The sequence below is a fragment of the Ovis canadensis genome, chromosome 3 (genome assembly GCF_042477335.2).
Source record: "Ovis canadensis isolate MfBH-ARS-UI-01 breed Bighorn chromosome 3, ARS-UI_OviCan_v2, whole genome shotgun sequence".
NCBI classification, from domain to species: domain Eukaryota; kingdom Metazoa; phylum Chordata; class Mammalia; order Artiodactyla; family Bovidae; genus Ovis; species Ovis canadensis.
In genome coordinates, this window is record NC_091247.1 from 17,633,614 (window position 1) to 17,705,702 (window position 72,089).

Here is a 72,089-nt window from a genome sequence, read left to right on the forward strand (position 1 = left end):
CTGACCCTTGTAGCTACAAATCTTTGCATGCATTCTAATGCATAATAAATGCTCCATATATACATGTGGAAGGAAAGATCAAAGGTGGTCTAGGAAGAGGTGGAAGGTATATTTGTTTTCTATGCCGCATGTCAGAGTTGCATAGACACATGCCTTAAAATAACACAGATTCACCATCTCACAGCTTCCTCAGGAGTCGGGCATGATGTAGCTGGTTCCTTGCTCAAGGTGACAAGGACTGAAATCAAGGAGTCCTAGGCTTTGTCCTTATGTGGAAGCTGAGAAGGAAATATTTTTCTTGCTTGCTGGCCTGAGGAACAAAGCTCCCAGAGGTGGAGTCATATGCCAGCCAGATAACCCCACCTTTAGGTCCTTGAAAGTTTCCCATCTCTGACTTCTGGAAGGGACATTTTGAAGCCTGTAAAGGAATGACCTGGCCAAGTTACACCCACCTGGATCATCTCTGTTTTGATGAACTCAGAGTCACTCAATTAAAAATCTAATCCCAAGAGTTGAGATCCCATCATCTTCCCAGGTTCTGCCAGCCATCAAGGGAAGGGCATTGGATGGGTGTGCAAGTGTCCTAGGGTCATCTTGGAACTCTGTTGACTGAAGAAGTGCATGAGATTTGACAACCAAGGGAAAGAGCATCATCGCTTTCCGATATTAGTTAACATATCAGACTACGAACCCATGTGCCAACTGGGAGATACTGAGCCACCTTTCCAAATCTTAGTTTCCAAATAGATAAAAAAGGTAGTAACAGCAATGCCTGGGGCTTTCTAGGTGGTGCTCAGTTCAGTTCAGTTCAGTCGCTCAGTCGTGTCCGACTCTTTGCGACCCCATGAATCACAGCACGCCAGGCCTCCCTTTCCATCACTATCTCCTGGAGTTCACTCAGACTCACATCCATCGAGTCTGTGATGCCATCCAGCCATCTCATCCTGGGTCGTCCCCTTCTCCTCCTGCCCCAGAATCCACCTGCCAGTGCAAGAGACAATAATAGAGGTGGATTCAATCCCTGAATCAAGAAGATCCCCTATAGGAGGGCATAACAACCCACTCCAGTATTTTTGCCTGGAGAATCGCATGGACAGAGGACCCTGGAGGGCTACTGTCCATAGTATTGCAAAGAATTAGACTTGGTCCAGTGGTTAAGATACTGCACTTCCAATGCAAGGAGCATGGGTTCGATCCCTGGTTAAGGAACTAAGATCCCACATTCTATACAGCACTGGCCAAGAAAATACTAAAAAAAAAAAAAAAAAAAAGAATTGCTGTGAAAAATTAAATGGCTTACTGAGCATAAGTCCCTGAGTTGTAGAGAGTGTTCACTTAGAGATAACTGTCACTCCTGGGATTCTCAAGTATGTTGTGCTTCTGGGAAGAATGGACACAGTATTTGAAACCCAGATCACTCCCAGAATACCTAGAACATATGGTTTCCAAAATTAGAGATATACCATCCAATAAGCAATATATTTCTGGGGAGAAAAAAAATCCCCTTGGAAACCAGAAGCTAAAGGACAACTTTTTTTCTAACATACAAATCAAATTCAAGCCAGTAGAGATCTATTTTATTAAGGAGAGTTACTAGCTTCCTTAGTAAAAGAGTTATAAAGGATTTTCCCAGCCTTATTTGAGAGAATTATACAATTTTATAAGTTATAAGCAATATGCGCTGCAATTGTGATGAAAATAAAAGACTTTGATCTGCCTGCCAATTTCTATTTTGTGTTGTATCAAGTTATCTCCTCCTAGATCAAAGTTGCCTGGAGAATCCCAGGGACGGGGGAGCCTGGTGGGCTGCCGTCTATGGGGTAGCACAGAGTCGGACACGATTGAAGCGACTTAAAAAAAAAAAAAAGATCAAAGTTAACAGCATTTCCCATTTAAAATGTCCCCAGCATCCCACCACAGTCACTTCTGATGCTTCAAACTCCCATTCTTGCTGATGAGGACTTTCTTTTCCATCCAATTTATTTGGACTCTGTTTTCTCCATTACAGTGTAAGAACTTCCCACAAAGTCAATGAGATCACTTCCTGCTGACACAGCACATCACTGGTGCTGAGTCAGGATGCCCAGGACCCTGGCAAATGCAGTAATTAAGACTGATTATTGGCGCTAATACAAAACCTTAGGAAATGCCACAAGAAACCTGGAGAATCTGAGAGAGAATTTACCTTACAGCACTGTCTCCTTATACTATACGATCCCAGGAACACTGTACCCCCATCTCTTTCTTCCCTCTCCTTTTCCATCAGCCTCCCTTCTTGATGAGGGATCCACATCCCAGAGGAGCATTCTGACAGTCCAGGGTTAGTGCCTGGTGGTGGTTTGGGCTTATGAAGGGGGTAAATTATGTGGGGGCAGGAGCCTTGTTTTAATCACTAGCATCATTACTGAAGCTGACATTTGTCCCTTTACCCTCTTGGGCTTTTGGGCCGACCTTCACACTGGGAGTGTTGAGTATGTGCTCTACTTTCCTCCTGTTACTGTTATCTGTGTTACCAGATGTTGGATGACCAGGTGTTCGTGTGACCAGATGTTGGATGGGTCTTTCTCTGCATTTGATATCCAGTTAAAACCAGCCTAAGCTGACTCTGGAGTAAGAGCTCAAAGCCCTGATTCCCATAAATCCTAGCAGCTGAATTCCTCTGCCCACAGTGCCTGGTGTCAAATATGCTAACATTATGCCTTTATCTTCCAATCCAATCAGCTTTGGCCTTTCAGCTTAGCAAGTTCACTAAAGATGTGTGTGTGTGTATGTGTGTGTGTGTATGTGTGTGTTGGGGAGCAGGTGCACAATTTGAACAATCGCTTCCTATATGGCACAGCCTCTGCTGTTTAGGTAACTGCACCCTTTTCCTTGAGCCTTCCTGCAACTGGGCCAGCTGGGGAGTGATATCAGGGACCCCAGACTCGGGGTTCTTCCAGGACAGTGGAAGCCCAAAGGAGACAGTCTCCTTAGGATGGTTGGATCTAGCAAGTAATTAAGGTCTTTTGAATCACTTTGATAATTATGAAGCAATTAATAAATGTCAGATATGATTAGTATTATTTTAAGCATCGGATCATGAAAACTTTTGCAAGGACCACTTAGTGGAGTCAGCAGAAAATCCTCTTTGATGATCAGCCTGGAGCAGAAGTAAAGCCTTTACATGAGATGTGCATCTTTTGATTAAGACATCACACTTTGCAGTTGTGTTCTTTAAACAGGCAAACCCTGCTGCCTCTATTACCCAAGTCACCTCTCCAAAGCAACAGTCTCACTGTAGGAGGGTCCAGGGCAGAGAGGAGGGTTGGTTTAGTGGCAACACAACAGCTTTGAAAAAATAAAGCCAATATCACACTAAATTGTTCCTGCATGGCTAAAGAAAGGATGGGGAAATTTAAAAGGTGACCTATGGGATGGGAGAAAATATTTGTAAGTCATCTGTCTGAAAAGAACTTCATATCCAAAATATATAAGGAACTCACACAACTCAATAGCCCAAAATATCTGATTAAAAAATACATAGGGCTTCCCCAGTGGCTCAGTGGCAGAGAGTCCACCAGCCAGTGCAGGAGACGTGGGTTCCATCTCTGATCTGGAAAAACCCCACATACGGTGGAACAACCAAGCCTGCATCCACAAGGACTGAGCCTGTGCTCTAGAGACTGGGGACAGCAACAGCTGACACCCACGTGCCCTAGAACCCGCGCTCCACAACAAGAGAAGCCACCACAATGAGAAGCCCAAGCACCTAAGGTAGAGAGTAGCCCCACTCACCGCAACTAGAAAAAAGCCTTTGCAGCAAGGATGACCCAGCACAGACAAAAAACATACAAATAAAATTTTAAAAATAAGTAAAGAATTTTATTTTTTTCAAATGGACTATAGGTGCATGAAAAGGTGTGCAACATCACTACTCATCAAAGAAATGCAAATAAAACCACAATGAGAGACCACTTCACACCTGCTGGGGTGGCTGTCATCAAAAAGAGAAGAGACAATAAATGTTGGCAAGGATGCAGAGAAAAGGGAACCTTTGTGCCCTGTTGGTGGGCATGTAAATTGATGCAGCCACAATGGAAAACAGTACGGGAATTTCCTCAAAACATTAAAAATAGAACTATTATGCAATCCAGCAATCCCACTTCTGGGTATAAATCCAAAGGAAATGATCTAGCCCTCTCAAAGAGATATCTGTACATCATTGTTTCAGTTCAGTTCAGTTCAGTCGCTCAGTCGTGTCCAACTCTTTGCAACCCCATGAATCGCAGCACGCCAAGCCTCCATGTTCATCACCAGCTCCCAGAGTTCACTCAGATTCAAGTCCATCGAGTCAGTGATGCCATCCAGCCATCTCATCCTCTGTGGTCCCCTTCTCCTCCTGCCCCCAATCCCTCCCAGCATCAAAGTCTTTACTGCTGCCTTATTCACAATAGCCAGAATATGGAAAAAAAAACTTAAGTATCCATCAACAAATGAATAAAGAAAACATGGTATACATGTGCCATAAAATAAGAGCCAGCTGCAAAAAAGATGTAAACCCTGCCTTTTGCAGCAGCATGGATAGACCTTGAGGGTATTATGCTAAGTGAAATAAATTAGAGAAAATACTGTGTGTTCTCACTTATACATGGAATGTGAAAATGCCAAACTCATAGAAATGGAGAGTAGAATGGTGGTTACCAGGGGCTGCTGGGGGATGGAAAGACACTGGTCAAAGAGAACAAACTTCTAGTTGATAAGATGATTAAGTCTAAGTGACTATGATTAACAATAGTGCATTGTGTAATGGAAAGCTATTCAGAGGGTAGATAGTAAGTGTGTGAGTGAGTGGATGTTTCAACTGTTTATCGTGACAATCATTTATATATCATTTCTCCTTCCCTGGGGCAGCTTTCATCTGGTGACTGGCCAATCCTGGGCATATGGAGGCCCCGTATCCTTGCCTCCTAGCAGGGCAGCAGAGTCCAGAGCTCCCTGTGGAATTAGATGATGTCTTTGCATTGATTTTATTTCAGCTAAACTCTGCCATTTGCTTAATTCTGCTTGCTTTACTTCCCAAAAATGTTAATTGCAACGATACACCTTGGTCAGATTTCTACCCTGATATGTATGTCTTGGAGTCTGCCCTCCCAGGAACCTGAGGCCTGGCAGCTGGTTCCAGGACAAGTCTGAGGAAGCTGGCTCTCAAGTGGGATTCTGGAACTGGACAACAAGTTGGCCAACTGGCCATGAAGATCCCATCATTGGGTACCAGTGTAGGGAACTCAAAGAGCCCAAGGCGTGTTGAAGTGCAATTGTCCAGAAATTAAATTTTGAATTCTAAACAGGCCGTGAGCCTAAGGGAAATTAGAAATATGTTTAAATAAAACATACAAAAATACTGCATATCAAAACTTGGGGGATCTTTTTATTTTGTAAATTTTCTCTTTTTTTTAATTGAAGTATAGTTGAAGTATAGTTGGAGAAGGCAATGGCACCCCACTCCAGTACTCTTGCCTGGGAAATCCCATGGACGGAGGAGCCTGGTAGGCTGCAGTCCATGGGGTCGCTAAGAGTCGGAGACGATTGAGTGACTTCACTTTCACTTTTCACTTTCATGCATTGGAGAAGGAAATGGCAACTGACTCCAGTGTTCTTGCCTGGAAAATCCCAAGGACAGAGGAGCCTGGTGGGCTTCAGTCCTTGGAGTCACACAGAGTCAGACATGACTGATGTGACTTAGCAGTAGCAGCAGCATAATTGATTTACAATGTTCCAGGTATACAGCAAAGGGATTCACTTATGCTGTGTGATATAGTAGGTCTTTATTGTTTGTCCATGTTATGTATAGTATCACATATCTCTTAATCCCAACACCTGATTTATCCCTTGCCTATATTTTTTGAGAGATCTTTTTAAACACATATATTCCAAAAGAAACACATATATTACCAAAAAAAAAGACAGAAGGTTAATGTAGGTTAATGAGCTAAACATTCATGTCAACAAGCTAGAATAATACCCCATACACAACTGAAAGAAAAGAATAATTTAAATCCAGAAATCTATGAAAATTTTCAAAAGGCACAAACTAGAGAAGGTCAAAAAACCAAAAGTTGATTCTTGGAAAAAACTAAAAAAATAGATAAACTTGTGGCAACATTGGGCAAGAAAGAGAAAAGAAAAAGTCGAGAAGAAAGTACGATCCAAAATGAAAAGGTGGGGGTTAATCATTTCATGCCAAAACTGAAAATTTAAATGAAGTGAGCAAATTCCTAGGGAAAAAAAAAATGACGACCAGAATGGACTCAATTAAATTGAGTCAATTAATAAACTTTTTCCTTAAAAAGAATATTTCAGACCCAGAGAGTTTCAACAGCAAATTCAGCCGGTCTTTCCCAAAGTCTTCTGAAGACAAAGGACGAAAAGAGATTAAAAAGGCACTCTTCACAAACAAGAACTTGATAACCACAACTCAAATAGCTCTGGAAAATTATAGAACAATCTGACATTTAAACATCAATGCAACGATCCTTAAAATCAGCTTAGCATTCCAAATCCATCTGTATAAATAGGAATTGATACATTATAACCTAAGCAAATTTATATTTGGAATTCAAGATTGTTTTAGCATTAGAAATATCACCAGCATAATTTGCCACTTTAACAGGTTAATGGAGAAACCACATATGATCTTAATGAATGGATCAAATTAATTTGATAACATTTAACAATTAGTTATGATAAAAAAAAATTACTGTGAACCCAGGGGAATGTGATAGAACTTCCTTAATCAATATCAGTCCAAACACTACAGAAATCCTAAAACATCCAGTGCAATATTGAAAGCTTTTCCTTTGAGACTGTCAACTGGATGGAATTCCTGCTCTCTCTACCTACAGCATGGCACTAGTGCTTGGACGGGAGGGCATCCGCATTGGAAAAAAAAAAATTCAATGACTTCTGCTTTCCACCTTGCACAAACACCAAGTCCAGATATATCATAACCTCAGTGTGGAAGGCAAAATTATTAGGATTTTAGAAGACAATAGAAAGTGGTATCTTCATCCCTTGAAAATATCTTTACAATTTTAAGGTAAAGAAAAAGTTTCTTACTCAAGACTGAAACAATAAAAATCTGTCATTTTAGAGGATTAGATTAGATTTAGAAACTAGCTCCTTCTAGAAGCTTTCTCTGGTTCCTCAGCGCATCGTGGTGCTCGTTTGGTCCAAGCCTCTAGAAAGACGCTTATGATGTTGTGATATTGTATTATAGTTTCAACACCTGTCATTGATGCCAGACGTTTGAGTTCCCTCATGGCAGTAAACCCGTCTAATAGATTCTATGCTCAGAAACTTAGCAACCTGTCTGGCCCAGAAGACGTATAGTCAGTTTAGGGTGAATTCACAGTAAAGCTGATGCTGCCTTTATCTACTCATGATTCAGGGCACTAATAAGAACTCAAGACAGTCACACAGCACTTATAATAAAAGGGCTCTTTCAAGCTCCCATCTTGGGGATGCTGGAGGTGCAGTATGGCAAAAGCCAATGAAAAAACGAACAGAGCTCATTACCTGTTCACCAAATCTTGAGTTGGAATGCTTCTAATGAAAACACAAACAGAGCTGATGAACAAATGTGTCTTCACGTTCAAATCCTTGGCGTGTTCATGGCAGCAGTTTGGCTGGGTGGTCAGCGTGTGCATTCATTCCCATTTGAACCGCTGCAGCTTGGCAAGGTCGCTGCGTTTAATTGGGAAACAGCTGGCTATAATTTTCTGTATGGAGTGAGGGTGACTGATTCACTCTTTGCATCATGTTTCTTGATCTTTGTTTTTGCCCTCTCAGCCTTTGTAACGGGCTGTGAAGGGGTAGGAAGGAGGTCCAGGAACTGAGAACTGGATACGAATCAGAATCCTGAGATTTGCAAGCTGGATGATGGTTCTTCAGGAAAGGTCTGTGTCAGGAAGCATGTAGACTCCTGAGTGCTTAGCCTTGAAGTTCAGCCAAGATCATCTAATCCATCTTATCCTTTTTACAGCTAGGAAAGAGGGACAGAGAGGTGAAGTGACCTCTCCTCCGAGATTATCAGCTTGCTTGTAGCTGAGCAGGAAGTCTCTGCCTTCACTGCCAGCATTCTTTCTCAAACAGCATCTCCCCCTCGCCTGTCCTTGATCAAGCTGTGGAAAATCTGGAAAAAAAAAAAAAACAGAAAAAAAAGGCAGAGCTGTGAAAGGTGATGGTCAAACTGTGAGGTCCTCTGGCTCTGTCCTGTAACTGCCGCAGAAGTCCAAAAACAAAGCAGGAGACAAAAATCTCTTCTTTCAGAACTAATCCTTACCTCCTGCCCCAAGAACCAGTTAGTCATTGTTGCAAAGCTTTAACACAGCAAAATACAAATGCTGTGTTGTGGCTGGGTGACCTACTGCATGTGCTGACTGAGTGAATCAAAAGGAGCACTCATGGTCGAGAGGCCACTTGTCAACCCACAAGATGCCTGGGAGAAAAAGAAGCTCAAAGTGACTGCAGAATGAACAGCAGCATCTCAGCATTAGAAGGTATTAAAAATGGAACTCAACGTATCCCACAGTCTCCACTCATGCTGGCAGCCAGGACCCGGGGGACCAGGCATGTAACTTTACCCTGGTTCTCTTGGATACTTCATCCATTTGCATCATCTCAAAATGTTTTGTCACTTCACATTATTTATGGAAAAAGGCAAAAGAGGCATAGATGTGTAGTAAATAGGTAAAGAAAGGCAATAAAAATTGATGGTATCTCAAAATTTTAGAAAAAACAACTCTCAGCTGGTTTCTGCTGGGAACAGGCTGGTTTCTGCTGGGGACAGACTGTGTTTTCATGGCCCCTGAACTGCCGTTTCCCCCTGGGCCCTACAGCATTCCTTGGCTCCAGGTGACAAGCAGAGGGACCGGGCTTCCCAGCAGCGTCAGTCTGTAGACAGGGGATGGTGGCAGGAGGGGGATGAGACAGGAGACCCCAATTTTCCATTGTGTCTCCTCTACAGCTGCCTGTAGGCAGGAGAACAGCACAACCTCGTGTGTCCAGCTGGTTGATTAGGGCATCGGGCGATTGTAGATCCATCACAGCAAACATCTCAAGCAGCAGCTGTTCTGAGGAAGGGTGGATGGCAGCCCCGGGCAGAAGCAAAAAGGGAACAGCTAGGAAGGCTCGGGAGGCCAGGTTACCAAGGAGGGGTTAGAAGCCATTTCTCCAAGCCAGAGATCAGCCTTTGGCTGGAAAGAAACCAGGGAACAGTACAGCATCCTGGAAGGAATGAGAGGCAGGAAAAGAAAAATCTTACTCCTCCTTTAATGAGGGACATGGCCTTTATGTCCTCAGATGAAAGAAACACATCTAGAAAGTATGACAAAATATGCCCAGGAAAGGCTTACTTCTGAGCAACTGGTGCTTTCTCTTATGGACAGTGTGAAGCTTCAGCTGTGCACTTTTTCCTTTTGCTTTGGTTGTCAGGAAGGCCATATTTTAACGTGCAATCCAACTTCCCTAAATGAAGAGAACCTTGCAGCATAATTCTCATGACTACCTTTCCCTCTGGTTCCATCCCACCATTTTATTCATCGTTTTGCATTGATCATTAACAATCTTTCTACCTATTGCTAGTGTTAGGTAGGTAGAGCAGGGAAAAGGAGTCCACAATGGCGGTGGCTACAGAAAAGGAAGGGAAAAGCCCGCGAAAATGAAACAAAAGAAGGTCCGAGGACCTGAGTGAAGACCTCAGGTAAAACAAACAACATTCCTGGCTGGCCCAATTTACGTAGGACAGGCCCAGGGAGAAATAAACATATAAATAGAGGAGCCAGAGCTAGCTCTCTTTCTCTCTCTCCCACACACTGGGGCGTTCTTCTCCTCGTCTCTTTAGATCGACATGCCCTCATGCCTAAAAGATGGATTTTCCTGCTATCTTCTAAATAAAATAGAGCCGTAACACTGAGCTGTAACACTGATTTGTCTAAGAGCTATAACACGGTCCATTGGAGACCTGAGAGCCATAACACGGTCTATCCAAGGCCTGAGAGCTGTGACACGCCGAGGGGGCTTCAATGTCCGTCCCTCCAAATCTTTGTTGTGACGAGACAAGGAATGAAGGAACATACACTCGTGTGACACTATTTTATTATGTTAGAGTCTTGCAATCCATGTTGCTGGGTTTTGCTTTCTGAACAAAGCAGCACAGGGCTAGCTGAATTTGAAAATAAAAGAGCCACAGTGATATTAACGAGACTGGAATGCAAGCGTGGGGCTAGGGAGGGACCACCATATGGGATGCTCGGCACTCCGCTCTGGTCCTGGCTGGATGACCGACCACAGGCTGGTAACACTGGACTGAGGATCTTGCCTCCCGTGAATCCAGCTTCCCCAAGTGTAAAACTGGAAGGGCTTATTTAGATCGTTGGTAAGATCCTTACCAAATATAAAAACCGACGATTTGAAGTTTGCGTGGTTTGTGTGTGCCACCCGGGAAGAGGGTTGGAGTGGAGACTGGAGTTGATGGCCAGAAGCAGCTACCCTGCAGCTACGATGCCACTGGAGAAACGAGCTGCCAGAGATCCACTGAAGAGTAAACAGCAGCTACAAGGACTTTACGATCCAGATGAGCTAAGAGTTGGCTTGGGAACTGGCAACTGACAAGTACGGAGAGAGAAATGGGAGCTTCCGCTGTATCTATTCAAAAGATCTGCAGGGGAAGAAGCAGGATTCACCCCAGCAGGACAAAAGGCTAGCTGATGGCCTGCGGTTCATACCCCCAGGGTCTTGGAGGAGGAGCCACTGCCCTGTTAATCATGTGGTTAAACCTTATCTCAAAGCCACTTTTAGTCTAAAAAGCCTGGGGTTTCTGCAAATAAGTGGATTAAAGCTAAATAAAGATCAGAATTTCTAACCTCAGATTCAGTGGGTATGTCTTCTGGAAATAGTGCCTGGGGTGTGTGTGTGTGTGTGTGTGTGTGAGTGTGTGTGTGTGCATGCATGCCCATGCGTGTCCTGGATTACTGCACTCTAATGCTCAGAATGACATCCCCCTTGTCCTCCCTAAGATTGCCTTCTCCTATGAGTGGGACTCCCCACCCCAATTTCCTGTCTTGTCCACAGAGGGATTAGAGAAAAGAAAGGGGTGTCTGTGTCTTCATACACACACACGATTTCAGAAGGATGATGTCCCTGGAAGAAGTGAGAACAGGAACGTGGGTGAGAAAGAGCGATGTTCAGTTCCCAGTGGTTCACAGCATCTTGGCCCGTGGGAAGCGGGGGTCACCCTCTGGTTCTGAGAAATTCTGATGTGGGCAGAAAATCCATCGTAGCTCCCATGGAGACATGTCCCTTCCTCTGGGCCAGGGAGATGTTGGAGACTCAGCAAGGATCTAGAGCTCTGCTGACAGAGAAGCAGAAGACAAGCGAACCATCACCACACAGTGCACCTAGGATGCTGGTTCATCGAGAGATTCAGGACGAAATTACTGGATGCTTCCTCCGGGATAACGCAAAACCAGTCAAACTTCATTAGTTCAGCACCCTTTGAAAAACTGAATATGGAAGTAGTTGAGTCACACAAGCACCATAAATCTGCAATGACAAGAGCTATTTTTTTCCCTTACTACTGCAGCATTTCTGTATTTCTTCTAGATCTGTCTGTGATTTTAAAGTGTGAGAACCAGTCTAGAGTCCAGCATAGGACTCAGTATTAAAAACATGTGTGACCCAGGGCACCTCCAACTGCTCACTCCACAACCCAACCAAGAGACCCCCGGCACGTCTCCAAAGGAAATCAGTGGGCCAGGAAAGTGAGGCATTGTTTTGTCTTGGTTTTCAAAGTATGTGCTTTGTGAGTGCTTTCTCATCTCTCAGAGAACTCCGGGATGGCAGGTTAAGCGAAATATGTTTTGTAGCAAAGACTGTACTTTCCCACATTTTGGCAACTTGAACACTTCCTGCTAAACTTGAGACAGATTGCATCCAGTAGTGTGGTGTGACAGGATGTAAGTGACCAGGTAAAAGAACTGAACAAGTCCTCAATACTCAACAAAGATAAAGCACTTTTAAATTATGTCCTGAGAGCACGTGGAATCAACATTGCTAACCGTCATAGCTCTTTATCAAAACTAGTCAGTAATCTTTCCTTTGGCTGTATTTTATTTTCCATTCCCTACAGTAAAAGCAGTTATTGGTTAAGATAGAATGGTCCGCACATGCAATCCTAGATTTTTAAAGCTTTTGGCAAAAGTCAAAGCAAAGAATAACATGAACAAGTCTATAAGAAGTGTGTCCCTACTCTCATTTTCATATACTTTTGGTTATTGAAAAAAGTTTTTGTTCTTTTCTTAAATTTTTTATTTGATTTTGGAGTATAGCTGATCAACAATGTGTGATAGTTTCAGGTGAATAGCAGAGTGACATGGTCACATATATGTACATGTATCCGTTCTCCCCCAAACAACTCCCCTCTCGTCCAGGCTGCCACACAACATTGAGCAGAGTTCCCCGTGCTGTACAGTAGGACCTTGTTGGTTATCCACTTTAAATACAGCAGTGTGTACAAGTCCGTCCCAAACTCCCTAACCATCCCTTCCTCCATCCTTCCTCCCAGCAAAACGTTGTTGTTCTTCAGTTAGTATTTTGTTTGTATAGTTACAAATCCCATTTAGAAGAATTTTTAAATAGGAATATACAAATATGCATATCCGCATGCATGTAGGACTCCATGATCATTGAACTATCTGGTCAATAAACAAATACTGGCAACTCCCATGGGATGGTTGCTTTCTTGGAAGCTAAGACAATTCTCTTCACCAGACATGAGAGGCACAGTTTCAAGGAAAGATAATGGGCTTGGAACTAACAGCTGGTGCAGTCTGGGATACCTGACTCAACATTCCTAAACCTCGGTTCTCTGGATGCAATAACATAACAGCTGCCATGGCGTGCGGCTAGGACCACTGCAGACTGTTCCACAAAGGCAGGAGTCAGCTTGGCCATCAAGATTCCTCAGCCCTTACACAGATGCCCATGTAGCTCTCTTCTTCTGTTATGGTTGTAAAATTTAATCAGCCACTTTGGGGCATCATAACGTAATAAGCTTTGTTGGAATCTACCATGTTTTTTATTAAAAGCTGAGCTTTATCCCTCAGACTTTATAACCTTGAGAAGCAAAAACATCACATTAGCCCTTTCCTCAGGAGATCTAAAAGCACATATCTCTGTTCTTTGTATGTCTTTGTCTTTCAACCTCAAACAAAACGAAATTAAAATTTTATGATGAAATGAACAGAAGAGAGTGACTAGCCAATATGAAGTGGAAATAATCTCTGCGTGAGAGTCTGGAGTTCTGAACTATGGCAGCAGCTCTGGGAGTGAGAAATACAAGGATTGATTCAGGAGATATTAGAAGATAAAGAATCATTAGTGTTTGTCATAAGTTTGTTCATCATTTTTCTGAATCATTTCCCCTAAGGTCCTTCCAATTGCTCAACAGAGATAATATCCGGCCATAAGAATCTGGGTGCTCAGCCCAGATCAGAAACAACATTCATGACATTTCTTCAAGCATTTTTTTTTTAATTTTAAAAAATTGCCTGCATTTAGTGCAGTTTATGTATACCTGTGTGAGTAGGTATGTGTATGGGCATATCTTAATTTAAAGCTAACAATATCACATTTCCCCCAAATAAAGCAAAACTGACTCTCCCTGAAGTTGCAGCGGCACATTGCCTGTGACTGGAAACTACCCAGGTTTGGTGGGTGCGCCCCTCTGTGAGAAGCAGGGCACAAACACCTGGAAAGGACACGTAGGTAGAAAAAGGTGCCCTGGTGACAATCTCAGCCTGACTGCCGGGCTCCCCCTGCCTCCTCGGCCTCCTGAATAACCTGCCTTTCCCTGTGGTCCACCCTCACCCTGCCTAAACACTACTGAATCGCATTTTCTCAACCAGAGAGGTTTTACGATTGCAGCTTCTTACTAGTTCACACTGGCATGCCCCACTGAACTCTCCCACCCCAACCCCCAGAGACTGTGAAAGAAGAGGTGTAAGTACTTTAACACTGCCTCTCTCTAAATTAGGAGGCAAAAATGCCATGTCGAAGGGCACTGGGTTTAGAGCAGGATGTATTTATTGTCTCCAGCCCCAGGGCTAATGAGCTGTATGAATGTGGACCTTGCACCTAACCTACCGGAATCTCAGCATCCTCATTCAAACCAGGAAAATTATCATCTCTCCCTGTGGGGATGAGTGGGCCTGTGCATTTAGAGATGCCCTGGTCTGTCTCCATGGGGACAGGAGGGTCTGCATGGGGGTACATAATTCTATCCAACTGCAGAGACCGATGGTTTTATTAGTCTGTAGCCCAACTGTGAAAGTGTCTTATTCTTATTAGATGTTTTCAGATATTGAAGGTCTTTTTAATAAACACTTCTCTTCTGTGAGTTGCCAAACTTGATGACATTTTTGGGGGTGCCATTGATAACACCATCCAAAATTTTTTTCTAATCATTTTCTGGAAGATCTGTGATACTATTAATATTTTCTTCCAGGTAGATGTATGCTGGAATTAATTAACAAGACACAGTCTTCAATATTCTTGGGGAAATAATGCCTGATGATTGTCAGATCCACTGAGAAAGGCCATATGCATATGTGTGTATGTGTGTGTGTGAAGGCTCCCTAAGTCCCTGCTCACACAGATCAGCAGCATATCACCTAGCAAAGGGGATGGACAGCTTTCAAGTCACACAAAGGGTGGAGAAAAAATAAAGCACACATTTCATTCAAATAACTGGTGTTTGGAGTGATGAGGAAATCCATTAACTATCACTTAAGTGTCAGAATTTCATCATCGACATTTGTTGTCCTAGCATTTACTTTTATTTTGCTTCCCAAATTCAACCACTCCTTCATATAATAATTGGTCCATGTATTTCCAGCCACGGAATCTCATTCTGCGCAGGTGACGTGCTCTGCCCACGGTCCCAGCTGTGTGGTAGCTTTACCCTCAGGGCAAGGGGGAGGCGAAGCTGGTTACCATCACCTCCCAGGGAGGCAGGTCCGCTTACCCGATGCCCACAGCAAGCAGGAAACCCATTTCCTCATCTATTTGGCTCAGCGCAGACCCAAGTGGCTCCTTACATTACAAGTATTTCACTTCAGGGCTCCTTCTGTCTGATCTGTCTGCAAGCGTTGGTGTTGTTTAAATGATGCTCTGACAGCCTCCAGCATCAGGCTGCACTGAGATTCACACCTGCTTTGAGCTATTGACACATTCAAGAAGGTTCCAGAACTGCAGAGGTGGAAATGGACCTCAGGTGGCTCCTGTCTGAGCCCCACACAGACACACGGGGCTCCAGGCTTCCAGAGGTCCTTTATCTTGTCCACTCTGCACAAATCTCAGAGCTATTCTAGGATCTATGTCCATCCAGCAAACAGGAAAAGAGAAAAAGTAGAGGGTTGTGAGTGTAATTTTGATTTCATGAAGTAATGTACATCATTTGGACCCACAATTCACAAGGCAGAACTCAAGCCAAGGGTCCCACTTGGACACAGATGTGCTGGGAAAACAGTCCCCAGACTGGCAGCCATTTCTCAGCTAAGACTCCACATCAGGACAGGGGTGTAAATTTTCATAGACCAGAAAGCATCTCTGCCAGCAGGACACACCACTGAACTAAAGGGCACAATTTGTAAGACAGCATGTACTATATAACCATTCATAGAGAGTCTCGGAGCTATGTATACAGATGTATATGAGAGTGTCACTCATTTCCGGATTTTGGATAGTAAATTTGCCTAGTGAGAGCTGCCTTGTTATTTAAATCCACTTGGATCTGTATTTGGAAACTGACTAATTAGCGCTCAGACAGTGAAGGATACAAATCTTATCTCAAGAAATGATCTGAATCTAAAAGGTTTCTGAATATGTTTCAATAGTGAATAATACCCATGTGTGTGTGTGTGTGTGTGTGTGTGTGTGTGTGAATTCATGCATGTGCAGAGAGAGAGAAAATCTAGAATAAGAATCACCAAATTCTTCTCAGTAATTATTCTGTGAGATAGTATTTAGGGTTGATTTTTACTTTCTTCCTTTTTAACTATTTATTGTTAAATATTCCTTTATATTTAGGATGGTAGTTTTATATTCAAAGAAAAAAAGCAGTGATGTTCTATTTACTTGAGGATTAAAAAAAAAGGGTACAGTCTTTCTAATTAAAGTGTTATGCCCAAGTCGAGAAATCTCCCAATGACCACCAGGGAGCCGATATCTGATGCAAAAGCAAGAGAGCTTTTATTACCAAGCTCGAGCTGGGGCTCCCACTGTTACCGATGCAGCGGCTAAGGAGAGGAGCCCCGAGTTTTGGGTTACACTGCTTATATAGGGAATATTCAGGTGAAAGGGTAACAAAGGGGGTGTTCAGGCTGAACGACTACTGATTGGTTACCCTCTTCTATAGGGTTGTGTGTGGATTTCTGATTGGTTTTTTTACTTCCATGATAGATCATTACTTCCAAGGTAAATCACAAATTCTTGAACTTAAAGTCAGGAGGTTTAACCTAACGGCTGATTGGCTCGTGTACAGTGGGGCAAGTTTAGGCAATATCCAAAGTCTAAGTCTGTTTGCCCAGTACCTTTGCAAAATGGAGTTCTGTTACAAGATGGAGTAGCTCAGGTTCTTCAAAAGTAGATGCCCCATGGGACAATGAGAGTGTTTTATAATGAGGGTATATACACACACTCAGTTCAGTTCAATTGCTCAGTTGTATCTGATTCTTTGTGACCCCATGGAGTGCAGCACACCAGGCCTCTCTGTCCATCACCAACTCCCGAAATTTAATCCATTCATTCAGTGATGCCATCCAACTGTCTCATCTTCTGCCTTCCCCTTCTCCTCTTGCCTTCAATCTTTCCCAGCATCAGGGTCTTTTCGAATGAGTTGGCTCTTCACATCAAGCGGCCAAAGGATTGGACTTTCAGCTTCAACATCAGTCCTCCCAATTGAACATTCAGGACAGATTTCCTTTAGGATGGACTGGTTAGATCTCCTTGCAGTCCAAGGGACTCTCAAGAGTCTTCTCCAACACCACAGTTCAAAAGCATCACTTCTTCAGAGCTCAGCTTTCTTTATAGTCCAACTCTCACATGCATACACGACTACTGGAAAAACCATAGCCTTGACTAGATGGACCTTTGTTGGCAAAGTAATGTCTCTGCTTTTTAATATGCTATCTAAGTTGGTCATAACTTTTTTTTCAAGGAGTTAGCGTCTTTTTATTTCATAACTATAGTCACCATCTGCAGTGATTCTGGAGCCTAAAAACATAAAGTCTGCCATTGTTTCTCCATCTATTTGCCATGAAGTGATGGGACTGGGTGCCATGATCTTTGTTTCCTGAATGTTGAGTTTTAAGCCAAATTTGTCACTCTCCTCTTTCACTTTCATCAAGAGGCTCTTTAGTTCTTTACTTTCTGCCATAAGGGTGGTGTCATCTGCATATCTGAGGTTATTGAGATTTCTCCCGGCAATCTTGATTCCAGCTTGTGCTTCTTCCAGCCCAGAGTTTCTCATGATGTACTCTGCATATAAGTTAAATAAGCAGGGTGACAACATACAGCCTTGGTGTATGCCTTTCCCTATTTGGAACCAGTCTGTTGTTCCATGTCCAATTCTAACTGTTGTTTCCTGACCTGCATTCAGGTTTCTGAAGAGGCAGGTCAGGTGGTCTGGTATTCCCATCTCTTTCAGAATTTTCCACAGTTTATTGTGAACCACACAGTCAAAGGCTTTGGCATAGTCAATAAAGCAGAAATATATGTTGGTTTTTTTCTTTTTTTGAACTCTCTTGCTTTTTCGATGATCCAACAGACGTTGGCAATTTGACTTCTGGTTCCTCTGCCTTTTCTAAAACCAGCTTGAACATCTGGAAGTTCATGGTTCAGGTATTGTTGAAGCCTGGCTTGGAGAATTTTGAGCATTACTTTACTAGCCTGTGAGATGATTGCCTTTCTTTAGGATTGGAATGAAAACTGACCTTTTCATACACACAATAGTACTAACTTAAGGTCTTTAAATAGGATTGAGGTAACAAGTGGGTGTGCTTTAATTTCACATTGGCTGCAGTGTGAGAAGTGACTTAGACAGGCCACCAGGACAGAGAACATTAAGTACTGGGTGAGTGATGCTCTCTGGAGTGATCAGTGTAAAGACAGGTAGATTCCTAGGAATCACTTGGAAGGGAAAGTTGATGTACTGGCTAGCAAGTGGCAATTCGGGTGGAGAACAGTAAGTCAAAAATTTGTATTAGAAAAAGGAAGTGGCAGAAATTGTTTATTAATTGGGTAAAGAAGCTGTGGGGCTTCCCTGGGAGCTCAGTGATGAAGAATCTGCCTGCCAGTGTAGGAGACATTAGTTCAATCCCTGGGTCGGGATGATCCCCTGGGGGATCATCATGGCAACCCACTCTGGTATTCTCGCCTGGAGAATCCCGTGGACAGAGGAGCCTGGTAGACTACAGTCCAGGGGGTCACAAAAGAGTCAGACATGACTGAGTGACTAAACAACAATGAAAGAAGCCAGAAGCATCGAGGATGACAATGGCCGTGTTACTGAGAGAAGGACAGGGTATATAGCCAGGCTGGGAATTCTCCACTTTGAAGCCCCTAAGGAATATCCAGGAGGAGATGTCAAGAAGGCAATTTGACAAATGCTTCTGGAGCTGAAGAAAGCATTCTAGCTAGAGAAAGAGCTGGAGTGGTCAGCTTCTAGTAGTTCTCAGAGCCAGGAGAGTGGAATGAGCCTGCCTAGCAGACACAGACTTGGGAGTCAGGAAAAGTTATGGTGTGGCTTAGGATGACAGTATTTAAGGGTTGGGAAAAAAAGAGAGATCCTTGAAATCAGAAAGATAGCCAGGGAGCCAGAAATAGACTCTGGAGACTGTGTCATCAAGAAGGCCAAAGGGATAGATTTTTGTTCAAGAAAGAAGAAAGTTCAACAATGCCAAGGGCTATTGAAAAGTCAAGTAAGATAAGTATTAATATTATATGTCTTGATGGTGGTGATATATTTGCTCAGTCGTGACCAGCTCTTTGACCCCACGGACTGTAGCCTGTCAGGCTCCTCTATCCATGGGATTTCCCAGGATAGTGTAAAACACTTTCATCTTCTTTAGAAAGGACCCAGCCCATGTCTTGGGCTTCCCTTGTGGCTCAGCTGGTAAAGAATCTGCCTGCAATGTGGGAAACCTGAGTTCGAGCCTATATCTCAGGGTTTTCTAAAAGAAAAGAAAAAGGCAGAGAGATTGGTGTGGTCTGAGTAACACCAATTTCATGGCAGGAGGGCAGAAGGCATAGAGAATTCACACTGCAGTGGGTTTAGAAGTTAATAGAATTGAGAAAATAAATTGCACACAAATATTTCAAGACGTTTAATTAAAAAGGAGAAAGTTGTTGAGTTGCAACAAAAGGGAAAAGTTTTCACAGAAGGGTGTTTTGTCTCATTTTTTAAAAATGATGCAGATTTGAATGTGTTTCATGTATGATGGAAGGATTTGAAGAGAAAATAAAATTTCTAGCTAAGTGGGAGGAAGTGGTCCTACACCAGAAGAGTGATGTCTCTTAAGTAGAACGGAAAGGAAGGAAAAATATAGGTGGACATGGAAGTGTCAGAATTTATTGTCGGTTCTTTCAGGGTGGACTGATTGTTTTGATGAATAATTCCTCAGTCTCACTGACTTCATCATCATTTTTTGCTCTTCTCATAGTCTATCATCGGTTGTCTGTGTTAGCGGAGGTGGGAGAGAAGGTATTTTGCTCCATTCAGGGCTCCATCAACTTGTATAAAATTCTGAGGTCTCCATTCTCTCTTGAATCCACTAAATCCAGTTGGCCAATGGGGAAAAGAAAGAAAACTCAGATAATGTTGCAGAAAGATTGAAAAGCCAGTCTTAAAATGGGATCCATTACTTGCACATACAATTGCACAGGTCAAAACCAAGTCCTTGGCCCATAAAAGCTGTAACAGGAGCAGAACTCTTGTCTAGCTTTTCATTCACAAGGGGACAGACGTGAATGTGGGTGAGAACTCCTTTTCTCTGTCAAAGAGAAAATAATGTGCTCTAGTTACATGGGCTTTGTTAATATTTGTGTCCATAACAGTTGTCATGGCGACTTGAACACAGTAGTCCTTCAAAAAATCTTTGAGGGAGGAAAAAAGAAGAGGAGAGAAGGGAGGATTGAAAAAGAGAAAGAGGATGTTTTTCTAGAACTGAGGCTGATTTTTTCAGGCATAGTCACAGAAGGTGGCTAATTAGTTGGCATGATTCGAGTGAGAGTCTTGCTACCAAATTCCTACAACAATGAGATCAGTTGTAGCTGGCAGTTACTTGCTTCACCTCAAAAAAAGTAGGCAGCTGATCTACATTTGAAGCCTGTCAACAGATTGCCTTCTTTATGGAATATGAAGAAGGTGTTAGAAGACAAAAAAATATCTAGTCTACTTCATGCATGCTCGCTCAGTCGCTTCAGTTGTGTCTGACTCTTTGTGACCCCATGGACTGTAGCCCACCAGGCTCCTCTGACCATGGGATTCTCCAGGCAAGAATACTAGAGTGGATTGCCACACCCTCCATCCAGGGGGTCTTCCTGATTGCAGATGGATTCTTTTACCCACTGAGACACCAGGGAAACCCTTGGTCTCCTCACAGCTATGCAAATGAAATGTTCTATCCCAAGTGCATTATAGTATTGATGGTACAGCTGGTAGCACTGATGTTGAGGGATGTGCCTTTTATGCACCCTGGGCTCTCAGTTAGCTCTGTGCTTCACTTCTCACTCATTCACTCATTCAACCCATCATTCAACAGTTACGCACTATCTGACTTAGTCACAGTGATGGTGTTTAGGTTCACAGAGATGATTCAGACTGTTCACAGTCGAGTGGAGAGACCACAGTGGAGACCAACAAGGGCATTCAAGAGGGTTCGGGGGGAAGCCAAATGAGGAAGCAGCAATTACATGATAAGAGTCCGAAAAGACTTTAAAGATATGGTGACTGTTGAACCAAATTCTGAAAGATGAGGTTGTGTTCCCGAGAACATCACAGGGAGAAGAGAGTACAGGGCAAGAAGGGTGAAGATTCTAAACATAAAAATTAGGATTAGCGGTGAAAGTGGACACCCTTGTCTTGTTCTTGACTTTAGGGGAAATGCTTTCAATTTTTCACCATTGAGGATAATGTTTGCTGTGGGTTTGTCATATATAGCTTTTATTATGTTGAGGTATGTTCCTTCTATTCCTGCTTTCTGGAGAGTTTTTATCATAAATGGATGTTGAACTTTGTCAAAGGCCTTCTCTGCATCTATTGAGATAATCATATGGCTTTTATTTTTCAATTTGTTAATGTGGTGAATTACATTGATTGATTTGCGGATATTGAAGAATCCTTGCATCCCTGGGATAAAGCCCACTTGGTCATGGTGTATGATCTTTTTAATGTGTTGTTGGATTCTGATTGCTAGAATTTTGTTGAGGATTTTTGCATCTATGTTCATCAGTGATATTGGCCTGTAGTTTTCTTTTTTTGTGACATCTTTGTCAGGTTTTGGTATTAGGGTAATGGTGGCCTCATAGAATGAGTTTGGAAGTTTACCTTCCTCTGAAATTTTCTGGAAGAGTTTGAGGAGGATAGGTGTTAGCTCTTCTCTAAATTTTTGGTAGAATTCAGCTGTGAAGCCGTCTGGACCTGGGCTTTTGTTTGCTGGAAGATTTTTGATTACAGTTTCAATTTCCGTGCTTGTGATGGGTCTGTTAAGATTTTCTATTTCTTCCTGGTTCAGTTTTGGAAAATTGTACTTTTCTAAGAATTTGTCCATTTCTTCCACGTTGTCCATTTTATTGGTATACAACTGCTGATAGTAGTCTCTTATGATCCTTTGTATTTCTGTGTTGTCTGTTGTGATCTCTCCATTTTCATTTCTAATTTTATTGATTTCATTTTTCTCTCTTTGCTTCTTGATGAGTCTGGCTAATGGTTTGTCAATTTTATTTGTCCTTTCAAAGAACCTATTCAACATAGTTCTGGAAGTTTTGGCCACAGCAATCAGAGCAGAAAAAGAAATAAAAGGAATCCAAATTGGAAAAGAAGAAGTAAAACTCTCACTGTTTGCAGATGACATGATCCTCTACATGGTAAACCCTAAAGACTCCACCAGAAAATTACTAAAGCTCATCAATGAATATAGTAAAGTTGCAGGATATAAAATCAACACACAGAAATCCCTTGCATTCCTATACACTAATAATGAGAAAGTAGAAAAAGAAATTAAGGAAACCATTCCATTCACCATTGCAACGAAAAGAATAAAATACTTAGGAATATATCTACCTAAAGAAACTAAAGACCTATATATAGAAAACTATAAAACACTGATGAAAGAAATCAAAGAGGACACTAATAGATGGAGAAATATACCATGTTCTTGGATTGGAAGAATCAATATAGTGAAAATGAGTATACTACCCAAAGCAATTTACAAATTCAATGCAATCCCTATCAAGCTACCAGCCACATTTTTCACAGAACTAGAACAAATAATTTCAAGATTTGTATGGAAATACAAAAAACCTCAAATTGCCAAAGCAATCTTGAGAAAGAAGAATGGAACTGGAGGAATCAACTTGCCTGACTTCAGGCTCTACTACAAAGCCACAGTCATCAAGACAGTATGGTACTGGCACAAAGACAGACATATAGATCAGTGGAACAAAATAGAAAGCCCAGAGATAAATCCACACACATATGGACACCTTATCTTTGACAAAGGAGGCAAGAATATACAATGGAGTAAAGACAATCTCTTTAACAAGTGGTGCTGGGAAAACTGGTCAACCACTTGTAAAAGAATGAAACTAGATCACTTTCTAACACCGCACACAAAAATAAACTCAAAATGGATTAAAGATCTAAATGTAAGATCAGAAACTATAAAACTCCTAGAGGAGAACATAGGCAAAACACTCTCAGACATAAATCACAGCAGGATCCTCTATGATCCACCTCCCAGAATTCTGGAAATGAAAGCAAAAATAAACAAATGGGATCTAATTAAAATTAAAAGCTTCTGCACAACAAAGGAAAATATAAGCAAGGTGAAAAGACAGCCTTCGGAATGGGAGAAAATAATAGCAAATGAAGCAACTGACAAATAACTAATCTCAAAAATATACAAGCAACTTATGCAGCTCAATTCCAGAAAAATAAACTACCCAATCAAAACATGGGCCAAAGAACTAAATAGACATTTCTCCAAAGAAGACATACGGATGGCTAACAAACACATGAAAAGATGCTCAACATCACTCATTATTAGAGAAATGCAAATCAAAACCACAATGAGGTACCACTTCACACCAGTCAGAATGGCTGCGATCCAAAAATCTGCAAGCAATAAATGCTGGAGAGGGTGTGGAGAAAAGGGAACCCTCCTACACTGTTGGTGGGAATGCAAACTAGTACAGCCACTATGGAGAACAGTGTGGAGATTCCTTAAAAAATTGCAAATAGAACTACCTTATGACCCAGCAATCCCACTGCTGGGCATACACACCAAGGAAACCAGAATGGAAAGAGACACATGTACCCCAATGTTCATCGCAGCACTGTTTATAATAGCCAGGACATGGAAACAACCTAGATGTCCATCAGCAGATGAATGGATAAGAAAGCTGTGGTACATATACACAATGGAGTATTACTCAGCCGTTAAAAAGAATTCATTTGAATCAGTTCTGATGAGATGGATGAAACTGGAGCCGATTATACAGAGTGAAGTAAGCCAGAAAGAAAAACACCAATACAGTATACTAACACATATATATGGAATTTAGGAAGATGGCAATGACGACCATGTATGCAAGACAGGAAAAAAGACACAGATGTGTATAATGGACTTTTGGACTCAGAGGGAGAGGGAGAGGGTGGGATGATTTGGGAGAATGGCATTCTAACATGTATACTATCATGTAAGAATTGAATCGCCAGTCTATGTCTGACGCAGGATACAGCATGCTTGGGGCTGGTGCATGGGGATGACCCAGAGATATGTTATGGGGAGGGAGGTGGGAGGGGGGTTCATGTTTGGGAATGCATGTAAGAATTAAAGATTTTAAAATTTTAAAAAAATGCAAAAAAAAAATAGGATTAACAGAAGCATGAGCGGAAATACACACAGACAGCACTGGGCATTGGTGGGCCTCTGCACCATTCTGCATGCCTGTCTATCTGAGCAACAGAGGCGCTCACCCCTCAATTCTAGACTTAGGCTCACTACTCATTTATCACATTGGCAAAGCAGCCACTGTTCCCAGGAAATAATGGAAAGAAGTGCTTCTATCTTGTTTCTAGATAACTGAATTCTTCATACTTTTGATGATCATATCCATCTTTTAATTTCAGTGTAACAAACTAAATGAAGTAACACAACTGGCCCTATCACTTTCCAATTCATATTTGGAACTCATCTTTCTTTATATATGTGGTATTATTTTTTTTCTTTTCTCTATAAAGAGGGAACAAATTTCATCTTCCTCAAAAGACCATGTCATTATTATTTTGGTATCTGTTTTTCTACAGTGATATTTATGTAGCATTTTAAAACGCCAGTATGATTTAATAACATAGTATATCTTTGACTCTTGCAAAAACATCACATTATTCAATGTATGCAAGTGCAAAAAGATATGACTCTCATATAATTTATGTGTCCTTGTGGTGTGTTATTAATGTGTGTGTTTTATAAGGGTATAATTCTGGAAGCAATTTTCCATAAAATTGTTATAAGTGTTATAAATTTGAGATAATTTGGCACAATATTCATTTAACCAAATTACCCCAGTAATAACATCTCTTCATTTGTAAATACCAGTTCAGACTGACATTACACATTTTTGGTAAGACATTGAGCCTTGAAGATTCATCCAGATAGGGCTGCAAAATTTAGATTATAAGAATTAGGATATTAGCTAAGAGAAGTCCTGTAAGTAAGCCACCTTGTTTCCCTAAATTGAAATACACAACTGGACATGAAAGTGAAAGTGTCAGTCATTCAGTCATTTCTGACTCTTTGCGATCCCATGGACTGTCGCCTACCAAGCTCCTCTGTCCGTGGAATTCTCCAGACAAGAATACTGTAGTGGGTAGTCATTCCCTTCTCCAGGGGATTTTTCCAACCCAGGGGTGGAACCTGCACCTCCTGCATGGCAGGGAGATTCTTTCCCATCTAAGCCATTACCTACCCCAAACTGACAAATTTTCATGATAAAATTTGATTCTGAGAAGCCATCAGGGCAGGAAGATACATCAAAATGGATGACAGCTCGGCATTAAGGCAACTGAGAATTGTGTGATGGCTCTGACTTGGGTGGAAATTGTGGTGCTTTTGTACAAGATGTGAAATGTCAATAATCTTCAGTCTCTTCTCTGATGATGTGAAAATAATAGAACTGGACAGGATTGCAAAGGTTTCCTGGGGCATGAAATCAATTACCCCTAATCTACTTTAGTACTTAATCGTATGTTATCTTATCTTGCCTGTTTTTAAGGTCTGTCTACCTCATCTTTACAAACATATTGTAAAGCCATCCCAGCCATAACATAGATCATCCTTTTATTGTTTGTAAAGTGTTTGGACAATCTTCTGTGTTGATGACTAGGATGGAGGTGTCCCACTGGCTTATGTTCAGGTCCTGTCTCCAGTCACTTACTGGTTCCATATGCTTGAGAAATTGACTTCTCTTCTCTGCAGGATGCTTTGGGCATAGTATCCAACCTCTCTGAGCCTGAATTTCACTTTCTTGACCTATAAAGTAAGAATGATGATATCTCCTTAAAGATGTAGTGAAGAGATCAAAGGAGAACTGTAAGGGCATTGGCACAGTGCCTGGCTCACAGACTCCTTCCAGAAATAAAACTCATAATGAAGCACACAAAATACAGGGCAAGGATAGAACTTAAGGATTAATCCCCTCTCTCCTCCCAAACCCAGTCCAGAATAGAGGGGCAGACATGCATCCTTTGTGCAATCTCTCTTTATCTCCATCAAGAAGCACTAAAAGCCTTAGATGAATGTTTCTTGAATTAAATTGAAACCAAACTCTGATTTTATTGAAAAAAATATACCAAAAACAGAAAAGGAAGATAAAAGCCCTCATTATACCCAATGATGCTGTCTGCTGAGGGAGGGTCGAATCATGCTGTGGGCTTCTGAACAATCACAAAACCAGCTAGAGGCAGCCAATGCAAGATACTGTTGAGAAGTCTTAGAACAAAGTGGTGGGCAGGTGGGGAGGCTGGCAGAGCTTCCAGGGACCTTGAAGCCAGGCTGGGACTAGATGAATGGCCTTGGTGGTTAGGAACAAAGGCGTTAATGTGCTAATTCTCTTTGTGATTTTGAGTGTAAATGTCCTGGTCCCTGGAGTCCACAGGCATGACAGATGATGACGAACGGGCCAACTGTTCTCCCTGGCCCAGGCTGGCTGACACCTGGCCAGAATCTTTAAACAATGAGTGACGTTTGTGCATAAAGCACATTTTGCTAAGCTGTGCCCATTACCAAGCATATCATGGTGAGACAGAACACCAGAGGTCTGTCCTCCACAACTAAATTTCTCTGTATACTGAATCTTTCATTAACAGGGAAATCTCTTCCCTCTCCTTCAATCCAGTTATTCATCATGGATTCAGTCAATATTGTCTGATTTCCAACTAGGCCAAGAGGAGAGAGTGATAAAACCCAGCCTTGCTTTATGAGGCCTCCAGTCTGACATGGCCAGCAGGCTTCACCCCTTCTTTCTTAGCACCTTCTCCAAAATTGATGCTTCCCTTCCAGTTCCCAGGGACTCTTGAAGAAGGGTAGGGATACATTAAGGTCAACTCAAATAAAATAAAAATCTCCAGTAAAGAGTCCAGAGATTCTTCACAGAGTCTCTCCAGTAAAGAAATTGAGGTCTCTTGAGAGGCCAGTCTAGTCAACCATTGATTAGTGGCTGAAAATATCTGAGTTTTGCTACCACCAGACATGAAATGCAAAAAGGCAAAATGGTTGTCTGAGGAGGCCTTACAAATAGCTATGAAAAGAAGAGAAGCGAAAGGCAAAGAGGAAAAGGAAAGAGATACCCATTTGAATACAGAGTTCCAAAGAATAGCAAGGAGAGATAAGAATGCCTTCTTCAGTGATCAATGCAAAGAAATAGAGGAAAAAATAGAATCAGAAAGACCAAAGATCTCTTCAGCAAAATTTGAGATACCAAGGGAACACTTCATGCAAAGATGGGCACAATAAAGGACAGAAATGGTATGGACCTAACAGAATCAGAAAACATTAATAAGAGGTGGCAAGAATACACAGAAGAACTATTAAAAAAAAAAAAAAAAAAGAAGATCTTCACAACCCAGATAATCACAATGATGTGATCAGTCACCTAGAGCCAGACATCCTGGAATGCAAAGTCAAGTGTACCTTAGGAAGCATCACTACAAATAAAGCTAGTGGAGGTGATGGAAATCCAGTTGAGCGATTTTGAATCCTAAATGATGATGCTGTGAAAGTGCTGCACTCATGGCCACAGAACTGGAAAAGGTCAGTTTCCATTCCTATCCCAAAGAAAAGCAATGCCAAAGAATGCTCAAACTACCACACAATTGCCTTCATCTCACACACTAGCAAAGTAATGCTCAAAATTCTCCAAGCCAGGCTTCAACAGTATGTAAACTGTGAAATTCCAGATGTTCAAGCTGAATTTAGAAAAGGCAGAGGAACTAGAGATCAAATTGCTAACATCAGTTGGATCATTGAAAAAGCAAGAGAGTTCCAGAAAAACATCTATTTCTGTTTTATTGACTAGGCCAAAGACTTTGACTATGTGGATCACAATAAACTGTGTAAAATTCTGAAAGAGATGGGAATACCAGACCACCTGACCTGCCTCTTGAGAAACCTGTATGCAGGACAGGAAGCAACTGGACATGGAACAACAGACTGGTTCCAAATAGGGAAAGGGATACACCAAGGTAGTATATTGTCACCGTGCTGATTTAACTTATATGCAGAGTACATCATGAGAAATGCTGGGCTAGAAGAAGTACAAGCTGGAATCAAGATTGCTGGAAGAAATATCAATAACCTCAGATATGCAGATGACACCACACTTGTAGCAGAAACCTAAGAAGAACTAAAGAGCCTCTTGATGAAAGTGAAAGAGGAGAGTGAAAAAGCTGGCTTAAAACTCAACTTTCAGAAAACTAAGATCATGGAATCTGGTCCCATCACTTCATGCAAATAGATGGGGAACAGTGGAAACAGTGACAGACTTTATTTGGGGGGGGGGGTTCACTGCAGATGGTGACTGCAGTCATGAAATTAAAAGATGTTTGCTCCTTGGAAGAAAACTTATGTCCAACCTAGACAGCATATTCAAAAGCAGAGACATTACTTTGCCCACAAATGCCTGTCAAGTCAAAGCTATGGCTTTTCCAGTAGTCATTATGGATGTGAGAGTTGGACCATAAAGAAAGCTGAGCACTGAAGAAGTGATGCTTTTGAACTGCAGTGTTGGAGAAGACTCTTGAGAGTCCCTGGGACAGCAAGGAGATCCAACCAGTCCATTCTGAAGGAAATCAATCCTGAATATTCACTGGAAGGACTAATGTTGAAGCTGAAGCTCCAAAACTTTGGCCACCTGATGCAAAGACCTGACTCATTTGAAAAGATCTTGAGGCTGGGAAAGATTGAAGGCAGGAGGAGAAACGGACAACAGAGGATGAGATGACTGATTGGTATCACCGACTCAATGGACATGACTTTGAGTAAACCCTGGGAGTTGGTGATGGACAGGGAGGCATGGAATGCTACAGTCCATGGGGTCACAAAGAGTCAGACACAACTGAGCAACTGAAATGAACTGAACTGAACCGCCAGACAACTAAAAAGAGGGTGCTGCTGCTGCTAAATCGCTTCAGTCATGTCCAACTCTGTGCGACCCCATAGATGGCAGCCCACCAGACTCCGTCATCCCTGGGATTCTCCAGGCAAGAACACTGGTGTGGGTTGCCATTTTAATGGTATAAATTATGATCATGTGTAGAGCCTGGACTGTTGTGTGTAAAATCAAACCTTATTGGCAGGTCAAAATTTTTTCCCTGGGTTCTGAAACCACTTCTAACAGCCTTGGGAATATCAGCCTTGGAAATATCTGGGGTAACAGACAGTGTGTTGATAAAAGAGCACTTGAATTTGGTTCTCAAATATAGATTATGTAGAATCATTGAATCTCAACTCTCCGAGTATTTCTTACTGTTGTGTAAACTTCATGTGAAATACTTCCAACTTCTAGGAGTGAAGTTATCCAATGTTTAATAACAATCTACTTTTTAACCTGCTCTATAATAGGTCTTTCAAGACAAAGAGGGTTTTTAGACAGGACTCCTGCTCTGAGGAAATTACAACCTGTGAGGATAACATGAAAACGAAATATAATAGAACAAATAGAAAGGATTTATTTGGTGGTGACTTGTGTGTCAGACTATAAGCACAGGCCCAGTGGGGATGGATGAGATGGGGACAAGATTGGAATGGCTGGAGGTGGGCAGAGGGAAGAAGGTGACCTTCCTAATGTAAAGCACCTTTCTTAATGTAAATTTCTGGGTGCATTCTTGCCCAGAAATTTCTTTTGGGAGCCCCAGCTGGGCCTCTGCACTCAGAGACAGAAGAAGGGTCAGAGCGGACCTGAACCTGGGCATGCACCACAAAACCACAGAAACTCCACAGAAGTTTCAGAGAGGAGTCTTTTAGTTCCACTTCAGCAGAAAGGAGAGGAGTCCTCAGTTCATATGGATACAAAACACAAAGCTTCTCTAAAAGTTTGCAAATTCCTACTTCATTCTCAGCTGTGTCAATGTGGTGGTCATGTCATGGGAATGCCAAGGAGTCGCACGCAAACGCAACCATTATTACAGCTCAGACATCAATCATACAGCCTGGCAGTGCATTAGTTTGTAGCTGATGGTGACTTAACAGCCAAATTCCCCACGTGCTTTGGAGAGAATTTTCACTACACTTGATGCCAGCTGACTAGTCAGGACTGTCTTGGGTGTCAGGGGGTTTAGGCAATGTTTATAGTGATCAAAGTTCTGAAGTTAATATCCTCAGAGGTTGGTCAAATTCTTCACTACTTGGCCACGCTTTTAGCTAGGCCACACAGTGTCTTCAGATTGGTGCAGAGCATTTCAGTGCTGTATTTTAAAAACATGATTCAGTTTCATGAACCCATATTGAGGCAGAGTGTGTGCCAGGCACCCTGCAAGACATAGGAATAGATAGATAAGCAAACTATATTTCCTGCTCTTAATGAGGACCTAGTTTGACAAGAAAAGCAGAAGCAAATCAGTGCAAAGGAGGTGACAAGTAAAGAATTACATTAAGTGGGCTACATGTGTTACAGTGCACATCTGGGGCACAACAAAACTACAAATGTATGAAGCTTTCATGGAAGCATTCAACCACTATTTTTTCCTTGATCGTAAAATAATGGTATGTTTGTATAGAACATGGGTTGTGCTGTGTGTTAGTCACTCAGTTAGGTCCGACTCAACAACCCCATGGACTGTAGCCTGCCAGGCTCCTCCATCCATGGGATTTTCCAGGCAAGAATACTGGAGTGGTTTGCCATTCCCTTCTCCAGAGAATCTTCCTGACCCAGGGATCAAACCCAGGTCTCCCTCATTGGAGACAGATTATTTACCATATAAACCACCAGAGAAGCTCATTGTATAGAACATAGTTTTGCATTTGTTTGTTTTTTAATTTTATTGGAGTATAGTTGATTTACAATGTTGTTATAGTTTCAGGTGCAGCAAAAGTGATTCAATCATAAGTATACATATATTCATTTTTTTCAGATTCTTTTCCCTTACAGCCTATCACAGAATATTCAGTAGAGTTCCCTGTGCTATACAGCAGGTCCTAGTTAGTCATCTATCTTATATAAATATAGAGAGAGTAGTGTATGTGTGTTAACCCCAAGCTCCTAATTTATCCTTCCCATGTTTCCCCTTTGGTAACCATTAGTTTGTTTTCGATATATGTAAGTCTGTTTCTATTTTGCAAATAAGCTCAGTTGCATCATTTTTTAAAAAATTAGATTCCACATATGAGTGATACCATATGATATTTGTCTTTCTCTGACTTACTTCACTTAGTATGATAATCTCTAGATCCATCCATGTTGCTACAAATAGCATTCTTTTGTTCCTTTTCATGGATGAGTAATATTCCATTGTATGCGTCTACCACATGCTCTTTGTCCATTCATCTGTTGATGGACATCTAGGTTGCTTCCACAGCTTAGCTATTGTTAATAGTGCTGCAATGAATATAGGGGTGCATGCATCTTTGTGAATTACGGTTTTCTCTGGATATATGCCCAGGAATGGGATTGCTGGATCATATGGTAGCTCTATTTTTCATTTTTTGAAGAATCTCCATCCTGTTCTCTATAGTGGCTGTATCAGTTTACATTCCCACCAACAGTGTAAGAGGGTTTCCTTTTCTCCACACTCTCTCCACCATGTTTGTAGACTTTTTGATACCTGATATTAATAACAATGTAAGAAATGAAGGAGGTCCTGAAAGCACACTACCTGTTGTGTTTTTCTAAAATAAGCAAGCACTCCTTTTCCTCATTCCCTATCAAGTTTGTTTTTTAATGCAAGGAGATAGTCTCTCTTAGAAGATTTCCTACTTTTAAGAATATAAATCATACTAATTTATATGAAATAATTTGAATTTATTTAATGTGAGATCAAATGCTCAGATTGCAAGAGAATAACTGCTACAGCATTTTAACACCTCATACCTCAGATTTCCACATTCATGTCCTTATTGCTCAAATTAGAAATCTCTAACCAATCAAGGCTTCATTTTATTTTCTGTATAATTGGCAGATTTGACTAGATAATTTTCACATTTCCTTTCTACTCTAAAATAACCAACATATTAACTATCCAGGCAGAGCACGCACAAGGAACCATGGAAAGAGTGCAGACGCAACTGGATGGTTCTTGCTTGTCTGCTCGTCAGCTGTGCGGCCGCTTCTCTGTCCCTAAAGTGACGCTAATGACCCTTCCTTCAAGTCAATTTTTAAGGATTAAGTCAGCAGCCCCCAAACTTTTTGGCACCAGGGATTGGTTTTGTGGAAGACAAATGTTCCACGGGCCGTGGGGGGAAGAGGGCAGGGAGATGGTTTCAGGATGATTCAAGCATGTTGAGGGGCAGCTGCAAATAGAGATGACGCTTCACTCTCTCACCCGCCACTCACCTCTGCTGGGTGAACAGACCCATAATGGCCCATGGCCCGGGAGTTGGGGACCCCTAGATTAAGTGAGATGTGACTGTGAAGCAGCAGTAACGATAGGTAAGAGTAGCAGCAGTATCAGTAGCAATACTAGTAGTAGCAGTAATAGTAGCAGTAGCAATAAAAGCAATATCAATAGTAGTAGTAGCAACAGCATAGTTATAGCAGTAGTATTGATAAAGCAGTAGCAGCAGCAGTAGTCACTGCTGCTGTTGCTGCTAAGTCGCTTCAGTCGTGTCCGACTCTGTGCGACCCCACAGATGGCAGCCCACCAAGCTCTGCCATCCCTGGGATTCTCCAGGCAAGAACACTGGAGTGGGTTGCCATTTCCTTCTCCAATGCGTGAAAGTGAAGTCGCTCAGTCATGTCCGACTCTTAGCGACCCCATGGACTGCAGCCCACCAGGCTTCTCTGTCCGTGGGATTTCCCAGGCAAGAGTACTGGAGTGGGGTGTCATCGCCTTTTCCAGGAGTAGTCACTAGGAGTAGTTACAGTCAAAGCAGCAGCAATAGGAGCAGTAGCAATAACAGAAACATCAACAGTAGCAGCAGCAGTTAGGGTAGCAGCAGCAGTATGGTATCTATCAAAACCATAGAGACTGCACCATCTGAATGGAAACCTCGCAATGGTGCAGAATTCAGGCTCAGTGGATCTGTGGCCCCTGAACTGTTTGCACCTGCTCTGTGATGAGAAGGTCATTCTAGTGTCTGCTGCTCATTCTAGTGTCTGCTGCTCATTCTGGTGTCTGCTGCTCAAGGTTCTAAGCTGGCTGCTAGTTTGGTCAAAGCTGCATGCTCCCTGGGTTCTTCTTTTTCCTTCTTGAGAAGCCACATTAGCCTTCTGGAGAATGATCTCTTTTTATATTGAGGTGTCATTGGTTCATCACCACACAGGTGACCCCCTTTACCCATTTCGTCTCCTCCCTCATCCCTTTGGTAACCAGCACTCTGTTTCCTGTGTCTGTGTGTTTGTTTTTATTTAGTTTGGCTTGTTCATTTGTTTGCTATATTTCACATATGAGTGAAAACATGTGGTTTGTGTTTCTCCATCTGACGTTATCACATGCCACGATCCCTCAAGTTGCATCTATATTGTAAAAAATGACAAGATTTTATATTTTATGGCTGAATAGTATTCCTGTGTGTGTGTATCACATCTTTATTTATTTACCCTGAGTTCTCTCTTGTCCCAACCGAGCCAGAGGTGTGGAGCTCTGCTTGCCAAATTGCTTCTTCCTGTGACCTCTTTGCACTCTCTTGGCATCTTGCCCTGCAGGGTTTAAGTGGCAATGCCAGGACTGTTCTGATCCTAAAGGAAAACCCCTCCTGCACTTCTCTCTCACTCTAACTAACACAGCTCATCAGAGGTTTTGTAAATGAGCCCAAAGGAGCAAAGGAAATTCCAAAGGAACTACTGTCCATGATAATATGAGCTAAACTTTGTGAGATAAAGTTCCAAGTCTGAGATGCATCACCCCTACAGCTCAGCCTCAGGCAAAGGGTCCATCCATTATAAGGAAACTGATGTTCTTTCCAGAGCTGTCACCCAACCCTGCTCCCCTCGGAGTGGGTTCTCTTCCTCCAGGGGCTCCCCTGTGCCTCTGTAGGATACAAGATTGTTCTACCATTGACTCTCCAAAATTTGAAAAAAATTGAGGGTCTGGGTCATGAGCAGATATCACATGTAAAATTATGTTTCAGAACCAAATATTAAGCGTGCTCAAGTGGCTTTTGAGGCAATTCAAGTTTCCGGAGATTAAGATGGCAGCTGTTGTTCAGTTGCCAAGTTGTGTCCAACTCTTTGTGATCCCATGAACTGCAGTACACCAGGCTTCCCTATCTTTCACTGTCTCCTGGAGCTAGCTCAAACTCAAGTCCATTGAATTAGTGATGTTATTTGACCATCTCATCCTCTGCCAGCCCCTTCTCCTCTTGTCCTCAGTCTTTCCAGGCAGGTTGTAAACTAAAAAGAAAAAGACTCCAAGTGTGATGAAAATGGCTCTTGGAAAGTCCCTGCACCAAGCTTGAAGGGAGGGTACATTACCTTTTTTCTTATAGGACACAGCTTTTCCTTATCGATGAACACAAAACACAAATTCTGAAATACCAACACATAGCTGCAAATGGCTTGAAAGCATGACCACAAGGAGTGTGCCCCCAGATGGGTTAGCTCAGGGAGATTAACCTGTTTTTTAATTCATTCATTTATTTAACAACTTAAAAAGTAAACACTAACATTTTCATAGTGCTTAAAAAACTTGAAGACAGTAATGACTCAGAAAAATTGGACAAATCAAAAACAGTAATTTAAGACCCTTCTCACTGAAAAAGAATTCAGACAGAATTTAGTTTAAATCAAACTTTCAATAAAACAGCTCATTATTGGCCTGGAAATAATTATTTGATTGGATGAATATGTCTTAACTTTAAAACCTCATATGAACTCCTGCCTCTGCCCAAATCTCTGCTGCTGCTAAGTCACTTCAGTCGTGTCTGACTCTGTGCGACCCCATAGATGGCAGCCCAACAGGCTGCCCCGTCCCTGGGATTCTCCAGGCAAGAACACTGGAGTGGGTTGCCATTTCCTTCTCCAATGCATGAAAGTGAAAAGTCAAAATGAAGTCGTTCAGTCATGTCCGACTCCTAGCGACCCCATGGACTGCAGCCCACCAGGCTCCTCCATCCTTGGGTTCTCTAGGTATCAGTTTACTAGAGTCATTTATCAATATATTCACTTTTCAGAATGGAGATTGGTTAAAAGCTTGTCACACCAGCACTTTTTTAAACTTCTTCTCTCCATATGTTAGCACTTTCTTGTGTGTCCTTGAGAAAATTTGTATTAAAAAGGAAAAAATTAATCACCGAAATAATGTCATCTTAACCACAATGAATTCTTCAATCCCCAATCTCTAGCCACTAAAACTCAGGCCAAGTTGTGCCATTGATGGAACCATAGCCTCAGACATCAGTTCTTCCCCCCAAATCCAGCTTCATGATTTTATTCTTTTGGCTTTGTCTCAAATGCTCCTATAAATCAGCTTTCCCTGTAGCTCAGTAATAAGAAGAGGTAAGCCACTCCTTTTCAAAATTATAGAGATCTAGGAAAGCAAAGGTTGAGAGCAAATGAGACGACTCTAAAATAAGTCTAGAGGCAAAGACTGCTTGCTCTAGCTCTGGCCCCACAGTAAACACACACGCTCACGTTTCTCCTTTGTAGATTCTGAACAAGTTTCATGAGCCAGTATCTTACAAACATCTGCCTTCATTATAATTATATTTCTATTTCAGCTGCACCAAGCTATTTACAGATGAGCCTGTTCATAAAGAGCTTTATAATTAAGCAAACAGAAATATCTTTTTATAGGATGCAGATCTAGGGGTGATAATCACACACAAAATACACAGCAACAGTTGCAAATAGAGTGTTTAACGCTAGTTATATAGTTAGTGATGTGCTCAATAAAGCTTGACATGTCTTTGTTCCTAAATACAAGAAAATATGGTCTTTGCTACACAGCAGTGTAAACTGTCTTTTTTTTTTTTTTTAAGCAAAGGCCATATTTTTCAGGGTGGGTTTCTAAAATATGTGTGTGTGTGTTTTATCTAATGGCAGGGTTAGAAAAAAACACACATGTATTCTCTCTGGCTTAGTGGGGTTTGAAATTTGCCTGATACTTGAAGAATGACAACTGATTCTAAATATAAGCGACAATGTATGGCCACACAGGGTATCACAGATTAAATTAGTAGATAGTAGGACACGACTGAGTGACTTCACCGACCGACCAACTGAGATATTACGTGATGGTACTATACAAATAACTCCCAGACCAAAAAAAAAAAAAAAAACACCCTAAAATATTAATCAGAGGATAAAAGACATCCCTCATGTTCCAGTTAAAACCTGCCCAAGCCCTTGGGTGTTTGCTGGGAGAGCCGATCTTTGTTTACGGATGTTTTCAGCAACTCTCAGGCCATCCTAGACCTGGACATTGAAGCTGTTATTTGCTGAAAATGTTTCCTTTCTCATTTGCAGACTTTCTTGATGATCCAAAAGTCATGGAATCCCAAAGACTTTGGGCAAAAAATATAACCATTGTTTGCTAAGATTCAACCTGGGTGTAGAAAGAGTCACATATGTGTTTCACGCTCGGTTCTCTGAGGTGTTTCTTCCAGCTCACAATACAGCTCCTGACAGCACAATGGTGTCATGCTTTAGAAAATGGTTTGACAAACACCCACACTCACAGAGTCTTAAAACGATAATGTGCTTTGACCCTGTAGTTCCAGTTCTATGAATATATATGAAGAAAAAGCGGCCCCAAAAGCACCAATAAAATAACTTTTATTTATCTTATTATTTACTATTGTTATAAAAGTGGAATATTCATGAATGTCCAATTGTATGTGAATGGAGAAATAATTTATAGTACACATACTCAGTGGAATGTCTTGCAGCCATAAAAAGTTAATATTCTAAACACTTAAAATGATTTGGAGAAATGTTTACTGTATAATGTTAAAGGCAAAAACAAGGATAAATTATACAATATAATCTCAACTATGTACAAATGAAAGTACCACAAACTGGAACAAAATACATCAAAAGGATAACAGTAGTTAAAGAAACAGGTAATAGGTGAATTTTAATTCTTTTTAAACAATTAAATTCTTTTTAATGAGGTGTATTTTCCAAATTTTATATAATTATTGACTATTTTCAGGTTTAATAAAAGCAATTATAAAGATATGACCAACCTCAATATTCATAATGATACTAATATCATTTTGAGTTGTTTAGCTGTGCTTTATTAACAGCTGTCTCTTGCAGTGCGTTTGGAGCCCATCCCCTAGACTTCCAGATCAGAGGCCTGTTGGTCTATCCATAGCTATCAAACCTCGTCAATCTATCTCTAACGTGCCTGAAATGCAGGTATTTATATGAGTACACTCTGTGCTGGATTTGAATAATGTATGGCTCTTTCTTTAGCATTGTCAAGTTGTTGCTGCTCCTTGCATTCTTTCCACACACACAAACATTCCCAGATAGCCCTATTTCAAAACAGAATTTTTGCTCTCCAAGACTTTCCTCTGATCCACCCTCCTAGTTCCTCCTTCCTTCGATTATTTATTACCCTCCTTTACCAAACACCTACTCAGCCTGTTCCTTCTCTCTCCTTTTTGTTGTAGCTCTATTGCTCTAAAGCTTCATCCATCACCTTTATGTGACTGACCTAAAAAGAAAACTGTGCTTTTCCTGGCCTCCCTGTCCACCACTCCAACCCTGAGTTTCCAGACACTGATTTGCTTTAACTCTTGACTCTTCCTAGCAGCTCAAACTCAATCTATACGAAATCCTACTCATCATTGCCCACTTTAAAATGGTGCTCTCTACAGATTCCTCTATTTGGTCAATGGAATGTCCCACCATAGGGATCCATGCTCCAGTATAACTTCTGAATCCTTTCACACTGTCACTGCTTCCATTCAATCAATCATTTAATCTTTTTTTTTCTTTACAGAAAACATTGTTGATCTTATAGTACAGTATTTTGAAAAGTACAGTAGTGCGGTACAATAGCTGGCACCCAGGGGCTGGCATCTAGTGAACAGGCAAGAGGAGTTACTACTGGAGAAGAGTGAGGAGATACCAGCTGCGGTGTGTTAGTCACTCAGTAATGTCCTACTCTTTGCGACTCCATGGACTGTAGTCCACCAGGATCCTCTGTCCATGGAATTCTCCAGGCAAGAATACTGGAGTATTGCCATTCCTTTCTCCAGGGGATCTTTCCAACCCAGGAATGGAACTTGGATCCCCTGCATTTCAGGCGGATTCTTTATCTCTGACCCATCAGAGGAGGTAGAGGTAGGAGACGGTAAAGCTGAATGATTGTCAGCAATAGGAGATGGAGGGCGAGCTGCAGTTTCACTCATGCCTGATGCTGATGGCACAGGTGCTGATACCTTGCTGGAATCAGATGCATGTTCACATCTTTGAAAGTTTGCAACTTGATAGTTCCCATGTAGGGGATTTACCATATTGGCTGTCAGCTCAGGGCACAGATTAAAAACTCAGGGGCCTCTACACTGGACTGTGCAGCCTTTCTCAGAATGGAGGCTGGGTTTCAACACCCAAGAAGTTTATGTTGCCTTTCCCTTTAGTCCTGGAGGGCCTAGAGAATGGCAATATTATAACTTCTTCCATGTTCAATGGGTCAAAGCAGTCTGAGAATCCATTCAGATTCAAAGAGAGGTGACACAGACTCTCCACTGCTTCTTACAAAGCACAGCCAGCCATTACCAAGCAGCAGATCCCAGTAAGTGATGGAGGGATCCTGGTGGGCCTGGAAATACCTGCGTGTCCAGCTTGCACCCCCAGCCATCTCAATCACTTAAGCTTGACACTCAGACTCCCATAACGAACCCATTGCTGCAACCCCTCCAGAGCCAAGGTGACCATACTCACAATTATGAGACACATTTGGGTAGATATCTGAGACTGCCAATAGATTGGAGGGTTCTAGGTTTTTTTTCCCTCACAAGTTTGGCTCAAGTCACATTTAAAACAAGTCTCAGCTGAATTGTGACCCACATATATTTATTAGTAAGTAGTAAAAAATGCATCCAACAACATATTCTGCCACACTGGTGAAACCTAGCCCTCTGTGCTTTCTGATACTGTGTTTTTCACAACATATCCACTCAATGCCAATGTAATGATATTCTAGCAGCGTCATTCAGCTGACCTAGTTCAAGTTAGGTGACAACACAGCAGGCTTGGAATCCTTTAGCCTAGGGGTCTATTTCAATGGATGTTGAAATTTAGACTTAAGGTAATTTTCTATCTTGTTCACACAAAGGCAGAATTGACTGACTAATATAGCTAGTCAGTCCACATATATTCCTCCATCAGTATTATTTAATTAGTTATTTTTAATTACTTATTAAAAGTGGGCGGCTGCAACCGGCGCACTAAGTGTGGCTGAGAGGAGCCACCCCGCGTCCAAGGCCAGGGGCACCCAGGGGAAGTTACCCCGCATCTGAGGTCAGGGGTGACAGCCGGGAGGAGCCACCACATGTCCAAGGAGCGGTGGCTGCACGGGCGCAGGAGAGCCTAGAGGAGCTATCCCACATTGAAGGTCAGGAAGGGCAGCGGTGACTAGATACCCTTCGTCCAAGGTAAGGAACAGTGGCTGCGCTTTGCTGGAGCAGCCGTAAAAACATACCCCATGCCCAAGGTAAGAGAAACCCAAGTAAGATGATAGGTGTTGCAAGAGGGCATCAGAGGGCAGACACACTGAAACAATACTCACAGAAAACTAGTCAATCTAATCACACTAGGACCACAGCCCTGTCTAATTCAATGAAACTAAGCCATGCCGGCGGGGCAACCCAAGACAGGCGGGTCATGGTGGAGAGGGCTGACAGAATGTGGTCCACTGGAGAAGGGAATGGCAAACCACTTCAGTATTCTTGCCTTGAGAACCCCGTGAACAGTATGAAAGGCAAAATGATAAGATTCTGAAAAAGGAACTCCCCAGTCAGTAGGTGCCCAACACACTACTGGAGATCAGTGGAGAAATAACTCCAGAAAGAATGAAGGGATGGAGCCAAAGCAAAAACAATACCCAGCTGTGGATGTCACTGGTGATAGAAACAAGGTCTGATGCTATAAAGAGCAACATTGCATAGGAACCTGGAATGTCAGGTCCATGTTCAAGGCAAATTCAGTTCAGTTCAGTTCAATTCAGTCACTCAGTTGTGTCCGACTCTCTGCCATCCCATGAATCACAACACGCCAGGCCTCCCTGTTCATCACCATCTCCCGGAGTAAACTCAGACTCACATCCATCGAGTCCGTGATGCCATCCAGCCATCTCATCCTCTGTCGTCCCCTTCTCCTCCTGCCCCCAATCCCTCCCAGCATCAGTCTTTTCCAATGAGTCAACACTTCGCATCAGGTGGCCAAAGTACTGGAGTTTCAGCTTTAGCATCTTTCCTTCCATAGAGATCCCAGGGTTGATCTCCTTCAGAATTGGTTGAATCTCCTTGCAGTCCAAAGGACTCTCAAGAGTCTTCTCCAACACCACAGTTCAAAAGCATCAATTCTTTGGCGCTCAGCCTTCTTCACAGTCCAACTCTCACATCCATACATGACCACAGGAAAAACCATAATCTTGACTAGAGGGACCTTAGTCGGCAAAGCAATGGCTCTGCTTTTGAATATACTAGGTTGGTCATAACTTTTCTTCCAAGGAGTAAGCATCTTTTAATGTTATGGCTGCAGTCACCATCTGCAGTGATTTTGGAGCCCAAAAAAATAAAGTCTGACACTGTTTCCACTGTTTCCTCTGTTTCCCCATGAAGTGATAGGACCAGATGACATGATCTTGGTTTCTGAATATTGAGCTTTAAGCCAACTTTTTCACTCTCCACTTTCACTTTCATCAATGGGCTCTTTAGTTCCTCTTCACTTTCTGCCATAAGGGTGGTGTCATCTGCATATCTGAGGTTATTGATATTTCTCCCAGCAATCTTGATTCCAGCTTGTGTTTTTTCCAGTCCAGCGTTTCTCATGATGTACACTGCATCTAAGTTAAATAAGCAAGGTGACAATATACAGCCTTGACGTACTCCTTTTCCTATTTGGAACCAGTCTGTTGCTCCATATCCAGTTCTAACTGTTGCTTCCTGACCTGCATACAGATTTCTCAAGAGGCAGGTTAAGTGGTCTGGTATTCCCATCTCTTTCAGAATTTTCCACAGTTTATTGTGATCCACACAGTCAAAGGCTTTGGCATAGTCAACACAGCAGAAATAGATGTTTCTCTGGAACTCTCTTGCTTTTTCCATGATCCAGCGAATGCTGGCAATTTGATCTCTGGTTCTTCTGTCTTTTCTAAAACCAGCTTGAACATCAGGGAGTTCACGGTTCATGTATTGCTGAAGCCTGGCTTGGAAATTTTTCAGCATTACTTTACTAGCATGTGAGATGAGTGCAATTGTGCGGTAGTTTGAGCATTCTTTGGCATTGCCTTTCTTTGGAATTGGAATGAAAACTGACCTTTTAAATGGTCAAACAAGAGATGGCAAGAGTGAACATCGACATTCTAGGAAATCAGTGAACTAAAATGGACTGGAATGGGTGAATTTAACTCAGATGACCATTATATCTACTACTGTGGGCAGGAATCCCTCAGAAGAAATGGAGTAGCCATCATGGTCAACAAAAGAGTCTGAAATGCAGTACTTGGATGCAATCTCAAAAACGACAGAATGATCTCTGTTCGTTTTCAAGGCAAGCCATTCAATATCATGGTAATCCAAGTCTATCCCCCAACCAGTAACACTGAAGAAGCTGAAGTTGAATGGTTCTATGAAGACCTACAGGATCTTTTAGAACAGACACCCAAAAAAGGTGTCCTTTTCATTATAGGGGACTGGAATGCAAAAGTAGGAAATCAAGAAACACCTGGAGTAACAGGCAAATTTGGCCTTGGAATGCAGAATGAAGCAGGGCAAAGACTAATAGAGTTTTGTCAAGAAAATGCACTGGTCATAGCAAACATCCTCTTCCAACAACACAGGAGCAGACTCTACACATGGACATCACCAGATGGTCAACACCGAAATCAGATTGATTATATTCCTTGTAGCCAAAGATGGAGAAGCTCTATACAGTCAACAAAAACAAGACCAGAAGCTGACTGTGGCTCAAATCATGAACTCCTTATTACCAAATTCAGATTTAAATTGAAGAAAGTAGGGAAAACGGCTAGACCACTCAGGTATGACCTAAATCAAATCCCTATGATTATACAGTGAAGTGAGAAATAGATTTAAGGGTCTAGATCTGATAGATAGAGTGCCTGATGAACTATGGACAGATGTTTGTGACATTGTTTAGGAGACAGGGATCAAGACCATCCCCATGGAAAAGAAATGCAAAAAAGCACAATGGCTGTCTGGGGAGGCCTTACAAATAGCTGTGAAAAGAAGAGAGGTGAAAAGCAAAGGAGAAAAGGAAAGATATAACCATCTGAATGCAAAGTTCCAAAGAAGAGCAAGAAGAGATAAGAAAGCCTTCTTCAGCGATCAATGCAAAGAAATAGAGGAAAACAACAGAATGGGAAAGACCAGAGATCTCTTTAAGAAAATTAGAGATACCAAGGGAATATTTCATGCAAAGACGGGCTCGATAAAGGACAGAAATGGTATGGACCTAACAGAAGCAGAAAATATTAAAAAGAGGTGGCAAGAATACACAGAAGAACTGTACAAAAAAGATCTTCACAACCAAGATAATCATGATGATGTGACCACTCATCTAGAGCCAGACATCCTGGAATGTGAAGTCAAGTGGGCCTTAGAAAGCATCACTATGAACAAAGCTAGTGGAGATGATGGAATTCCAGTTGAGCTATTTCAAATCCTGAAAGATGATGCTGTGAAAGTTCTTCACTCTATATGCCAGCAAATTTGGAAAACTCAGCAGTGGCCACAGGACTGGAAAAGGTCAGTTATCATTCCAATCCCAAAGAAAGGCAATGCCAAAGAATACTCAAACTACCACACAATTGCACTCATCTCACATGCTAGTAAAGTAATGCTCAAAATTCTCCAAACCAGGCTTCAGCAATATGTGAATCGTGAACTTCCAGATGTTCAAGTTGGTTTTAGAAAAGGCAGAGGAACCAGAGATCAAATTGCCAACATCTGCTGGATCATTGAAAAAGCAAGAGAGTTCCAGAAAAATGTCTGTTTCTGCTGTGTTGACTATGCCAAAGCCTTTGACTGTGAGGATCACAATAAACTGTGGAAAATTCTGAAAGAGATGGGAATACCAGACCACTTAACCTGCCTCTTGAGAAACCTATATGCAGATCAGGAAGCAACAGTTAGAACTGGACATGGAACAACAGACTGGTTCCAAATAGGAAAAGGAGTATGTCAGGGCTATATATTGTCACCCTGCTTATTTAACTTATATGCAGAGTACATCATGAGAAGCACTGAGCTGGAAGAAGCACGAGCTGGAATCAAGATTACTGGGAGAAATATCAATAACCTCAGATATGCAGATGACACCACCCTTAGGGCAGAAAGTGAGGAGGAACTAAAAAGCCTCTTGATGAAGTGAAAGTGGAGAGTGAAAAAGTTGGCTTAAAGCTCAACATTCAGAAAATGAAGATCATGGCATCTGGTCTCACCACTTCATGGGAAATAGATGGGGAAACAGTGTCAGACTTTATTTTTTGGGCTCCAAAATCACTGCAGATGGTGACTGCAGCCATAACATTAAAAGATGCTTACTCCTTGGAAGAAAAGTTATGACCAACCTAGATAGCATATTCAAAAGCAGAGACATTACTTTGCCAACTAAGGTCCATCTAGTCAAGGCTATGGTTTTTCCTGTATGGATGTGACAGTTGGACTGTGAAGAAGGCTGAGCACTGAAGAATTTATGCTTTTGAACTGTGGTGTTGGAGAAGACTCTTGAGAGTCCTTTGGACTGCAAGGAGATCCAACCAGTCCATTCTGAAGGAGATCAGTCCTGGGTGTTCTTTGGAAGGACTGATGCTGAAGCTGAAACTCCAGTACTTTGGCCACCTCATGCAAAGAGTTGACTCATTGGAAAAGACTCTGATGTTGTGAGGCATTGGGGGCAGGAAGAGAAGGGGACGACAGAGGATGAGATGGCTGGATGGCATCACGGACTCGATGGATGTGAGTCTGAGTGAACGCCGGAAGTTGGTGATGGACAGGGAGGCCTGGCATGCTGCGATTCATGGGGTCTCAAAGAGTCGGTCATGACTCAGCGACTGAACTGAACTGAACTGAACTGAACTGAAGCATCAGTGACCCCCATCAACTTAAAAATAGGGGGATGCTGGAACCCTCCTACACTGTTGGTGGGAATGCAAACTAGTACAGCCACTATGGAGAACAGTGTGGAGATTCCTTAAAAAATTGCAAATAGAACTACCTTATGACCCAGCAATCCCACTGCTGGGCATACACACCGAGGAAACCAGAACTGAAAGAGACACATGTACCTCAATGTTCATCGCAGCACTGTTTATAATAGCCAGGACATGGAAACAACCTAGATGTCCATCAGCAGATGAATGGATAAGAAAGCTGTGGTACATATACACAATGGAGTATTACTCAGCCGTAAAAAAGAATTCATTTGAATCAGTTCTGATGAGATGGATGAAACTGGAGCCGATTATACAGAGTGAAGTAAGCCAGAAAGAAAAACACCAATACAGTATACTAACACATATATATGGAATTTAGGAAGATGGCAATGACGACCCTGTATGCAAGACAGGAAAAAAGACACAGATGTGTATAATGGACTTTTGGACTCAGAGGTAGAGGGAGAGGGTGGGATGATTTGGGAGAATGGCATTCTAACATGTATACTATCATATAAGAATTGAATTGCCAGTCTATGTCTGACGCAAGATACAGCATGCTTGGGGCTGGTGCATGGGGATGACCCAGAGAGATGTTATGGGGAGGGAGGTGGGAGGGGGGTTCATGTTTGGGAATGCATGTAAGAATTAAAGATTTTAAAATTAAAAAAAAAAAATAGGGGGATGCTAAGATCTTGACAGTAAGCTGCATCTGTTGTACTTGTGGTCCTTTCATTCCAAAACTCACCGTCACAGGGATGGAATTCTTTGCCCAAGACTCTTACTTTCCTACTTGAATTCTTCTGTTTTAGCCACATGCATTCCTAAAAAAAATGTATACATGCATATTTTTATTGTAATTATTTTTAAGTTAAGATAGAGGCTGTGTTATATATAGTCTTTGAGACTCTTTTCATCTATGATAGCATGTCAATGTATTGCTATATTGTCACATATAGCTGCATCTACTTCTACTTTAAAACATCTGCTGCTGCTTTATTGACTATGCCAATGTCTTTGACTGTGTGGATCATGACAAACTGGAAAATGCTTCAAGAGATGGGAGTACCAGACCATGTTACCTGCCTCCTGAGAAATCTGTATTCAGGTCCAGAAGCAACAGTTAAAACTGGACATGAAACAACAGACTGGTTCCAAATCGGGAAACGAGTATGTCAAGGCTGTAGATTGTCACCCTGCTCATTTAATTTATATGCAGAATGCATTATGCAAAATGCCAGGATGGATGAAGCACAAGCTGGAATCAAGACTGCTGGAAGAAATATCAATAACTTCAGATATGAAGATGACACCACCCTTATGGCAGAAAGTGAAGAAGAACTAAAGAGCCTCGTGACGAAGGTGAAAGAGGAGAGTGAAAAGGCTAGCCAAAGATTCAACATTTACAAAACTAAGATCATGACATCCAATCCCATCACTTCATGGCAAATAGATGGGAAAACAATGGAAACAGTGAGAGAGTATTATTTGGGGCTCCAAAATTACTGCAGATGGTGACTGCAGCCATGAAATTAAAAGATGCTTGCTCCTTGATGGGCCCGTAATCACACATACAAGGCTGGGTAACAGCCTTAGGCTTTGACACGGCACTATTCATCCTCTGGCCAGACGACTGTGGTTTAAGACACATGTAAATTGCTTTTTAACAGCTGATACTGTATAAGACAAAGCCAAAATGCAAAATTAGGCTTTGATTGGCACTTTTTGAAAAATAGCAACAATTAAGGGATATAATCTGGATGGCCGCTTCTGTACTTAATGTGAAATATTTAGATACCTTTCAAACACTTAGTAGTTTCTTTGACAATGACTTTTGTAAGGATTGCTAGTATATATCATTCCTTATGACGTACATTGTCTGTCACTAATCCTTGGATCTTGCTGTATTGTCACCTAAATTGGTACAGGTACTGATGAAAATCTAATGGATAATCATAACACTCTTGGTTACATGTTTTTCCTGCAGCCTGAAAGTTTTTAAAAGAAAAAGACATCAAATGCCTGCTGCTGCCACCCTTTTAAATTGCTATCTTTTGAAAAGCACCAGTATGTGTTTTAGATTGATTTCCCTATTTTAGGGAAATGACAGTCAATAGTTTCACTTCTGATGGTATAAACAAACAAATAAAACATGTTTATAAAAAAAAAAGAAAGAAAAGTTATCACCAACCTTGACAGTCTATTAAAAAGCAGAGACATTCATTTGCCAACAAAGGGCCATCTAGTCAAAGCTATGGTTTTACAGTAGTCATGTGTGAATGTGAGAGTTGGACCATAAAGAAAACTGAACGCCAAAGAATTGTTGCTTTTGAACTGTGGTGTTGGAGGAGACTCTTGAGAGTCCCTTGGACTGCAAGGACATCCAACCAGTCCATCCTAAAGGAAATCAGTCCTGAATATTCATTGGAAGGACTGATGCTGAAGCTGAAACTCCAAATACTTTGGCCACCTGATGCAAAAGCTGACTCATTGGAAAAGACCTGATGCTGGGAAAGGTTGAAGGCAGGAGGAGAAGGGGACAACAGAGGATGAGATAGTTAGATGGCATCACCGACTCAATAGACATGAGTTTGAGTAAACTCCAGGAATTGGTGATGGACAGGTAAGCCCAGCATGCTGCAGTCCACTGGGTCACAAAGAGCCGGACACAACTGAGCAACTGAACTGAACTGAACTGACCTGATACCAAACCTTCACCCACGGTGATTGCCACATGGACTGTCTTACCAGAAACATAAAGGAGCTCTTCTGTGACACATGTCTCCACACCACTCCCCCAGCAATTACTTGTAATTAATATTTAAAATGATCAAAGTTTTAGTTATTCTTAACTGACTTGGTGCAAAAGTGAAATCTCAGGGTGCTCTTAATTTCCGTTGCCATGATCACCTGATCATAATCAAGTAATTATTGGATAGAATATGTGCATTTATCTTTTGACCATTTTTCTACTGAGTTAGGTTCTTTATGAATTTAAAGAGTTTTTCGTGTGTTGTTGACATGAGTCTACATATTTTAACTATAATTAATTTCAATGATGAAAAACACTGGCCTTTTAATAAAATACATTATGTCATTATCAGACCATCTGATTATAATGAGAGTTAACTCATCAGACGAGTCTTTGGTGAGTACATGTCCTCAATTAGTGGATATAAATGACAATTTCCCTTTGGAGTATAGTTTAAAGTTTGCATATTTGTATGTGTTTATTTACTTACATGGGCTCCCTAGGTGGCTTAGTGGTAAATAATCCAACTGCCAACGCAGGAGATGCAAGAGACGCAGGTTTGATCCCTGGGTTGGAAAGATCCCCTAGAGTAGTAAATGGCAACCAACTTTAGTACTCTTGTCTGGAAAATCCCATAGACAGGGTACAGTCCATGGAATCACAAAAAGTAGGACATGACTTAGTGACTAAGCACACTCACAACATGCATTTATATACAGACACACCCACACATGAACAGACATATAAACACACATAAAACACCGCCTAAAATAAATGACAGTGAGGCTCACCTCTTCTGACCCCAGACTCCCACCCTGGTGCCCCCTAGCAAGACCTTGCAGTCCCCTCCAAAGGTCCCTGGAACCAGTCTCTCCTCTCCATGCATCCTGCATGCTGACCTCAGGCTCCTTTCCCAAAACATCAGTTTTGCTAACTCTCAAAATGAGAACAATGCTTAAACCTCCTAACCCAGCCCCTCCATCCTACTTGACCTAAGCTATCTTCCTGGGCAAAGCTGCTTCTGCTGGCCCATGTGAATGAAGCCTAAGGGCCTCCAATGCAATCTCATACTTGGCAGCTGTGTGACACACAGGAGGTCACTTAATTCAATGAAAGCTCAATTTCTTCTTCTGTTAAATGAGGACAAACACAGCACCTAACTCATGGGTTCACAGGGTCTACGAGGGGATGAAGCAAGGTGATACTTTTTCAACATTTAGTACAATGTCTATATGGTAAACAATCACTAAACATGTGTTGTTGTTTATGTGCCTAGTATTGCTGGAATTATCATCTCATTATAGCGAAATTGTCCGTCTTGTTAATCCTCAAATACTGGTGGAGCGATTTTTCTTTTGTCCACACTCCCTTACACCTTTTCATAGGTGTCTTCTGCAGTTGTCTATAAGATGACATGGAATTCTATCATCTTCAGAGTTTCTAAGCACTTTGGTAACACGTCTTCCATTATGCCTCACAGTTTCTTGTACAAATATATTTTTCTCTATCATTCCTGTGCTGCCTGAGAGAAAGACCAAAACAAAATAGGTGCTCACAAAGTGTTTGTTGAGCATTTCCTATCCTTCTTTTCTCTTCCTAAAACCCGTATTTTAAAAATTTATTTGTAGCCCTATAAAACCATCACCCACACTACCAGTCTAGTTGCTGCCCCTTGCAGATCCCCCTCCACAATACACTCTCTGAACCTGTCTTTCCCCACCTCTCCATTTCGCCAAACCACTAAAGGTACAGAGCCCTTGAGAGTCGGGTTTTTCTTCTGTCTGATTGTTTCTCTAGAAGGAATGCTCCCAGCCATCATGTTTTCTTCCTTTAAAATTCTAGCAAGAGAAGCAAGTGAGACAGATAAGCCCTTGACACTCTGCTCAAGTCAGAATTGGGGAGGGGGCTGTGGAGGGGAGAAGTAAAGCATAGGATCCCACCGTATCAGAATTTTGAGTCAGTCAAAAAGTTCATTTGGGTTTTTTTAGAACATTTTATGAAAAACCCAAATGAACTTTTTGATCAGCCCAACATAGACCTCTACTGTGGTTTGCAGCATTATCGCTCATCCAGATTACGCCCAGGGATAGACCCCACGCATAAATATAAACGATTCCACACGTCTAGCTTTAATGTCTTTGAGGATTACTTCTCCCATCACTCTTTTCCTGGTCTGAGACAAGTCGTGTAATGCGGAGTGTCAGGTTCTGTCCCGTGTCACTCACAATCACCATCACCAGATTATTCTGATTAATTCCATAAGATGGCACAGTCAATTCAATGAGCAATGCTTAGAGTCAAGGTCCAGGGTACAACTCAGAGCTGACATCCCTCTGCAGTATATGCTCAGATGTCATGGAGCTGAGATCCTTCAGCTGGGCTGAGAAGGGTGTTCCTCAGAATCTCGGCTACATGCTCTATTTACTCTCATGTGCCAAATGATATGTGTCACAGGGGAAAAATCAGACATCATATATCATCTATTTTAAAAAATCTATTATGTTAAGAGGAAAAAGAAGAGACAAGGTGATGTAAAAGAGGGTAGCTTTATGCAAATGAGGTCACGATTCTGTGCATAATTACTGGAGCTCATTACTCAGGAGTTTCAAGCTACCTCTGCTCTGTGACTGTGGGTGTCAGGATCCAGTGCAGGAAAGAGAAACTACTCCAGGTATTTGGAACAAAAGCACTAATATGAGGAATTGGGTGTTTAGCACTGAGCAGACCAGAGAGGGATAGAAGTAGGGGAACTGCCTTCCAAATCTCACACACTCAATATTTTATTATCATGTTATAACTTTCTGCATGGATCCCGTGCTAAGGTTAAGAACTATATGTTTTCTTTCTATTGTTTTTTCTCATCAGGCATATATGCATATGTATATGAAAATAAAAGTATAACACAGGTCTAAAATATTATGAGGAAATGTTATTTTGCTCCTTATGGTAAATACGGTTTGTCACGGTGCTGCAGTAAATAGAGGACAAAATTTAACATCAGCAGCTCTTTCCCGGGACCACAGGCTCATCGTTTCTACTCTCTGCCAACTCTCCCCACTTAGCAATAGTAGGATTACCTAGGGAGGTGGTAACAGCAAGCAAACATGCCATGAAGAGAGGTTAGCCAGCTAAGCCTTTCTTTCCTTTTGAAGAGGCAAGACTCACAGTAGGCAATGTTCACACAGTCAAGATTGAGAAAAGCCAGGAGACTCATCTCTGTGGTGGAAAATAAATGTAAGGCTTTCCGAACTGTCCCGGAACTTTAGTCAGGAGGAAGAAAATCTAGTGTCCCGGCTCTTTCTGATACTGAGAAGTTTTGTAGACAGCTCAGCCGTTCCCCTGGGACAGAAGAGAAATGAGTTTCAGATGCCATTCCCTTCTCACCCACGGGTAGTTGATCCTGAAAACTCCCCAGGCCGGGTAGGTTTATCAGAGAAGGGTCTGTCTAGGACCACTCTGCCCCAGACACAGACGTCAGCACTCCAGACAACATCCCCCAAGTGGACAAGGGCATTCCAATCCCTGCTGCTGATGTTGCCTTCTTAGATGTTATGGCCAAGTGTAAAATTCATCGCTTTGAAAGGAAATGAAAGCCTCTAGCATAACTCCCTCCATCCAGACTGCCTAAAACAGATCATCTGGATTGTCCTGGAGAGGTGGTCTACCTGGTGGGATTCGTGGATGTTGAGGCTGGAGGAAGAAGTGTCACAGCAAGACTCATGAGGACACTGAAACAAAGGAGGTGGGAGTGAGCAGAGCTGAGAACTGAGGTCCACAGGAGAAGCTTAGCCACAAAAGAGCGGGGTCTTAATTTGGTGTTCAAACTGAGAGATCGAAGGCAGTTGTGAAGTCAGAGATTTCAGCTGGCAATACTTTTGAGCAATAATACAATTTACAAGAGAGGGGCTTGAACTCCATCAGGTCCCCTGGTCATAGGGCCCCATGCCCCTGTGGCAGCCTTGTTGTTGTAGTTTCTGAGTCACTAAGTCACACCCCACGCTTTGTGACCCCATGGACTAGCACACACCAAGCTTCCTTGTCCTTTGCTCTCTCCTGGAGTTTGCTCAAATTCATGTCCATTGAGTCAGTGATGTCATTCAACCATCTCATCCTCGGGTGCCCCTTTCTCCTTTTGCCTTCCATCTTTCCCAGCATCAGAGTCGCAGCCTGCAGGGCCCCAAGTATTGCTGCAGCTTTGGAATGAGCACTACAGGCCTCTGTTATGTTCTATTTTAGCTTCCCTGTCAATGCAAGAAATAAAAACCAGACATACACAAATGCAGAGGCAGTCAGTTTCTCTGGTGATGGTGTAGCCGTTGTTCCTTATCCTCACCATCATCCATTGACCTGAATAAGAAATTCAGGTTTTATCACAACTTTTCTTTCATCCTTTCTTCTCCCTCAGCTCCTACAACACCAAATTTGCTCACAAGTCTTTCAACTCTAACTCCTTAACTTCTCTCAAATTGCATTCCTCTTCCCAAACACCGCTGTGACTGCCTGGGGTCAGGCACTCCTCATTCTAACCAGATTTACAGTAAACACGTCTCCTACACTCTCAGCATGGATGCTCACTCCCCTCCATCTAAATTCCACATTGAACCACTGGTCATGTAACCTATAGATCTGGTCATTCTCCGAAACTGAAACTTCCCCACAGCTCCCTACTGCTTCTAAGATTTGCTTAAACTACTGCTCTGGACCAAGTCTTCATCATGGGCTCCTAGGACCATTTCTTATCTCAGCTCTTATTATATGCCAACAGCATCCTTTGGTTGAGTCCCACTAGCCAACTTGGAATTTCTCAATGGACCATGTGTCTCATGCATCAGAACTTGGGGGAAGTAGTTCCTGGAGCCTGAAACATCCCTCCAGCTCCTCACTCCTTTCTTGAGACTATTTATCCTGTCCTTCACATTGCCACTCAAGGGTTACCTCCTTCTGGAAGCAGTCCCAGAGTAGGATAGGAACCTGGATCCAAATAATTCCTCAACAACATGAAAGTACTTACTGCTTGAACAGTCATTACGGATCTTCTAGGTAAAAATAGACTCCTCTCCTTTTGGGGGCAGAAATGGTATCTCATTAATTTGTGAGTCCTCAGAATTTAATTCAGTGCCTGGCTCAACAAATGATTATTGAATGCATGAATGAATAGAGAAAGTAAAAGATGAATACATGAGTGAATAAGTAAGTAACTGGGAAAGGAATAAGTTAAAGTGAGGAGCAATGCAGCGTAACCTTTTTGACCGAATCTGCAGTTGATTATCTGTTGCATATGAATACTGTAACCATGCTCTTCTAACTGTCTGCCTTTTCCCTGGGAAGATGCACCTACTTCCTGGGTTTCCTTTCTTCTATATATGTTTTCCTCTAATAGCTTCTGGGTAAAGATGATAGAGATGCACCTGTTTTGACAGATAAGCAAAAGTTAAGTAAATTTCCCAAGAACTTACTAAAGTAGCAAGACTAGGACCATTTTTTTTTTAAATGGGATATAGTGCTTTATATGTTAGTTTCTGCTCTATAACGAAGTAAATCAGCTATATGTATGCATATATCTTCTCCCTCTTGGACCTCCCTCCCAGCCTTGTACATGTGTACCACAGCTTCCTTATCCATCCATCTGTCAGGGGACATTTAGGTTGCTTCCATGACCTGGTTATTGTACATAGTGCTGCAATGAACACTGGGGACTAAGACCGTAATCCCATTGTTTGGCCCCAAACCTTCCCCTTTCCTCCAGTATGGCCTGGTGAGTCTGGATGTGTGGGTACCATGTGGGATAAGAGTGGGAATTAGCCTGGGGTAACTACTTTGACTACCCACCCCAAGTTCCCAGTTCTCTATTATTTCCATTTTACCCTACCTGAACTTCATTTCTTCTTTTATGGTTTGAAAACACATATGAATTCTCTGAAAGGAAACAATTAAACCATTCATCACATTAAAGATCACAATAGTTAATTCCGTGAAGCAGGCTTCTTAGATTATCATGCCTCTGTGGGATTTTTAGGAATTTGTCTATGTGAACTGGTTCCCAGGTAATACACGTAAAGCATTAAACAGTTGTATTACACCTGACCTTCTTTGCTCTTAAAAGGAAGCTGTGAGAATGACTGGATTTGAATCACTGGATTCAAAAGTCAAAACCCCAAAGCAAAAGGTCTACATAATAGTCTGTATGTACTGTTGGTGTTCTTCACCGTCTTTGGGAAGCTTACCATATATCATGTCCAACAGATAAGGGATTTGCTGAACATTCTCAACTGTGTTCATGGAACTTGTCTTGAGATGTGCTTCAACTATGACAATGCTTTCACCTCTCTTCTAATATAGAATACTATAGTTTTCCCCTTAAAATGTTGTAACTATGCTTTTCCTAAGACAAATCATGCCAATAGATATTTTCACGTATTGCTGGTAGGTATATAAGTGTATTCAACTTTTATGGAAAACAATTTGGAAATATGTTCCCTGGTGGCTCAGCAGTAAAGAATCTACCAGCCAGTGCAGGAGATGTGGGTATAATCCCTGGGTTGGGAAGATCCTCTGCAGAAGAAAATGGCAACCCACTCCAGTATTCTTGCCTGGAGAATCCCATTGTCAGAGGAGCCTGGTGGGCTATAGTCTACGCGGTTGCAAAGAGTTGGACATGACTTTGGGACTAAACAACAACATCAGGAACCTTAAAAATGCCCTCTTGGTACAATGATAGCACTTCTTTGACTTTATCTTGAGAAAATTACCCAAGAGATATAGAGAGAAAACCTTGATATCAAAGATAATCCTCATGACTTTATTTATAAAAAGTATCAAAAATAATCAACCAAAGAGTCAACTACATGGTGATATTTATTTTGATGTTTATATAATGACATGAAACGGGGAACTAATAAGCTAAGTAAAAAGGGATACTAAATTATAGATAAGAGGTGATGACAACTGTGAAAAATAAATGTGCACTGAGAAAGATTTAATTAAACTAAATCAAAATGTAGTAGTGTTTGGGTAGCACAATCAATTTTTCAACATTTTTATGTTTAATAGATTTTACACTATGGCCATGCTTGTTTTCACAATTGAAAAAAAAAGAAATCTTTATTTTTTTAAAGAGCTTTTTCTTCTCAGTGTTAGAGTAAAAAAAAAAAAGATGGTAGAAATATAGGGATACTAAGGATATTCTTATAAATAAGAATCAAGAAAAAGTCTTTGAGATATATTTGGTTGGCCAAAAAGTTCATTTGTGGTTTTCATAATCTCTCATGGAAAATCCCTAATGAACATTTTGTCCAGCTTAATATTTTGAAAGGGTTTCCCGGGTGGCTCTGTGGATAAAGAACCTGCCTGAAAGGCAGGAGACGCCAGAGACATGGGTTCAATTCCTGGGTTGGAAAGATCCCTTGGAGGAGGGCATGGCAACCCACTCCAGTATTCTTGCCTGGAGAATCCCCATGGACAGAGGAGCCTGGCGGGCTACAATCACAAAGAGTCGGACACGACTGAGGCAACTTGGCATGCACACAGGCAATATTTCGAAAGGGACATTAAGGTAAGAAAGTTTAGTAGCATGTGAATATGGAGAAGTAGCCAGATGTTGGAAAGTCCTAGAACAACTGCCAAGATACTCTTCACATGGCCAGGAAAGGGAGGAATCTAGACAGTGATTCCTCCCTACAGAAATCTTAAAGAACAGTTTACACTGACTTCTAAAATAGAGAGCCTGTGGAGTAGAAAAAAGTTACAGAGAACAGGGGTATGTCTAACAAATAGATAATTAGGCTCTTCTAAGGAGAAGGAAGGTGTGATATTCACAACTAGCATTTAAAATAGTGATCTTTATGTCCCTGGGAGTGTCAGAGTCACAGGAGACTAGGTGATACCTTGGCAGCCGTATTAGACGGGTAAATACAGAGCAAGCCTCCAAAAGCTGTGATCCAATAAATGTGTGCTTCAGAAGACGATTCCCAAGCATGTCTAGTCTACCCTGGTGTGAAGTCAGAGCTTCAGGGTATGTGGAAAGGCCTGAATGTCAGCCCCACAGAGCCTTGGGACTCCAGACTCCAAGAGGCTGGAGATGCTGCTATTCAAGGGTGAGATCAGCCGTTTCACACAGCCAGTGCTGACCAGGCATGCTCCCAAGACAACAGTGACTAAGGCAGCAGTAATGCTGAAATCATGCTGGCACCCCGGTAGAAGGCAAGATGCCCCTTGGCCAGGCTGAAGGCTGGATGATAGCGGGGATATAACAGATTTGGGATGGTTTATAAGTGCACCAGAAACCTCTCTGGCATGACTCAACAACACATCACTTTAAACGCCATTTGGCTGTAAATAATGTCACTGCTCCCTTCTTATGCCATACAGTGGGTTCTTATTAGTTATCCATTTTATACGCATAAGTGTATATTATACATAGACCCTGATGTATATGTGTGTATACACATCATACATATATACATATGTGCATACGTACATATACAAACATACATGTATATACATGCATACATATATACATGTATGCAAATATGTAAATGCAGACCCTATACATATACATAGACCCTGATGCTGGGAAAGATTGAAGGCGGGAGAAGGGGACGACAGAGGATGAGATGGTTGGATGGCATCACCAACTCAACGGACATGAGTTTGGTTAGCTCCAGGAATTGGTGATGGACAGGGAAGCCTGACATGCTACAGTCCATGGGGTTGCAAAGGGTTGGACACAACTTAGTGACTGAACTGAACTGAGTATATATATGTTAATCCCCATCTCCCAATTCCTTAATAAAAACAAGGCTGCTGATTTTGTACATAACCCAATTGTTATCAATATGTTTTATATATTGTTGTATCAAGACAGACTAGAATATTTCATGACTTTGAAAACTTCAGATGACACTAGGTGGAGAGAGATCACCAACACATTGTTGGATAAGGATTTTAAAAGGTTCTGGCCTTCCTGGGAAATATGAGTTAAAGTTAACCAGATGAAAATAACGATGTGTAAAGAACAGGTCTTATTTTTGAGTCAGTAAGTAACATGGCCAAGGAGGAAAGAATCTAGTTCAGTGCGGAAACAGGGCTCAGAGGTTAGAGATGAGCTCCCCTGGGCAGACACAATCGGATGCCAATGCTTAGTGCCTGTGGCAGAGCGAATATTAACCCCAAGACATCACATTGGGCAAACCACAGCTGGAGCTGGATTCTGCATTGGGACCCACATTTTAAAAAGAAATTTAAAACTTGAAGCATATCCAGCAGAGAAAACGGTGATAGTGAAGATCTTGGAAACCATTCCATATGAAGACAAAGTGAAGGAATAAGGAATGTTCCCTTTGGAAAACTCAAGATTTGGGAGTGGTGTTAGCACTGCTGTCAAACCTGTGAAATGCTCTAATGAAAAGAGTCATTCAGTTCACTCTTTGCTGTTCCAGAGAGTAAAACCAAGGTCAAGGGGAAGAAAAAAACAAATAAGCTATATGAAAATTCTTGAGAGTCCCTTGGGCAGCAAGGAGGTCAAACCAGTCAATCCTAAAGGAAACCCACCCTGAATATTCATTGAAGGACTGATGCTGAAGCTGAAGCCCCAGTACTTTGGCCACCTGATGCCAAGAGCTGACTCACTGGGGAAAAAAACCCTGGTGCTAGGAAAGACTGAAGGCAAAGGCAAAGAGAGAGGCAGAGGATGAGATGGTTAGATAAAATCACCAACTCAATGGACATGAATCTGGGCAAACTCCAGGAGGTAGTGTGGGACAGAGGGGCACAGATTGCTGCAGTTCATGGGTTGCAAGGAGTCAGACACGACTTAGTGACTGAACAGTAACACGGCGCCTCTAATAAGGGTGTTTCTCTGTTATTATCTCCAGCTCGCCTCCACCTGGAGCCCACCTATATATGCCCAGTTCTAGTCTTAAGGACTAAGCCCTCTGCCACTCCTCTGGGCCTAGGTCATTATGGCCCTTCCCAGAATAACCTCCCTTATTTTTCTACCTGATAACTTCTATTTATTATTGTGGACTCTGTTATCTCCTCCTCTGTGGAATCTTGGCTCTAACATCTCCTGTACTGCAAAGACTTGGCCATCTGGGCCCCATGTACTTCTCAGTCCCTTGTGTTCTCCATGAATCTTCCCCGGTGGCTCAGATGGTAAGGTGTCTGCTCGCAATGCAGGAGACCCAGGTTCGATCCCTGGGCTGGGAAGATCTCCTGGAGAAGGAAACGGCAACCCACTCCAGCACTCTTGCCTGGAGAATCCCACGGACGGAGGAGCCTGGTGGGCTGCACCCCATGGGGTCGCAAAGAGTTGGACATGACTGAGCGACTTCACTTTCACTTTCACTTTGTGTTCTCCATCAGAGCAACCTCACTGGTGGATTAACACTATACATCTCTGCTCATTCGCTGGGCTACGAGTAGGTGTTGCTGATTTTTTATCTCCAGCAACAGTCTTCTGCTCAATATTCTGTAATAACCTAAGTTGGAAAAGAATTTGAAAAAGAATTGATGCATTTTTAGGTATAACTGAATCACTTTGCTGCATACCAGAAACTAACACAATATTGTTAATCAACTATTCTTCAATAAAAAGTAAAAGAAATGCAAGAAATGCAAGGAAGAAATGCAAGAGAAAAAGAGTTAGTCTAGGATCCAAAACTAATTTACTTACACTTTCCAGGTGTGAACTAAATCAGGAATGAGACCCAAACTAGAAGCTTCACTCTTAGAAAAGGTTTTGAAGGCATGACTGATGGAACGCTTTTACAAAAAGTAGATCTGGAGATGAGAAGTCAGTCTAATGCACTGCCGTGAACTCTGTCTATATGAAAACCACATGGTAAATTGGCAGTGAACTCTTGGTAGGCTATCCAAAGAGAAAGAATAGAAATGTGTTCCTTAGAGTTTAGCAGCAGCCCCTATAGCAGAAGAAACATAATCGTGATCATTCTTTTTCTTTAATTATTTTATTTGATTGCTGGTATTTCTAAGATAAACTAGGAACTTTGTACTTAAAGTTGATTTGTCCTGGACCAGTAGTATTTCATCATATATAAAAACAATATTATGAAAGCTGAAATTATCCTAATCAAGTACATAAAATGAAGACATTAAAGTTGAGAGCTGAACTGTATCATGTTTCACTGGGAATGTGTAATGACAAATAATACTTTCTCATGATAGTAGTTATGTATTACTTATTTTTTAAAAAGTAGTCATGGAATAACAAAACTGAGGTATCGTTAAACATACTATGTTGTGGTTTTGCAAATCTCCAGACTTGGAGTTATTTGCCAATTGCCCTATCCTGCAAGCCCACAAGACAGCAGAACACAAATGGAATTACGCTTGCATCCCAACAGAACATACTTAAAAAATAGTCATATTTCTCCAAAGATACACGAGGGCCAGTGAGCACATGAAAATATACTAAACATCATTAGTGATTAGGATAATAAAAATCAAAACCTCAATTAAATATCACTTTGCACCCCACTAGGATGCCTATAATCCAAAAGACAGATTGACAATTGTTGGCAAGGATGTGGAGAAACTAGAACTCTCACACACTCCTGGGCTTCCCTGGTACCTCAGTCAGTGAAGAATCTGCCTGCAAAGCAGGAGACCCTGGTTTGATTCCTAGGTCAGGAAGATCCACTGGAGAAGAGAAAGGCTACCCAGTCCAGTATTCCTGGCCTTCCCTGGTGGCTGAGATGGTAAAGAATCTGCCTACAATGCAGGAGACCTGGTTTCATTCCTTGAGTTGGGAAGATACCCTGGAGAAGGGAATGGCTATCCACTCCAGTATTCTGGCCTGGAGAATTCCATGGACTGTATAGTCGATGTTGTATCCTGCTTTAGGAGACAGTCCAGCAGTTCCTCAAATGATTACACAGAGAGCTACCATTTAAGCCAGAAATTCCACCCCTAGGTATATACCCAAGAGAAATGAAAATGTAAGTCACAAAATCCTTGTATACCAGTGTTTGTAGCAGCTTTGTTTATGATAGCTCAAAGATGGAAAGAATCCAACTGACCATCAATTGAAAAATGGATAAACAAAATGTGGTCTGTCCATATGATGAAATATTATTGTCATAAAAATAAAAGAAGTATTGGTGCCTCTATAATATGAATGAACATTGAAAATATTATGCTCAGTGGAAGAAGCCAGTCACAAAAGACCACATATTATATGATTCCATTTATATGAAATTTCCAGAATAGGCGAATCAAAAAGGACAGAAAGTAAATCAGTGGTTGGCTTGAGGAATGGAATGACATGGGGAGAGATAAGTAAAGGGAAAGAGTTTCTTTCAGGTTTAATGAAAATGTTCTAATATTGGTTTGGGTGATGGTTCCATAACTGTGAACATATTAGAGATCATTGAACTGTATACTTTAAATGGGTGAATAATACGGTGTGTGAATATATCGCAATAAAAGTATAACAAAAAGATCATCAGAAAGCTGCAGCAAGAATAAACTTAAGAAGATATTTTTCAAGTATTACAATTGTGGATTTTTAGAAGATAAGATATAGGAGAGATGTGAAGGCCCTAAACAACTTTTCTGAAAGTATAATCTTAACATCTAAGAAACTGGGCAAGGGTTTCCACTGGAAAATGTCCAGCTCATCTATTTCCTTACATCTGTCTTTTAGGAAGAGAAATGCTTTCTCAGTTGAGAGAATAATGATTAGTCATCAACAATGTTTTGGTGGCAACTCCTGTGGTATAAAGAGGATGCATGGCCCTTAGTTTTTTCAAAGTCCGACGTAGATGAAAACTCCCCCAGACTACACCACTGAATTTTTCCAATTTTGTCACTCGTCTTTGAAGAATACTTCTTTGAAGTAGCAGTGTCACTATAAAAGACTATGCTTTGATTGATACTGTTAAGGCAGACCCATAATTCACTTTAAGTATCAATTATCATTAATATCTAGGATTCTTTCCTGTGGTTCTTAGAATCTGTGTCCCTGCTGTTTCCCCACCCAATCCCCCTGAGCTGAGAATATAAGACTATCAGAGCCGCCTCTTCACCTTCAAGGTGGCCTCTATTCTTGGCAGTGGCTACATGGGGTAGCTCTCAGTTCATTTCATGCATTTACTTGTTTAATCCCCCAAAGAACCCATCCTCTCCATAGAAGAAACACACACACACTTTAGTATGTTTCAGAGCATCATTCTCTCCTCAGCTTCTCAGAATAGATACCTGCACATAGCCTAGTGTATCCGACATCTGTCTGTCATCTTTCACCCTAAGAAAAATGTTTTAAGTGCACACCAGATTGTAGAATGAAACAAGTTTTAGATCTAACTCCCTTTTCATTATGAACAAGGAATCTTATCTAAGGTTGTCGATAAACAAGGAGGCATGAGAGCTTTAGAGATGAATAAAGTTTGCAGAAAGTGAATAACTTCAAAATGGTAGGTTCCTCCACCCCTACTCACATCCCTTGTTGACTGAGCTGATGGAGCCTACAAATGTATAGGTGGCCTTCCCAGGTGACTCAGTGGTAAAGAATCCACCTGCCAGTGCAGGAGATGCAAGAGATGTGGGTCTAATCCCTGGGTCAGGAAGATCCCCTGGAGGAGAAAATGGCAACTCACTTAAGTATTCTTGCCTAAAGCATGGCAGGCTACAGTCTATGGGGTTGCAAAGAGCTGAACATGACCAAGCACACACACATACTCACAGTCTGTATGTAAATAAAGAAAATCATGGTAGCAAATCCGGGATCATGGATTATGCTTATTCTTTTGACATAAAGATCACTCATATGTGAATTTTAAATAGGATACTGTATCTTGATGATAATACCATGATAAGAAAATACTGTTTTTTTTTCCTGAATCTCTAGCCTAAACCAATACAGTGTAGTAAAGTAAAAAAATTAAAAAAAATTTTTTTTAAACAAGGACTGTGAGAAAAAAAAGACAGAGAATGTGCAAATATCTAACACCTTTACTAAAATTCAAACATATTTGCTTATATATGTACACCAATCATTGAACTCAAAGAAAATCCTGCTTAAACATATTATTAAAATGGCCACTGAACCAGATACACAGGTTGTAAATTAGTTCCTTATTCTCCCCTATTGAGAATGTTAGCAAATATCCCATTGTAAGGATGGTCTGGGGTGGATTAAAACATACCACAATCTGTTTAGCATAACTAGCTAGTCTAATTCTAGTCTTTAAATTTCCAAGAGGTCAGCCATTATTTAGGACTCTGACACACACAAGAGTACATAGTATCAATTTAAGCAGAGATCATTTCAGAGACTAAATCAACTGCAGAATTTGTTAGTTGGACTTTGCATAGTTGGCCAAATACTGACAGGATTTGGCCAGTTATGCAAAATTCCTAAACTTTGTCTATTTCTATATCAGATTTCAGCTTTCCTGGGTACAACTGTTTGTACACTGATTTTTTTTTAATAATTATTGTTAATGATGCTAAAAGGGTTTTGCTGTTTCAAACTGTGCACACAAACCTAGCAGGCAAAATCTTCCATAAATGTATTCTAAGCTCTTGGCAAACTTTCCCCAGGAGCAAATATTAACTCCAGATAGTGTTTATTAGCTTTTTTTAAAATAATCACTGTAATAGTGGCATGTAATTGCTAGAGGTAAATGCTTATCTAGGCCACAGATTAATCAAGTTTGAGCTCCTTAATAGAACCCGGTCAGAAATAATTTATTTCTCGCACAGTTTACATTTTGAAATAACCACCTGATTTTCCTCTGATTTTGCTTTGCACTCCAACAGTGAATTCATGGCTACACATTGCATCCTGCTTGTGCTGTCAACAGAGAAATGTGGAGAAGTGGATTCTGTGTTGTATATCACAGATAAAGCTGTGGGAGATGGTTTCATTCAGCTTCTTACCCTGCATCTCTGAGCGTGCCTGTGGGCATGCATGCTCAGTGACTCGATCGTTTCTGACTCTTTTGTGACCCCATAGAGTAGCCCGCCAGGCTCGTCTGTCCATGGGATTCTCCAGGCAGAAATTCTGGAGTGAATGGCCGTTTCTTCCTCCAGGGAATCTTCCTGACCCAGGGATCAAACCCACATCTCGTGCACTGGCGAAGGGATTCTTTACCATTGGACCACCTGGAGAACCCACCCTACATCCCCAGGACTGAGTTAAAACTTAGAGAGAGTTTCCCAATGTAAACAGTGCTACATCTCTGCATTATCGAAGTATTATAGCTACCTCCCTGAATATTAGGAAGTCCATCCTGCTATGAGATAACTGCTATCCACAAGGCAATCCTGCTAGAAATACCATGTGTGGGTTAATGTGTGGACAAGTTTGCAGTTCCTTCGAGTAAATACCAAGGAGCATGACAGCTGGATCATATGGTAAGAGTACATTTTGCTTTGTAGAAAAGAACCAACCAAACTGTCCTTCAAAGTGGTTATACCACTTGCATTCCTGCCAATAATGAGTGAGGGTTCCCGCTGCTCTACATCCTCACCAGTGTTTAGCATTGTCAGTGTTCCAGATTGGGGCCATTTTAACAGTCATGTGGTGGTATCTCACTGCTGGTTTAATTTGCATTTCCTGATGACCTTTGATGTGGAGAATCTTTCCACATGCTTATTTGCCATCTGTGTATCTTCTTTGGCGAGGTGTTTGTTAAAAATCTTTGGCCCACTTTAAAATCACATTGTTTGATATTATATTGTTGAGTTTTAAGAATTCTTTGTATATTTTGGATAACAGTCCTCTATCAGATATGTCTTTGCAAATATTTTCTCATCACCAGCCCGTTGTGGGTTGTTTTCTGATCCTCTTCATCTTGTCTTCCATAGAGGAGAGGTTTTTTATTTTAATGCAATCCAGCTTGTCTTCCATAGAAGAGAGGTTTTTATTTTAAGGCAATCCAGTTATTTCTTTCAAGGATTGTGCCTTTGGTGTTGTATCTAAAGAGGCATCACCATACCTAAAGACCATCTAGGTTGTCATCTGTGTTATCTTCTAGGATGTTTCTAGTTTTGCATTTAATGTTTAGATTCATGATCCATTTTGAGTTAACATTTGTGCCGAGCATAAGGTCTTCATCTAGACCCATTTTTATCTTGCATGTGAGGAGTTCCATTTTTCCAGCACCATTTATCGAAAGAGACTATCGAGGCCCTGTTGTTTTTCTTTGCTCCATTGTCAAAGTTCATTTGACGGCTTGTATTTATGTGAGTCTCTTTCTCGACTTGCTATTCTGTTCCATTGATCTACTTTCTTCTTTTTCTGATAACAACTTGTCCTGATTACTGTAGCTTCCTGGTAATTCTTGAAATTAGTGGTATTAGTCCTCCAGCTTCTTTCTTCTTCAATATCATGTTGACTATTCTGGGCCTTTTGCCTCTACATATAATCTTAAATTCATGTTGATTTCCATAAAATAACATGCTGGGACTTTTACTGGAATTGCACTGAATCTATAGATCAAATTGGGAAAAGCTGACATCTTGACCATATTGAGTCTTCTTCCTAGTGAACAAGGACTATCTCTTCATTTATTTAGCTCTTCATCAGAATTTTTTAGTTTTCCTCATAGAGTTCTCGTACATATTTTTTAGATTTATACCTAATCTGAGGGTGCTAATGGAAATGGTATTATGTTTCATTTAATTTAAATTTAATTTCAAAGTCCATGTTCATTGTTAGTCAGGTACAAGACTGTAGCTTTAGCATAAACAGTGAATACATCTATGTGTTGAGTTGCATGTTGAAACATTCCAACTATCAATAATTAAATCAAGTATGCTATAAGAAGACTGAGTTATTCTTCTCATCTCTTTATAGAAAATATTATAAATTATTGTCCAATGTAGAAACACTTCAGAGAATATGCAGCCAAAATGTAGGAATTAAAATATTGCAGAGATGTGTCAAGCAGTTAATTAGTGAAAATATTATGCTTTTTAAGATTTTGTGATACTTTTCAGATTCCAAAAATTTGCTTTCTCATTCTAAATAAATACTCCCTTTCATTTTGCATCTATAATTTTTATTCTCTTTCTTAAAGAGAGCCTGAAAAATTTGGACATGCTTCAGGCCCCAAAACCTGGACCTGCCCTTGGCCTCCATTATTCCACCTATGAAGGTTTTACTGTCATCTAAATTGAAAAGAAACTAATGAAGCTGAATGTACAACTGTGCAAAGAATTACTATCTTTTGTTCAGATTTTTCAGCAGTTCATTTTCTAGATGGTTCTGCTATCATCTTTAATGTCAGGATTGAGTCAGAGTAGATAAAGTAATAAAATACTCTACAGCCACAGCCAATGCGAGCAGGGTCTGGGCACCACATTACTGCCTCTCATCAGCCTCACTAAGGCATTGGTGAGTCTAGGGGAGGGAAAGAGCAGCGGCCAAGCCTCAGGATCTAACTGGTAATACTGGTACGCATACTCTGATCACTTCTCATCTAAGCAGGAACAAAGAAGCCCCTTGCATGGCTTCAGCTTATACATGAGGAGAGGCCGTGTTTTAACCCCATTCTATGACTGCTTGATCTTCTTCACCTGCAATTTGAGATGCTGGCCTTCTCTGGGGCACTCTGGTCAGCTGGGCCAAGTAGGAGTTGGCAAAGAGCAGAAAGGGCTGTTCCCAGGCCTGCACCCCACTGCCCTAACTCTGCTGTCATATAGATCCTGCATTCATTAGGATTCTCCTGAGAAATAGAACCAACAGAATGTGTGTGTGTGCGCGTGTGTGTGTGTGTTTATACATATAGAGGAAAAAGAGAGAGAAGAGAAAGTGCTTTATATAAGGAATTATGGAGGCTGAGAAGCCCCAAATTTGCATTCAACGAGCTGGAGACCCAGGAGGGTGGTGATGTAATTCCATTCCAATCTGAGTCTGAAGGTCTGAGAACCAGGAGAGCTGATGATATAGTTCCAGTCTGAAAACTCCAGCAGGCCGGATACCCAAGAAGGGCCAATGCTTCAGTTCAAGTCCAAAGGTCAGAGGAAACAAGGTGCCAGGTCGCGCAGTAAGACGGGAGGCGTCCCTCTTACTCAGTCATTCTGTTCTCCTCAGAGTCTTCAGCTGGTGAATGAGTCCACCCCACACCCATTTACTTACTTGCAGGGCAATCTGCTTTTTCAGTCTACTGATTAAAATACTAATCTTATCCAGAATCACCCCCACAAAACCCCTAGAATAATGTTTGCACAGGTGCCTGGGAACTTCATAGCCCAGTCAAGTTGATATTAAATTAACCAAACCAAACACTGAAGTAGCATGAAACCTAACACCCATTGTCTGATGCTCAGAATGAGTTCTCCTTTCTCCACCATCACTTCCACCTCCGGATCAACCTCTAGATAAATGGCACTGCTCTATCTATCCACACAATCAGAAACCATCGACAGAGCTCTGGAAAGATGCTCAAATCCTGTTTTCCTCATGTCACTTGGAGGAGCTTGCAATTCTCTCCTTGAACAGAACAGAGCCTATCCTAGTCAGCACAGGCTGCCATAAGACTATCACAGACTGAAGGTTTAAAGGGGTGCTTAAGCTACAGAACGTCTAATTCTGAAGGTTTTAGAGGTTGGAAGTCCAAGATCCAGGTACCAGCATGATTAGGCTCCGGCCCCATCCTTCTTTGCTTGAGGAAGATCACCTTGTTGCTGTGTCTTCTTCACCTGTGGAGGGAGAAAGAGCAAGCTTGCTAGTAAGGGCACTGATCCTGTCATGGGGGCCCCATCCAAAGGCTCCACCTTCAAATCACATCACACTGGGGGGTAGGGCTTCATCATATTAATTTGGAAGAGGACAGTTCACTCCACACCAGAACCCATGGAGGATTTAAGCTGAGAAACGGGCATGAACAGGCTGTTTCATAACAGTCACTCTGATGTCACTGGGGATACATTTTGGAGAGAAACTCTGGGGGCAAGGGGCTCAGGATGGGGAGTTGAAGAGGTGGAGGGGGATCACAAAGATATTTAGATATTTAAAGTATTCCACGGAATTTAACAGGAGGCAAATTAAGAGTTTGTACGGTTTTGGGGGTTTGTTTGGTTTTTCTTTTCCAGTTTCACAGAGTGGTCAATTACCCAAGGTACAGATCCTGATTCAGTAGAATGGGCTGGAGCCTGAGAGTCTTATGACAAACTCCTAGATGGTGTCAAGATGTTGGTACACAGACTCACTACTTTGAGCAGCAAAGAAAAGGGAGGTGGGAGAGAGAACCAACGAGAATGTCTTCAGGGAGCCTGTGTGCTCCATGTAGTTGTAACATACCTAATTGTACTGTGTGTCATGGAACAAGATGTGAACCTTCATTGAGCCTTGGCTCCTAAATTTGCATGGCTGCTTATCAGTCTATAGCAAACACCCTCTTCCAACAACACAAGAGAAGACTCTACACATGGACATCACCAGATGGTCAACACTGAAATCAGATTGATTATAATCTTTGCAGCCAAAGATGGAGAAGCTCTATACAGTCAGCAAAAACAAGACCAGGAGCTGACTGTGGCTCAAATCATGAACTCCTTATTGCCAAATTCAGACTTAAACTGAAGAAAGTAGGGAAAACTGCTAGACCATTCAGGTATGACCTAAATCAAATCCCTTATGATTATACAGTGGAAGTGAGAAATAGATTTAAGGGCTTAGATCTAATAGATAGAGTGCCTGATGAACTATGGAATGAGGTTCGTGACATTGTACAAGAGACAGGGATCAAAACCATCCCCATGGAAAAGAGATGGAAAAAAAGCAAAATGGCTGTCTGAGGAGGCCTTACAAATAGCTGTGAAAAGAAGAGAGGTGAAAAGCAAAGGAGAAAAGGAAAGATATAAGCATCTGAATGCAGAGTTCCAAAGAATAGCAAGAAGAGATAAGAAAGCCTTCTTCAGCAATCAATGCAAAGAAATAGAGAAAAAGAACAGAATGGGAAAGAACAGAGATCTCTTCAAGAAAATTAGAGATACCAAGGGAACATTTCATGCAAAGATGGGCTCGATAAAGGACAGAAATGGTATGGACCTAACAGAAGCAGAAGATATTAAGAAGAGGTGGTAAGAATACACAGAAGAACTGTACAAAAAAGATCTTCACAACCCAGATATTCACAATGATGTGATCACTCATCTAAAGCCAGACATCCTGGAATGTGAAGTCAAGCGGGCCTTAGAAAGCATCACTATGAACAAAGCTAGTGGAGATGATGGAATTCCAGTTGAGCTCTTTCAAATCCTGAAAGATGATGCTGTGAAAGTGCTGCACTCAATATGCCAGCAAATTTGGAAAACTCAGCAGTGGCCACAGGACTGGAAAAGGTCAGTTTTCATTCCAGTCCCAAAGAACGGCAACACCAAAGAATACTCAAACAACCGCACAATTGCACTCATTTCACACCTGGTGGGCTGCAGTCCATTGGGTCGCTAAGAGTCAGACAAGACTGGACAACTTCACTTTGAATTTTCACGTTCATGCTTTGGAGAAGGAAATGGCAACCCATTCCAGTGTTCTTGCCTGGAGAATCCCAGGGACAGGGGAGCCTGGTGGGCTGCTGTCTATGCGGTCGCACAGAGTCAGACACGACTGGAGCAACTCAGCAGCAGCAGCAGCACACACTAGTAAAGTAACGCCCAAAATTCTCCAAGCCAGGCTTCAGCAATACGTGAACTGTGAACTTCCAGATGTTCAAGCTGGATTTAGAAAAGGCAGAGGGACCAGAGATGAAATTGCTTACATCGGTTGGATCATTGAAAAAGCAAGAGAGTTCCAGAAAAACATCAATTTCTGCTTTATTACTATGCCAAAGTCTTTGACTGTGTGGATCACAATAAACTGTGGAAAATTCTGAAAGAGATGGGAATACCAGACCACCTGACCTGCCTCTTGAGAAACTTGTATGCAGGAAACAAAGTTAGAAAGGGGCATGGAACAAAAGTTCAGTTCAGTTCAGTTCAGTCTCTCAGTCGTGTCCGACTCTTTGCGACCCCATGAATCACAGCACGCCAGGCCTCCCTGTCCATCACCAACTCCCGGAGCTCACTCAGACTCACATCCATCGAGTCAGTGATGCCATCCAGCCATCTCATCCTCTGTCAGCCCCTTCTCCCCCTGCCCCCAATCCCTCCCAGCATCAGAGTCTTTTCCAGTGAGTCAACTCTTCGCATCAGGTGGCCAAAGTACTGGAGTTTCAGCTTTAGCATCATTCCTTCCAAAGAAATCCCAAGGCTGATCTCCTTCAGAATGGACTGGTTGGATCTCCTTGCAGTCCAAGGGACTCTCAAGAGTCTTCTCCAACACCACAGTTCAAAAGCATCAATTCTTCGGCGCTCAGCCTTCTTCACAGTCTAACTCTCACATCCATACATGACCACTGGAAAAACCATAGCCTTGACTAGACAGACCTTAGTCGGCAAAGTAATGGCTCTGCTTTTGAATATGCTATCTAGGTTGGTCATAACTTTCCTTCCAAGGAGTAAGTGTCTTTTAATTTCATGGCTGCAGTCACCATCTGCAGTGATTTTGGAGCCCAAAAAAGTAAAGTCTGACACTGTTTCCACTGTTTCCTCATCTATTTCCCATGACATGATGGGACTGGATGCCATGATCTTTGTTTTCTGAATGTTGAGCTTTAAGCCAACTTTTTCACTCTCCACTTTCACTTTCATCAAGAGGCTTTTTAGTTCCTCTTCATTTTCTGCCATAAGGGTGGTGTCATTTGTATATCTGAGGTTATTGATATTTCTCCCAGCAATCTTGATTCCAGTTTGTGCTTCTTCCAGTCCAGCGTTTCTCATGATGTACTCTCCATAGAAGTTAAATAAGCAGCATGACAATTTTCAGGCTTGACGTACTCCTTTACCTATTTGAAACCAGTTCTAACGGTCTTTTCCTGACCTGCATACAGATTTCTCAAGAGGCAGGTCAGGTGGTCTGGTATCCCCATCTCTTTCAGAATTTTCCACAGTTTATTGTGATCCTCACAGTCAAAGGCTTTGGCATAGTCAATAAAGCAGAAATAGATGTTTTTCTGGAACTTTCTTGCTTTTTCCATGATCCAGCAGATGTTCACAATTTGATCTCTGGTTCCTCTGCCTTTTAAAAAAGCAGTTTGAACATCTGGAATTTCACGGTTCACGTATTGCTGAAGCCTGGCTTGGAGAATTTTGAGCATTACTTTACTAGCATGTGAGATGAGTGCAATTGTGCAGTAGTTTGAGCATTCTTTGGCATTGCTTTTCTTTGGGATTGGAATGAAAACTGACCTTTTCCAGTCCTGTGGCCACTGCTGAGTTTTCCTAATTTGCTGGCATATTGAGTGCAGCACTTTCACAGCATCATCTTTCAGGATTTGAAATAGCTCAACTGGAATTCCATCATCTCCACTAGCTTTGTTCACAGTGATGCTTCCTAAGGCCCGCTTGACTTCACATTCCAGGATGTCTGGCTCTAGATGAGTGATCACATCATTGTAAATATCTGGGTTGTGAAGATCTTTTTTGTACAGTTCTTCTGTGTATTCTTGCTACCTCTTCTTAATATCTTCTGCTTCTGTTAGGTCCATACCATTTCTGTCCTTTATCGAGCCCATCTTTGCATGAAATATTCCCTTGGTTTCTCTAATTTTCTTGAAGAGATCTCTGTTCTTTCCCATTCTGTTGTTTTCCTCTATTTCTTTGCATTGATTGCTGAAGAAGGCTTTCTTATCTCTTCTTGCTCTTCTTTGGAACTCTGCATTCAGATGCTTATATCTTTCCTTTTCTCCTTTGCTTTTCACCTCTCTTCTTTTCACAGCTATTTGTAATGCCCCCTAGACAGGCATTTTGCTTTTTTTCACCTCTTTTCCATGGGGATGGTTTTGATCCCTGTCTCTTGTACAATGTCATGAACCTCATTCCATAGTTCATCAGGCACTCTATCTATCAGATCTAAGCCCTTAAATCTATTTCTCACTTCACTGTATAATCATAAGGGATTTGATACATACAAGATTGCCAGGAGAAATATCAATAACCTCAGATATGCAGATGACACCACCCTTATGGCAGAAAGTGAAGAGGAACTAAAAAGCCTCTTGATGAAAGTGAAAGAGGAGAGTGAAAAAGTTGGCTTAAAGCTCAATATTCAGAAAACGAAGATCATGGTATCCAGTCCCATCACTTCATGGCAAATAGATTAGATGGGGAAACAGTGGAAACAGTGTCAGACTTTATTTTGGGGGGCTCCAAAATCACTGCAGATAGTGACTGCAGCCATGAAATTAAAAGACACTTACTCCTTGGAAGAAAAGTTATGACCAACATAGACAGCATATTCAAAAGCAGAGATATTACTTTGCCAGCAAAGGTCCGACTAGTCAAGGCTATGGTTTTTCCAGTAGTCATGTATGGATGTGAGAGTTGGACTGTGAAGAAGGCTGAGAGCCGAAGAATTGATGCTTTTGAACTGTGGTTTTGGAGAAGACTCTTGAGAGTCCCTTGGACTGCAAGGAGATCCAACCAGTCCATTCTGAAGGTGATCAGCCCTGGGATTTCTTTGGAAGGAGTGATGCTAAAGCTGAAACTCCAGTACTTTGGACACCTCATGCGAAGAGCTAACTCATTGGAAAAGACTCTGATGCTGGGAGGGATTGGGGGCAGGAGGAGAAGGGGCTGACAGAGGATAAGATGGCTGGATGGCATCACTGACTCGATGGACATGAATCTGAGTGAACTCCGGGAGTTGGTGATGGACAGCAAGGCCTGGTGTGCTGCGATTCATGGAGTCGCAAAGAGTCAGACACAACTGAGCGACTGAACTGAAATGGACTGAACTGAATGGTCTAGTGACTTTCCTTACTTTCTCAATTTAAGTCTGAATTTGGCAATAAGGAGTTCATGATCTGAGCCACAGTCAGCTCCTGGTCTTGTTTTTGTTGACTGTATAGAGCTTCTCCATCTTAGGCTGCAAAGAATATAATCTATCTGATTTCAGTGTTGACCATCTGGTGATGTCCATGTGTAGAGTGTTCTGTTGTGTTGTTGGAAGAGGGTGTTTGCTATGACCAGTGCATTTTCTTGGCAAAACTCTAATATTAGTCTTTGCCCTGTTTCATTCCACAAACAACAGCCTGGTTCCAAATAGGAAAAGGAGTATGTCAGGACTATATATTGTCACCTTGCTTATTTAACTTATATGCAGAGTACATCATGAGAAACGCTGGGCTGGAAGAAGCACAAGCTGGAATCAAGATTGCTGGAAGAAATATCAGTCATCTCAGATATGCAGGTGACTCCACCCTTATGACAGAAAGTGAAAATGAACTTTAAAAGCCTCTTGATGAAAGTGAAAGTGGAGAGTGAAAAAGTTGGCTTAAAGCTCAACATTCAGAAAATGAAGATCATGGCATCTGGTCCCATCATGTCATGGCAAATAGATGGGGAAACAGTGGAAACAGTGTCAGACTTTATTTTGAGGGGCACCAAAATCACTGCAGATGGTGATTGCAGCCATGAAATTAAAAGATGCTTACTCCTTGAAAGGAAAGTTATGACCAACCTAGATAGCACATTCAAAAGCAGAGACATTACTTTGCCAACAAAGGTTTGTCTAGTCAAGGCTATGGTTTTTCCTGTGGTCATGTATGGATGTGAGTTGGGTTGTGAAGAAAGCTGGATAATGAAAAATTGATGCTCTTGAACTGTGGTGTTGGAGAAGACTCTTGAGAGTCCCTTGGACTTCAAGGAGATCCAATCAGTCCATCCTAAAGGAGATCAGTCCTGGGTGTTCATTGGAAGGACTGATGCTGAAGCTGAAACTTCAATACTTTGGCCACCTCATGGGAAGTGTTGACTCATTGGTAAAGACTCTAATCCTGGGAGGGATTGGGGGCAGAAGGAGAAGGGGACAAAAGAGGATGAGATGGCTGGATGGCATCACCGACTCGATGGACATGAGTTTGGGTAAACTGCGGGAATTGCTGATGGATAGGGAAGCCTGGCGTGCTGTGATTCATGGGGTCGCAAAGAGTCGGACACAATTGA